Source organism: Haemaphysalis longicornis, unplaced genomic scaffold (assembly GCF_048455015.1).
Source record: "Haemaphysalis longicornis isolate Haplotype H1 unplaced genomic scaffold, Haemaphysalis longicornis Haplotype H1 scaffold_2, whole genome shotgun sequence".
In the NCBI taxonomy this organism is placed as follows: Eukaryota; Metazoa; Arthropoda; class Arachnida; order Ixodida; family Ixodidae; genus Haemaphysalis; species Haemaphysalis longicornis.
Genome location: NW_027526295.1, coordinates 27,048,370 through 27,120,458, shown reverse-complemented (window position 1 = coordinate 27,120,458; position 72,089 = coordinate 27,048,370). Strand labels below are relative to the sequence as shown.

At 46.6% G+C, this 72,089-nt stretch overlaps 1 protein-coding gene across 1 annotated transcript; it reads right to left on the bottom strand.

Moving 5' to 3' along the window:
- Positions 1–18,819: 18,819 nt before the first annotated feature.
- LOC144167881 (endothelin-converting enzyme 1-like) lies at positions 18,820–36,252 on the bottom strand. Its single transcript, XM_077697025.1, has 4 exons — positions 35,427–36,252; positions 25,632–26,084; positions 24,644–24,838; positions 18,820–19,095 (listed from the first exon to the last, which is right to left on the bottom strand). Exons 1-4 carry the CDS (start codon positions 35,697–35,699, stop codon positions 18,820–18,822), a joined length of 1,197 nt encoding a protein of 398 aa, XP_077553151.1. The 5' UTR covers positions 35,700–36,252.
- Positions 36,253–72,089: the final 35,837 nt, after the last annotated feature.

Genomic DNA, 72,089 nt, shown 5'->3' with positions numbered 1-72,089 from the left:
GAAGTCTTCAATTGTGGGCTGGACTGACACACAAAATTCGCGCCAGGGCTGTCAAGCTGGCGGGGCAACTTTATGATCGCGGCGTCAACCCACCACAGTGGTTCGAACATTTGCCCAGTATGAATGTAGCTATTTCTGGCATCGTTGGTTTGGCCCATAATGCTTGCTTTACTGATGTTTAAGTACAACACCTGTGTCGACTGGCAAGCTTATATTTCCTCAACAGCTTCTCTAGCTCGCCCAGACTTTCTCGATACACAACTCTGAGCTGACGTGCGAGCATGTCTGTACGTCGTGTGGTTCCTTGTTAATGAACCAGACCATGCAACTGAACGGTGCGAATGCAGATTTGATGCTTTCAGTGCATTTCACTACTTCCTTCGATCAACAAGAGAGAAACTGTCAGTAATGCTCGGAGAAAGACTGGGCGAGTCAGGAATGCTGCTTAGACATTTCCTAGTACCATATAAATAGTGTACTTAATCTTCCTCAGAGCCAAAACATCATTTTAGGTTGTGGTGAAACAGACCATTCTTTCTTTTTGAAGCACTCCTTTGTTTATGTATTGAAAACCAATTTGCCCAGAGGCACACTTCATAAGTTATTTGTGTATATGGCTAATTTTTTACATTTTAACATTTATATGTTCTCGTTGTGTAGTATGATACTAATCTTGAGCATATCATTTTCGAAACAGAGGTGGTTTTCTTTAGGTGGCAGTTCCTTTTCTCTACAAAAAAAAAATAGCGCTTACTGTAAAAAGGGTTCAAACAATAAAAAAGGAAATCTGTTTTAAATAAGGACGAGAAACGTTCACGTCAATTTATATGGCTGAGAAAAAGATTATGGCGGTCACTAGACGTGCTGTGGTTCCCGTAGGGCTAACAAGTGATTTGCAAAAAACTGGACAACACTTCCCATGGTGTGGTCACATGCGGTTCTGCACAGATGGCATCTGGCCCCATTTTGTCCGACTGGCAATGAAAACTGCCTGCTTCAAAATAACAAAGACATTTTTTGGCCACATTTATATTCAGGCAGAAAGTTGTGCAGCCATTGCACATAATATTGCCTGGTATGAAAAATGTGCTCAATAAGTTTCGCAGGAAAGCTGGTTTCGAGACTTGAATCGTGCCATAGGACGAAACAAAATTAACTAATAATTATAGTTAAAAACAACACAACAGAAGTCCTGAGTTTTGCCATGGATATTTTTGTGCTCTTTCTGTATCACGTTTACAACCAGCATTGCCGTGCTGTTAATTACATTGTACCTTTGGTCTCATAGGTCACCCAGAAAGGACAACACCAACTGAAGCCGAGGAAGTAGTGTAAAAAAAATTCACTTTATATTGTAAAACAATAACAGTATTGATGTATTCTTGAATGCGTAAGAAACAACAGCCTCCCTTGGACCTTTTGGATGCAGACCTATTTTTAATTACCAGCAAACATTCTTTTTATTTTACGGTGAAGGGGTGGGGCTGCTTCCTTTCCTTCAGCTTGTTAAGTTGGCCGTTTTTCATATATGACCAGGTATTTAAGCATTCAGAAGTAGACGCATCATGATCAGGTATAGCTTGAGTCCAACTGATTAGGCGTGTTCTGATTTTTGTCATGCTAAGCGTCACACTCCGAATGCTCCCCATGAGCACAAACGAGTTGCAGTGAATGACTGAAGATAGCACGTAATTTTTTTATCAACATGTAACCGCCTAAGAGTTCACATGGCATAAAATTAGTAGCGGTTGCCCAGCAGTTGGGCAACACGCCACTATTTAAACTAAATGCAGATGCTACTCGACAGTTTTCCTCCAGCTTAGAGACTGCCTTTTCCATGTATTTTCTAGTTCATAAATATACCATACAATGCTTGGATGCAGCAGCTCCCATAAACTACAAAATGACAAGAATAAGATGGGCATTGCTTCCACAGATGATCTTTTTGTATCATTCATGACATGAAATCTCCAACTGAGTCTTTGGATCTTGGTAACAAACTGTTTCAAAGCACAATGCAAACCGTGATGAAGAAACAGCATTACATCAGGTGCATAGCCTCGGACACTGTGCAGCTGAAAAAAATATCTATAAGTCTTCCTGCTTCATTTTCCTGTGTCTACAATACAAAGCGCGTTTATTAACAATAAAAGCAGGGTGGTAGGAGGGTGTAAAACGTTTAATGATCGCATTGCAAAATAATGTGCCTTACAGGAGCCATGAAGAGAAAACACAAGTTTGGTTCATTCAAAAGATTGTCTCGTTAAAATCATACTGACACCACTTTTACCGTAAACTTTGCTCAAATAAGCTACATAATTAGGAAAAAAGGGAATGGCCATGTGACCCACTAGCTCATTTTTCGCAACAGAACCTATGATGTCATACCAGACAGCCCTGCGATTGGCGGAGAGCGGCAAAGGCAAACGCAAATTAGGCAGAGCTTATAAGCTTGCAGAACGAGCTATTTGCGCTTAAATTGAGGGCACATTCTTTTTAAAGCACTAAGAATGGTGGGACAAACAGTGGAGGTTACGAAAGCACACGTAAACATAGAAGTACCGATGCGTACTGCTGTTGCACTATGCTTGGTCTAGCTGCACAGGACTGCGGGGCTTTGGGATTGTTTCAGACGACATTGGCCGATTGAAGCAAGTGATGATGTCTTGCATGACCGTATTTGTCGAGGGAGCACCATGTTTCACGAAACGATTGTCTCCATGAACAAAACAAGCCAGGTACAAATACGTTCACAAACAAACCAAGGGCAGAAAATGGCTTGCCGCGGTGTGGTGGTGTCATCTAGGTTCACTAACGGTAAACAAGGCCCTGTGATGTCATTGCAGACCACGAAAACGCATTTAGTGGGAAAATCAAAATTTTAACTTGCATTAACTAATTTCTCAGTGAATAAAGCACCGTTTGCATGCGGACAAGCGCTGGGGGCCCTATAAACACGAAATCTTTCGAATAACACAAACTTGTGTTTTGTCTTCATGGCTCCTTTAAGCTTTTTTTTTAAATGCTATGGATGAGCTGCTTCACATAAAAGGCGTATTTTACAACATTCTTAGCCTTGCATGGCTTTCTCGCACAGCTTCGACGTCGTGTGAAAAAGCCAACTTGGTCTAGCATCTCAAGGCAAGGTAGGCGCACCTTCTCCCGTTTGCACTCAAGAGTTTGCATGAGCAGGCATTAATTGACTGCTGCATAATCGAGTAAAACTGAAGGCACTTCGCACTATGAGGCACAGGGCAGCGTAGTAGACCTCTCACTCGAGGATCTTCAGCGTAAACCAAGACATCGCGTACAAAAGGTAATTTTTTTGGCTTTGTAAATTCAATGCAGCCTCGGCAGCCAGGAATCGAACCCCAGACATTGTACATCCCTGCAGCCACAGGAGACCATGAGAGATCTGAGCAATCTGGCACCTCAGAAATCTCATGAAGATGAATAAAGCTACCGTGTGATATTATTTAGAGGGTTTACAAAACCCAAGGATAGACAGCATAGGGGCACTAGATACATACTTGCTTACACAAAACTCAAAAGTAAAAAAAAAAATGACGTGGGCACCCAAGACACGGTATATCTACGGTGTTGACCAGCACCATGTATTGTGTCCTGGCCGACCACGTAATTTCTGTGCCTGCCTCCACTGGAATGTGAAAGGCGCCGTAAACAGCCCTGTGGTCAGCCATAACCCATTACACATCCAAGACTACAGTGCAAACTTTGTCGTGACGGAAACCACGTACGATGCCGTTTGCACGAAGGTCACGCCAGCCTGCCTCATAGATTACGCGATATCGATAGTGCATATAACAATTTCTGGTGGGACTTCACTAGGTGGTACATATAGCATCGTCCATACATTTTCAACAGTAAAAAAATAAAGGTAGTAAATAAGCAGTGCATAAGCTATCCCTACCTCTTCATTGTTTCACTACTTACTGAAAAACTTCTGCTTGAAAATGTCAGGCTGGAATGGATATGTAGACCAGGGTGGTATTGACATTGGCCTAAATAACTGAGTTTGATTTCCAGTACACACGCTGCTGTCTTCATGGCTATCAACTACCGTGTTACTGTAAACCCTCACTTGAAATGTACGCAGAGTGAGAACGCAATGGTGGATCTAAAGTATACCATCAATTACAAGCCAGGCAAGTGCGGGAACCCGTTAGGTTGTGACAAGTGGCCTGCGAACATTAGTTCCCACTGGAATGGCAGGATGAGTGCTGCAGGCAGGCTAGGGGCACCGCGACTGCAGTCAAGAGATGCTGCAAGAGAAAGAAATGGAACATGAGGAATGAAACACCCTTCAGGCAGCAGTAAATAAACAGTCTAGGATGAGTAAAAAAAGGTCAAACGACAGAGAAGACCACACAAGCAGTGCTCTTGCCCGCCCTGCGTTATCCGGGTCGTTCCCGCTGAATTCCATTGGTTATTGAACGCCGACTGGCCTCACTATTAAAGATGAAAACACATAACGAAGTCAGCATCCCTTGGCAAGCACTCCTGGCAAGCAAAAGTGCTGGATGCAGTAACGAGTGCAACAGGCTAAAGCAGTGTGTTACAACGCCCTCACGAACCACACGCACACACGAAAACCTTCCCAACAGCGTCCTGTCACGCTCCTAACTTCACCAATAGATCGTACTGCAAGTTCATTTTCGTTACAACACGGTTAGCACAAGGCACGTTGTCTAGAAAAAGCCTCGAGGCTAACAAGTGATTTTAATGACGCCACATTAAAGAAGAGACAAAGAAACGCCATGGGCGAGACGGGTTTGCATGCGAGCGAGTTTCTGCGGCGTGCAACAAACCGTCAACAGCTCGCGATCGCCGACAGAGGCGAACAGAGCAGCATAAACAGTGACAATGACGCAAGACAGTGAGAACGCGCCGTTAAGAATTTCGTAAACGTCGCTAATATAACTGCAGCGAGCTGAAAGCAATTGAGCTTTTCAGTAGGTGATATGCGAACTGATTGCAAACCCGCCAAAAAGGAGCGCTCACCTGAGTCGGCCGATGGTGGACAGTTGAACGCCCACGGCTGATTGCACAGCCGTAGAGCCAGAAGACGCTGGAGCTGTTGAACGACGATTGACAGGGCGACAACCATTCACACTTGCGTTGACAGCAAAAGTCCAACGCGGCTACTTGAGTGCTTGAGTCTCTACGGCGCGAACGCCGTGTAGGCAGCACTCGGAAAAACGTAAACATACCGCGCGGGAGCGCTGGGAACAAACGTGACGTCACATCCGCCTAGCGCTCATCCTCACCCGCCGAAACGGTCGGTTAATTCCTCCCCTGAAGGGCAGGTCGTAATAAAGGCTGCGTCTGCTGCAACCCGGGGCTTCCGAGCCGATTCCCCCCGAACTGGCTGCTGCGCCCCACGGAAGTGACGTACGTCAACAAAAAAATTTCGTAACTGCATTTAATTGCAATTACTTCAATAGTGTTGCATATATTTTCGGCAGTGACACACTAATATTACAGTATCAAGATTTATTTTTTGCCTGAGTTTATTGTCTTTTAATATGACATCACCTAGTCACCGTGACGTCATAGACATGCTTTGTAGATGTTTGCATTATATTTTTCTCTGCGAAACTCGAGTTTGTTATTTGACACTCGCGTAGAAGTTGTGTAAACAAAGCACTTTTTATAGATTTACCACGGGTTTTACGAATGACCTACGGACGGGCGGCATGGAGAAGAGGCCGAATTCCATCGAAGAGCGAATTTTGGCCCCGTACTGGCCTACGTACGGGTAGAGTTCACTCTAGTACGGGCTTGTCTGTTCCGTGGTACGTCTGTTCCGAGTTTGTTCTGTTGGCCTGTTTCAAATATTCCAGCTTCGCGCGGTGCCGAGGCAAGCAAGAATGTACGAGCGTCGGCGTTGTGCGGAGTCGCTCACGAGTGGTGCGGTGCTGCGCTGTGTTTTCGTTTCATATGAGGTGTTCAGCTCCAAGCCTGTGTCACCGCGCTTGTATCTTCTGCAGTAATTCACAGTCCGATGACTATTCGTGGCAGCAACGCGAAGTGCTGGTCAGCGCTTGCGCAGAGCGCAATGTTGTCATATCAAATACGTACGTATCAGAACCAAATGTTGCCCCAAAATGTGCAGTGAAGTACGAAGCACCGTGTTGCCTTCAAAACGTGACCGATGTGTGTGGTGCGTCATAGTTTTCCAGAGGTTTGTTTGTGTGAAGCTGCTGGCGCCGCAGTCATCGATGCTATCATCACAGTCATTGTTATACACGGTGTTGTGTCGGTATCACAACGCGAGGCAAATACTTTGATACTGCTCCGTACTCGACTTGCAAGTGTCCAGATTCGTGTCGCTGCAGGAGTGTATACGTGAATAATCTAGAGCCCCATCAGCTAGCAATGGTGCGTCGCAGTGACAGCGAGTTTTCGTTCGTTCGCTTCAACTTGCCGTGATCCCTGTCGTTACAAGCGTGGCCAAAAAATGCGCCGGATATCTGTCGTGGGTTACTGTGGCATTTTCCGTGTGTGTTGTGTTCGTGTGCTCCAAAATTTACGATGTCGCCAAACGTACGTGATCGTGCCCATTTATGACAGGCTAGGTGATGCGTCAGTGGCTTCAGCAATAACAGATGCTACGTGCTGTGTTGAACTGTTATATCTACATTCTAAGCATACCATCTAGGTGACCCTGCGTAGTTGTTGTTTCTATTTGCTCTAACCTCAGTTGCCTTGTTCATCTTTTTTGCAGGGTATTTTTATTTACGTGTGCACGCAGCATATTAGCACTAAATCAAGCTTACACACTTACCTGTACATGCCATAACCCTCTTTGTAATCACGTGTGCATGTGCTACTGTTACCCTGCAGTATTTCGTCAGCTACTGTGCATGCTAGCAAAGACTGTTTGCATGTCGTTCTAAACCATTGCTAATAGCCTGAATTTCCTTTAGTATTACTAGCATACCTTTTTCTTTCTCACCTGCTGGCTTCGTGTTGCTTTTAAAAGGAATGAATGATTTAACGCTTATGTCGGACAAACTTGTAAAAAACAATACACGGGATATACCTGCTAAATTTCTCAATGGCACAAAGCACGTACACTGATCGCACAGGCTAAAAGTATGTCTGACGTGCTCCACACTCTTCGTCTGCCCCTCAACGCAGTCATGCTTGATTTTTACCCAACCGGCAAAACCACTTCTGCTCACTGACGAGCCAGGGTCACTGTCACGCCCACTTCACAACATATAGTGAAAGCAGTCTGTTCTGATTTTTACCCAACAAACCAAACCACTTCCACTCACTGACTAGCCATGTAGAGTCACTGTTAATAATTAATCGTTACTAATAATTAAAAAAATCCAGTTGTAACTGTAGCGATGGTGAAGGCGGTAGTGAAAGTCCGGGGTGGGCGACTTTGACGGCGCTTGTGGGTTTCAGTGCATTTGGACTAAGAACGGCTCTCACGGGGTGGAAGCCCTAACATCCTTCTGCTCGCAAATCCATAAAATATTTCTCTGTCTCGTTGTTTAATGCAATGCAAAGTTGAGGCCATTGAAAAGCACCATCAGAGAAACATGAGAAAGCGTTGCTTTTGCCTCCGTGGAATGAACCAAGGTGGACCCGCTAGGTATATCTGCATCTAAGCATACATTGGGTGCTACTCCGCAGCCGACTGGTACCCGTTGGCAAACCTGCTTCCCACACAACAACACAAACACATGCCTGTTGCATGCGGCCTGTGCGCATTTTGTTTGTCTGCGTGGAATGGAATGGCTGTGCCAGCAGGAAATAATTCATGAAGCACTGCAGGGCAGTGCAACAGTCGCCAGAAAAAGTTTCCATCGGCAGACTCGCATACTCGAATGGCAACTGGCAGGCTCCATGGTTCAACACAGTGGTAATTCCAGTGTGCCACCAATGCAACAAGTCTCTCCATAGTATCAGGAGATTCGAATATAGGTTAACAAGGGCGGTATGACAACTGTCGCCGTGCTGAAAAATGCCACAACAGGGCTGTATTGTGCACAGATTTTTGTTGCCACTCCCATCCCACCTAGTTGTGCCAGCTTCCAAGTTTACCCCGTATCATTTCAAATTAACTGACGTTTGCTGGTGTTTCATTGATAGATGCAAGCACCAGTAAAGTGTGTCTGTCATCTTTAGCACTAAAATCATGTTCTCAAGGGGAAACCGAGTTTAACGAGGTTGCGGACATGAAAGCTGGCAGTGCTCATGGGGGTCGTAGCAGAAAAGTTGCAGCATGGCGTCGTGCTGTTTTTGCTATGTTGATGTTATAAAGCGCATGGTATTTATATGGGTCGTACGTTTCAAACAAGGCACTAGCTGGAAGTCGTTGCTGTCCCTTCCCTTTGTTACACTTTGTAGTCGTGCTCTTTGTTTGAAAAAAATTATTAGAAACTAGCTAGTGTAATTACAATTATAGAACTAATTTTCTGTGAAGGAAATGCTGCCTTGTGCCGGCTAAAAGATATACACTGTTTTGGCTACACACATCATAAGACAAGATAGCAATGCAATACTCTACAGAGCCCGTGCACAAGCTGCTGCCTTGCATTGGTCTGACCCACAGAATTGACAGGAACAGCTCCCCAGGACTGATTCCGAGCAAAGGTTCTGGCTCGCTCATGCCCCTCAACTTCACAGAAGTCAATGAAACCTTGTTACACAGGCTGCGGCTTAAAGTAGCATTGACCTGAAAGTATCTGCACATAATCGGACGCGAGGACAGCCCAGACTGCCTTCTGTGTAAGGCTGTACAGGGACAATTGATCATTTGCATAGTTTTTGACCAAGGTATACTAGTGGGTGAAAAGACCTTGAAGCAGCCTTACTACGCTTGAATGCTTACCCTCTGTCTGAACGAAAGATTTTTGGCACGTGGGCTGACACGAAGAAGAAGATCGAGCTGTCAAATCGCTGCTTGTCCTGTCAGGACTCTTGGGTCTATGTGGTGAAATTTCACAAACTGGGGAACTTTTTTTTTATGGTCGGTAAATAAGTTATGCGAATTATGCAGTGATTAGTCTGTTTCTGCGCCCCATACATGCTTTAAGTGTACAAAGTTCATTGGTTGATTTCATTGTCATTTCTCATACCCTCAGTATTTAGTACCTTCCTTGCTCCAGTGGCATTTAAGTAGCAGGCCCAAGTTCAGTTTCTCAGGCTGGCCTCTTCTCCTTTCAAAAATCTTTTACTATCTCTACCTCTCTCTTGCCAGCATGCCAGGTGCTTGTAACGGTTTACTAGGATTCGCAACGGTCACCATACGATAAAAATTTCTTATGACTACTTTCATTGCTGAAGTTCACTGCACTCAGTGTACTAGGGTGTTTGGCACACAATAGTAATTATGACTGCAGACAGCCTACAGTTCTTAAAGCCCACATCGAAAGCCTGCCACGGACTCGTTCTTGCCTTCACTTCGATAAGGCTGTCACAAATGGGTTGATCAGCCGAACATGCTGGAAGGGATGTTTTTCTACACTCTGAATTAATGTTTGATCATTGTGCATACATTAAATACATTAAAGCATTTTTGCTGGTTCTTCCTTTTTATCTCGAGACCCAGTGCAACCAATGGGCTGGTAAAAGCTGTGGCTTGTCATATGTGTTTCCAGTTCATAATGGTGCATTCTGCTTGTTGCCAAAGCCAACCGCAGAAAAGTTCTTCAGCCATAATGCAGTGCTGGCGATGGTCTTTTGTGGGCTATAAAAGCAAAATGTACTGGTTGTTGGTCAAATAAAGTGAGCCAATTTTGAATGTTTCTTCCCAATGCCGGATGTGTTTTCTTGGAGGTTGTGTGTTTGCTTAGTCCTTTTGGGAACAGTTGAGCATGTATGGCTCATGTGTTGGCCCTGAGACTAATCAGCATTTGAAGGTTCATGGGGCAGGTACAACTTGTACGGCTGGTGAGCGAAGGGATATAACTATTACATTTCTGATTTTCTTGCAACATGTCACTAGCATACAACAATTAGGATTTATAATTTAGCTGCAGTTCTTTTTTACGACAGTACTGCTATTGTGCCCATTATAAAATTAATAGTAATTACGACCAGCCGCCATACGTTGCTGGCCGTAATGTGTGCGGCGTCATCAGAAAACATCATGTCGTGGCTAAGGCGTTGCGCTGCTGAGCACGAGGTCGCGGGTTCGATTCCCGGCCGCGGCGGCCGCTTTTCTGATGGAGGCGAAAAGCAAAAACGCCCGTGTGTACGAGATTTCGGCGCACTTTAAAGATCCCCAGGTGGTCAAAATTAATCCGGAGCCCTCCACTACGGCGCGCCTCATCGCCTGCGTTGCGTCGGCGCGTTAAAGCCTACAATCAATCAATCAAGAAAACATCATTTTATAGTTACTCCCGCCGTTTACCCCGCACGTGTGCACGCGTTTTGCGATGAGCGTGCGGCATCAACCTGGCTTGCCCGTGGTGCTCGGAAAGATACCAGGAAAACAGTCACGTACGTCTGCGCCACAAGGATGAGCTCAAGACACCTCGCAGACGCCCAGCTCGCGAAGCCGGTTCTACCGCGTGCCGACGCATTTCACTTTAGGAGGAATGGGAAAGCCTGCGGACAAAGCAATCCGGGTCAGCCAGTCATGCATGCGGAAGATGGATATGACGATAATTTTAGGGACCTTATATGACGATGACTACTACTGCCACAGTGAGAAGCGACGACGGAACACGTAAATAAACAAATTTCGCAATACGTGGTGGTGTGTCATTCAGTGCTTCAGGAGGATCTAAACAGAAATCCTCCAGCTCGCCTTGCGTCACTTGGTGCAAGTTTCGCCAGTTTTAAAGACGAAGGTGTAACATCAAACGCGAAAACTGACCGTACATATACGTGGCCTCGGCGGGACCACCGCTGTATGGACTGGTGTACTTGAACTCATTTCGCCAGAGCAGCAGCCAAATCCTCTCACTACGGCGCTAAACCGGCACCTTGGCAGAATGGAACCTTGCTGCCACGTGCTGCCAGCTGCAGGTGCACGTGGCAGTACGTATACGCGTAAACGGATGCGCACACACAGCTCTGACTGCTGGGGAACTTCAGCGTGATGAGCATCCAGTCTGCTTGTCAGAAAACGAAGGCCTGTATGCTTCTTTCTTTTTGGACAACAAACGTCACATGGTTGGCCGGTTCTTCATCACTTGCAGTGGTAGGCTGTTGGACAGCTGCTGCTATGACCAGAAGCAACATGCGCACTACTTACAAGGCGTTTGTGCAACAACGCTTTTATCAATTTGGTGTTGACAGGAGCTGTGGGCACAGTTTATGTGGGAGACTATATTGGCGCTACATTTGCTGCCCTTACCAGCGTGTGGTACAGCGCTGTGCTCTCGCTGTTTATTAGTTACCAGCACAATTTTTACAACGGTGTGTGATTCAGTGTGAAGTTGGTGAAATGAAGTACAGTGTATCTCCTGGATTGGTCGGTGCTTCCTGCTTCGGCGTGATTCTTTCCAGGCCATCACTAACAAGGGTGGCAAAGTTGGGCTTGTTCCAGAAGCCAAATTTTTTGACACTTTAATTGTGATAGTACTTGTAGCACTGCAGTGTACCTTGTAACTTTGGAAGCTCGGAAAAGTTGGTACAACATGACCAAATATACAGAGTTGTAGGCACGACGAAAAGAGGCATATTAACACGCGTTTACTCCAAACATCTTTTTGTCACATCTAATATAATTCAGGCCTCTTTTGTCCCAGCTGTGCTGATTTCACTCCCCAAAATAAGGCACCTGCTGGTCTTTTTATGCACAGAAAGTATGGTGAGGTTTCAAAACATTTCAGGCTGCTGCGCCAAAACTATACGGACAAAAACGCTGGTGTTCAGCGGCGCGTACTACAGTGCACCAGAGTGGAAGATCAAGTGCACTGGGCACCAGTAATCTAGACCCAAGAGAACTCTTGTCAAATGAGGACCTTCAAAGGTATTCCTTCGGCCTATTCTTCTCCCCACAAAAGCCACATATTCTATGATCTAAATGGGAGCGCAAGCAGCCTTCATGCAACACTATTTAGACCTTTGCCGGCAGAGTCTTCAGCCAGTGCCCACGTTTGAGGACACATTCTTCCCTATTGAGCCACAGCAGATCAAACCTGATGGCGTGATGGGGTGCGCACACACCTTCCAAAATAAAAAGAAAGAAAGAAGTGCGGTTACAAAAGCCGGCGAATTTAAACCTGCAACACAATCCTCTGAATCGTCCACTCGGAGTGGTTTTGCCTTGCCCGCAGGTGCGCCGTAGATAATACAACACGTACCGAACGACAGCCGATGTACCAAGGAGGAGAGTTATCAGCCTGCGCTTACGGCTCGTACAAAAAGCGCGTGCTTTTCATCGTAAACAATGAAAAGCACAGCCGACCTAAACATGAGTGCCGGCACGGCCGCTTTGCACGGCCGGCATGGTACTTCGTACTAGTTTCGGCAATCAACAACGACGACCAAATCCAAGAAATAATAACAAAAAACAGGTGACGTCACTTCCGTGGGGCGCTCCAGCCAGCCCCGATCGGGCGATGCTGGAGCACCCCGGGGGAAAGGATCCCCGGGGTGCAGCAGCCTTTGCCCGTAATAAATCCTCCCTGTTCTGTGTCGTAATCGTAGAGCGAGTGGCAAAGAACGAAAACAAGCGAACAAGTGAAAAATTATTAAGATCTTGCACTTTAAACACAGTTTTTCTCGTAAATAATTGGTTTTGTTATTACGGCTTGCAGAAACTGAGCCCGAGGGTACGACCGTTCGCGTTTCAAAGGCCTTTGAGTCTCTCAAAGGTCAGTTTTCGTGCTCCTTTGACTCAAATGGCATTTGAACGAAAGGCCTTTGAAAAACGTCGTGTAGCAGCTCAAAGGTGTCATTTGAGTCAAAGGACATTCGACTCAAAGGCCTTCGAAACGCTCGTGTAGCACGGGTATTACATACCATTCCGAATGTACTCTCACATTTTTTGTGTCTTAGTTTAAGCAGACGTTTCCTTTTTTTGTTTCTTCTGTTTTCACTGTTCTTTGCACATCACCCTTTGCAAGATTCAAACATTTGTATTCCCACCCCTCATGTATTGTCCCTTCCAAGGACCCTTGAGGAAAATAAAATAAATAAATAAATGTATGAGACCCAGTGGTTGCTCCCGTTTTATAATTGCACCTTGGGCTGTTCCCGGCGGAGTGTAGCTTCGCTATTAGCAGTGGGGTCGGAGCACGGACAGATTAGCCAGCTGTAAACATTGGCGCATGTGCAGTAGGTTACCAGAAACGAAAATAGCGCGCTAAATGTTTCAGAGATTTTGCATATTGAGTGTACCTACAGGTAGCCCGGTAGTGTGTGTACGGACGCATCCACTCAATAACCCTTTTGCATTCCCCTTTTCATTCACCTCCATCTAAATAGCTAAACCTGGATACAACGAAGTTGACCAAAAATCGCAATATTTCGTTACATGCAGGTTTTCGTTGCATACAGGTGTCGAGTTATGGCTCGCGGCAATGATGCAGAAACGAAGCCAAAATGCCAGACATCAGTGATGGTGAACTCACCCTTAAAGGATTCATTTCACCGTGAAAACCTGCATGATTTGCGTCTGCTGCTTTACCCCGAATGTGGGAAAGAGAGGTAGATAGAAATTGTGGGGAAGAGATATCGCTCAGCCCGAGAGCAACACGAGAAACGATGCTTAAACGTATTGGTTGAAAATTTCGTCGTTCCAGCAGACACTGATGTACTGGAGGTAAAACGACAACGGGTTGAAACCTGCAATGGAACACCACTTTTATTTTGTAATGCAACGATACGTACCTTAAAAAGATCATCGGGGCATTCAAGTCTGCTTACGTACGTTGGAGATGAAAGCCTGGCGATCCCTGCTAATAACTTCTTAGCTGCAACGTGAAATTTGCATCGCTTTCTTCGCTTTCGTTCGTTTGTCTTTTGCAACGAATTACTTCAACCGCTCCTTTCCCGCTGCACAGTACATGCGTCTCTTCCTTCGCTTTCGTTCCTTCGTCTTACGACCCGAAATACGTCAGCAACACAGGCTGGCACACGCCACAGCTTCTCTTGAATCAGGGTTTTGCGTGGCTGGTGTGCAGCTGTGCTACTCACGTGGCACACATTATTCCGCAACTTCTCACGTATTAAATTGGTAGTTTTGTGAATTTTATGAAGCGAGGACATTCCGCCTCTTTCACAATTCCTGGTCAATCCCTGAAGTCTGTATGGGCTACAATGAAAGGAAGAATGGCGACGACAGAAACTTTCAGTCTAGGATGAATAATTGAAAGATAGTACATCTGGCAGAGCAGTGGGCGTCTGCTGTGGTGACCCGAGTTTGGATATCCCACATGTTTTTATTGATTTACTCGTTACTGCGTCGTCCACTTTCTTGACCGGACAGAAAACAGCTGCACCGGCGCTTATCACAGAACGGGGCGCTTAAAGTTTGGGTCTTAATAATTGAAACCGACGGTATCGTACAGTGGCGTCGCTAGGGAGTGGGGGGGGGGGGGGGGGGGGCGGGGGGGCCCTGGGCCTTGGGTACCAGCCTCCTCGGTAAGGGGGGGGGGTGCCACTCGTGCCTCTCCAGTGTCTCTAGTGGACGTGGAAAACTGGAAGACGACTGCCACTAAACTGCCGCTGCATATTCAAACTCTCCTCCATTTTCAGTATAACGGGGGAAATCAAGCAGAATTACGGCATTCAAAAAGGCGTGGGGGATTATCTGATAATGTGCGCGGCGTGAAGAGTTACCGCGATGCCACCGGAGGGTGTGGGGAGCAAGCTTGTTCCTTCTGGGGGGCAGTAAAGATGCGTGTCCCCGGCGACGCTTTGCTACGCCGAAATCTCGACTCACTGTCTTTTAGCTTTCGGCCTTCATCTGAAAAGCAGCCACCCCAGCTGGGCTTTCATTGTCACAAGAATTCACTTGAATCCCAGAGCTTCACGGTAACGCAGTGCGTCTGATGCTGGGCGTGTCTGCATTCCATTGCGCATGAAGGCACAACGAAGGTGAGTCTCCTCTCGAATCTAAGAAAGGGAGACGCACACGTTTCTAATAATTTCTGGGTTGCTGTCCTCTGCCCTCCGTGAGACCTGACAAAGATGTATACGGGAAACTTGTGGACTGTAGCGTCGGTGCTATACCTGGACGCGGAGACACCCCTCTCCCCATTCTCTCAGGAAAGCGTTCTCGAGGAGAGAGAGGGATCGAGAGTAAACCCTATTTCGACCTACGGTTGAGGGGAAGTGGAAAATTTCGTTTCTCAATTGCAATGGACCTTTTTCCAGTATCGGTCCTTTTAGCAGCCGCCACGGTGAACCTAAACTGGCAGTGAGGCACGCCCCAAGAAATATTTGCCTTTCGGGGAACCCGTGCACAAAATATCCTGGTAAGAATCCTCGATACGCGAAACTGCATGCAGGCATGAGAAAATCGCATGAAGGAACGGACTTTCACTTCCAGCTCGACTTCCAGCCTCGCGCATTGAGCGTCGTCTGCTATTTGTAAATACTGAGTATGGGCGTAAATCACGCACATGGCATGCCTCGAAAAAGTCACCTCCACGCTTAAGATTTACCGACCTGAAAAAAGCCCTCGTGGTTATGAACGCTTTGCAAGCCGCACCACAGAAAAAAGACAGAAAGTCATGAACAACAACGCTGCGCTGACCGCCACCGGTATTCCACTGACGAGCGGTTCGCCACGGGTGGCGCTGTTCGCTGAAGCGACGGTGGTGCCATAGAACGGCCGCCCGGTCCCTATAGGGACCGGGCAGCTGGACGGGTGGCGCCACCAGTCGGCGCTCCCCTCGTCAGTGGAATGAGCCGGTGCATTGGACTACACAGCCTCCCGTTGTTTTTGTCGTGTTTGCTTCGGTGCTTTGTATGTTTTGGTGGCGTTGTGAGCAGACATGTGAGATGAAACGAAGTCTAGACAGATGTGTTGGGTTCTTAGATGCAGTAATGACTACGTAAACTTGTCGGACGCGTCTAAAGTTGGGTATCGGCTGCAATAGCATGAGCGCTTTTTGCAGCGATCTGCGCTTGGCTCCACCCGTTCTGAGTACGAATAAAATTACTATTATTAGTATTTTCTTCTTCTTAAATGCACTCACGGCTACGCAAACTTATTAGATGCTTGTAAGGTTGGGGAAGGGCTACATTGACACGAGTGCTTTTTGCAGCGCTGCGCCTGGCTCCGCGCGATCTGAGTAGGAATAAAACTATTAGCAATATTATAATCATTTTCTACCACTTTAAATTATCTTCACTGGTTTCAATGACTACGGTTTCCACGCCAGCCTTAGCACTGGGATACCTCGATACGTGTGCTTTTAAGAGCAAGGAAATCGCTTACGAGATGGATTACCGTGTTGCCGTAGAAATGTTGCGGTAGTTTACTTTACACTTTCTGTAACCGTGAGCTTTCTACCTTCGGTTTTGGTGAGCGACACTGTGACAGCATGGGAGCCTGAAAGCCGAAGTGGAAATCCCACGTTTGTGGTGGTCATTTTATCAAGAGTCAAAGTTATTCATCAACTCAACAACCCAAGCTACAAACCATCCCTCCTCGTTTCCCGTTTTACCACCTGCGTAGAATAAAGGCTGGCACCGATAGTTAAAAAATGTGGCAGTGTTAACGTCAGCCGGTGTTTTTTAATGCTTAAATATTCTTTACAGAGTACCTAAAAAATCGTGTAATGCCTGGTGAAGACACCAAATATGCGCGATTAGTTGCCTCAAATATGGGTGCATGAGCCCGAGTCCTCCACCACAGACACATTTCCGACACGCTTGAAAAAGTTTAGATTTGGAGAGAGGGCATGGAAGTTCAAAATTAAACAGCAAAATTATCTAGCCCTCAGTCTAAAGATTATGATGGTTGAACACAAAGCTTTCTTCGTGCGAAATCGAATGGGAAATGGCCAAAGTCAAAGACGCTGCGATCAAAAGACCAAACTGCGTGCTGGTCGAATTCAACGCTCAACTAGTCAAACTTTAAATCCAGAAGGCAACCAAGGAAACGCATACGATAGAGCTTCGCGATAAACTATCATCGTCGTTAGACGGAGGTGTGCATGATTTTTCAAGCGTAGGTGGCAGCTTGTAAACCGACCGCAGCATTCAGTTGTGAAGCTGAGTACAGGTTTCGGGCACCCTCCTGTCTTGCGTACGTCCTTCAGCCACGCAGGAATCGGTTTTTGAAAAACCATTTACCAACTATCCAGCAACCATTGCAATTCCGGTAAAGCAATTCTTCTCCACGACAAGCACATTCTACTATCATGCGGTTTTATTCTATCAACAATTCCCGATGACTGTAGTAAGAGCAGTTCTGTGAAATTAAACACGTTTTAGCCGTAGCTAATGAAGATACGGAAGCGTCGTCCGTCACAATTTCTGTTTTGAGGTAAATCTCCGAAGACACCCTCCAACTGTTTTTCGCTTGTGCACGACGTCGGCGCCGTTCCGTCATCAACTTTTAAAGTCCAGCGCCGCAGCATTCCTAGATCGGTCGCACACACCGGCTTTGTGGAAGCATTTAGCGGCAATGTACTCCTCGATTCGCGAAACTGCATGCAGGCATGAAAAAATTGCATGAAGCAACGAACTTTCACTTCCAGCTTGACTTCCAGCTTGGCGCATTGAGCGTCGTCTGCTATTTGTAAATACTGAGTGTGGGCGTAAATAACACACATGTCATGCCTCGTAAACATCACATCCACACTCAAGATTTACCGATCTGAAAAATGCACGTGGGGTTACGTTCGCTTTGCAAGCCGCACCGCAGAAAAACGACAGAAAGCCATGCACAACTACGCTGCGCTGACCGCCACCGGCATTCCACTGACGAGCGGTTCGCCACGGGCGGCGCTGTTCGCTGAAACGACGGTGGTGCCATACAACGGCCGCCTGTTTCCTATAGAATTTGCTACATGGCGGGGTGCATCGCCTGACTTAAGGTAAACCTTGCACGGAACGGCCACGCTTCGTCGCCTCCGCTCCCTCGGTGTCTCTGTAACATACATACAGGTCGTGGCTTGTTAGAATGCAGTTTGAGCAAGTATACCGAAGAATAAACGTAATATTACTATAAATGTTGGTCGAGATCCTCTTTCGCGATCGTATTATCCAATTTTCGGCAAAAATGTGATCGTAATAAACGCACGAAAATGCATTATTTCTAAGGGACGATGGCCGGGAACAAAAAGAAAAACGTATTAGGCTGAAAAACGTAATATGCCGAATTGTATAAACCAGATTCCACAGTACTAGGACCTGTAATCGTGTGACACAACACAGATGGACAGGTTTCTGAAGTAGTAATGTGTGAATGATTAGGCAAGAGTAAATTATGCTCGGATTTTATGTTGGTGGTTATTTGTACTGGCAGGAAACATCGGCATTGCTGTGTTTACCTAAAATTTGGCAAGCACATAGCGGCACGAAGGATCACCTTTCATTAAAGATGTTTCTCTATTCACGGAAGAAGCCGTCAAATTCGGAAGGAAAATTAAATGGACCACCGGAAGCGCTCACTTGGCTTAACACTTCGGCAAGGCACCAGTTGAATCGAGGTGTGACAAGCCGTAGCAGGGTGCAATACACGAAGAAACACGAAGGGAGATATGCGAATGCGGTGGCAATATTTATTGCACTCATTTACAAATACATATTTCTTCCAGGACTCGTTCACTAATGACCGAAATGGCACATAACACACACGAATCGCCGTGCATCGATAAAAGAATGCGCAGAACCGGCTGCTCCTGTAAGCGTGTGTGGACTCTAATCATCGAGTGAGGCTCCGAAGAAGAGGCACTTGTTGCTGGGGTTCAGAACGGCTTGACGCGAGCAGTTGAATGCGTGGGCGAAGGGCGAAAAGTTGCGCACGGCCTTGTTGCAACCTCCGGCGTAGATCTCATCGTGGGCGGAGTGGGCGCACATGGCGCTGCAGGCGGAGATGAAGAAGAGCTGCGCCTCCGTCCACCGGTTCGACAGCTGCTTGTCCCGGGGACCCCGCGAAGCCAGCCACGCCGAGTGCGCCACCTCCATTGCAGGGACCTGCACACGGGCCCGAGGAGGACGGCACGTTGAAGATGCGGGTCTTACGGAAGCAGGAGTCTGAAATAAATAGCAGTGATGAAGGTTTCAAGCACCGCTGCTGATGCGCGACTCGAGGTTTCCTGTCGCCACACCGTGGTTCGAGGGAATAACTTACTACTCAGGTCCGCTTAATTTCGATCTTCTTGACACGCCGCTACAGAGCCTGTTGGTCGGCACAACCTTCAAACGGCGGAGACTACGCGTTGGGGTGGCCCTTACGCCATCCGTGACTGCCTCCGGGCCATCGCAATACCGCGGCCCATACGGATCCACCTGCCCATTCTGCGCCCAATCGGGACGTGAATGTGCAGCACCTGCTCTCGCCAGCCCGGTATTGCATCAAGTTTTCCTGCGGCACCTTCGTACAACCGGTGTCCACCCTGGCCGCCCTCGTGACCTGCAACGCTGGGTGCATGGACCGTGTCCCCGACGACTCCTGAACTTTATACATGAAACTAACTTGTTGGTGTTTCTGTAAATGCATACATCTATTATGCCGCCGGGCCAACTTTCGAATTAAAAAAAAAAAAAACGGCGGAGGTGAAATACCGCGGTAGTCGGGCTCGGGAAAAAGAAAGTGATCGTGTCTAAGGATTGATTTCGTACCCTCTGCGTCGGAACCGTCGCGTTTAAGGTATAGCAGTACGAGTAAACGTTTTCACCATTTTCCGCGAGAAGCACAAGACGTGTTACGGACGTAGTTAGGGATGCGGAACTGCAAATTGTATATAACCGGAGGTGAGCACGTAGGCCTGCTTGAAACAGCTTGCTCACGATGACTGAACATCAGATGGCAGTAGCCTAAAGACACTCTTTAACCCAAACTCCTTGGGGGCGAGTAGTAGCAGCCGCAGAGTAGCCAGGTAGACGAGTCAGTGAAAGTGCATCTCCCAAAACGAAGCAGCGCCGAAAGAGATGAAACAGCCGCATAGGCAGAAAGGATGAGCGCTGGGCAAACGTGAGAGCATGGGACGGGCCTGCCTTTGCGCGTGTGTCGCCTGCTTTAGTGGTGCGTTTTCTTCCAAGACACAAAACGTAGTGCCTACAAGTTCGGGAGATTGTTTTTTGCAGAATGATGAAGTGCCTGCGATACTCTAACACTTTTCTTTGGTATATATAATATACTTGTTTGGATACCCATCTTTTAGCCTTGTTGTCTTTATATTTTGCTTTTGTTCACAGTCATTTTCATTATGGTATTGTTTCATGGGGCAACACTTACTCCTCTCACGTTTCATCTGTTCAACATATACAAAACCAGTGTATTCGCATTATATCATTCAGTCCATGTCGTTCCTCCGCCTCACAACTTCTACATCAGAATAATATACTATCAATTAATGGGCTGTTTCAATATAGCTTAGGTATTCTTTTTTACAAATTATTGCACTGTAACCTCTCTTATGATCTCTTTGATGTAAGTGTTTTACGCAGTAAAAGCGTACCCAGGTTTTAAAGTAATAACAATTTGTTACTACCACCTGTTCATACTAATTACGGTAAGAAAACTACTTGTTTTTCAGCTGTGAAATTTTGGAATAATTTGCCTACTGCTGTCAAATCATCCCCATCACTTGGTTGCTTTAAAAAAAACCTTAGAGGATTGCTTTTGCTGTAATTAGGATCTTGTTCTCTGTTTTATTCTTACGTTATACCAAAGGTTCTCATGTGCCTTTGCTTCCTTTGTGTGATTTACGAACTGATTTTTTTACTTTTTATATAAGATACGTACAATTATAGCTACCTTTCGAATGTATGTACATAAAATGCTAATTTCTTGTGTGTTTTTGTGTTTTATACTGCACATTGATTGTTGGGCTCTTTCGCCCATTTGCTGCTTCTACACAATTCGTGTGATGTATTTGTAATCGAGGGTACCCTTTCAGTCAGTTGACTCTGGGACCCTCGTCTGCATACTAATATGTTTGTAATCCTTTTTTGTAATAAACTTTCTCTTTCAAAAAAAGCATCCTTATTTGGATACGTTGGATACGGGAACTTTTTCGCTCTACGGGTCATGAAGTAATGGTAATTATACCAGGCACCACAGCGCTACTTGCCTTGTAAGTCTTGGTACGTTCGGCTGTGAAAGATCTGAGAAACGAATGGACGTCTAGAGCAAAATATACCTTTTGGTGTTGCTCAAACGCATCAAAAAAGAGCAGAAATTATTCATGTGGGAACCCGGCGCGGAATAATTTAAAACTGTGCTAAGCCCTGTAGTTTTTGTTTTCCCGTAGAAACACACTTTCAAAAAATATTGGTATGTTTGATCGCCAGAAGCTACTCACGACTATGCTCTTAGGCACACCTTGTGTGGAAGTATGGCAAAACATATGAACTACCTGGAGATCATTAACGCGAGTCGAAATCTCGAATCATGGGAGTTCCTGCTTTTCGTCAACATCAGAAAAACAGCAGCTGGGTGCGATGATCGCACCCGCATCGTTGTGGCCAGGAGCCAGTGGCTCAGACACCGAGCAGGTTTTGATGGTCACACTTGTCATATATTTACACTTTGCAGCTGTACAGAAAATTATGAAATGCCACAAATATGCACAAATCGTGTATTGGCCATCGCCGTTTAGCAATGCAGCCACATTGCTGCCCGATTACCCTTACGCAGTCGCAGCGTGGGAAGGGCCAACTCGATATTTCATATCGCGTGAAGGCGCTGCCGAGTGCGGAATTTTGTTTCCACAGTCTTGCATTCTTAATTGATTGTAAGGTTTAATGCGCCCCCGCAAAGCAGGCGAGGAGACGCGCCGTAGTGGCTCCCGATTAATTTTGACCACCTGGAGATTTACTGCCCGTCCGAGAATGTAGATGTTAAAGACACCTTGCAAACGGTAAGACACCGTTGGGCAATTCAAATGGTGCAGTAATAAGACCACTGATCCTGGCTGCAGCTAGAAGCTTTATTTTTAATGTTCTTCTTTAGCTATTTTTTATATTATTATTGTGCATACACCGTACAACAAGGCTGCTGCGCCGTATCGTGGGTGATTCCCAAGCTAAGTAATAGGCTCCAAGCAGACACTGCAGGTGTAGTTATGCTGTGACAGTAACTTGTGGTGTGTGCAAGTTTTATGCTGTGAACCGTGGAAACAGTTACTCTAATTCTCCTCTAGTGTCGATGGTATTCCGAATTTTAGCATGACCAGCGAACACGAGGAATATGGTTGATTGATTGTATGGTTTAACGAGCCGATGCAATGCAGGCGATGAGGCGCTCCGTGGTGGAGGGCTCCGGATTTACTCTGACCACCTGAAGATCTTTAACGAGCGCCTAAATCTTGACCACACAGGCGTTTTCGCCTTTCGCCACCATCAGAAAAGCGGCTGCCGCGGACAAAAATCGAACCCGCGTCCTTGTGCTCAGCAGCACAACGCCTTAGCCACTGAGCCAGCGCGGCGGGTGTCTCGAATTCTGCTCGCGCTACCAGCAGAGCATACCATCGCAACATTGGTGCTCATACCTCTACTCATGTGACTACGCAGGCAGTGTTTTTAGTGTTGGCTTATCTGAAGGGAAAACTGCGTCAGAAGTTACGAAATTGATGGTGCGAAAGAGAAAAGCGCCGGATGGCGTTGACCGCGCGTTACTAATCTAATACTAATCTAATACTAATCTAATACTAATACTAAGGGTCGAACCCTTTCGCCGTGTGCCTGTAACCGTTATTTCTTAGGTTAGGTTGGGTATAACTTTATTGATGCCTGCAAAATGACGGCTTCTGCGCGCCGCGACGTGGGCCTGGCGTCGACGTTTGCACCAATGTTCACGAATCATCCTTATATGCAACAAAGGAGCAACGCTTTACACTAGCCCAATCGTGGCCACCAACCACACAGCAACAACAGTAAAGCCACGTTCAGACCTCAAGGTCCAGCAGTGGAATCGCCATAGCTTTATAACAAGAGGGCGGTGTTACAACAGCAAGTGCAGCCGTGGGCAACAAGAAAGCGGACGTAATTATGTTTCAAGAAACGGTCACGAAGACCCCGTCCGTTCACGAGTAAAAAGCACCCATTAGTCTCGCACAGGGACGGGGTGTGTGCACCTCCGTCTGCAAATGACTCACCTTCGTGGAACATAAAATCAAGCAAGGAAGAATCAAGACCCAGTACACCTTGACTGAAATTACCCCGTGAGCTCGAGCAACGCAAGTGCAGCCTATTCCTGCTCAACATCTAGAGTAACCCCAGGCGCCCACTACGGAAGTTTGTTCGCTGTACTCCGGGACACGATATACTGCAACAGACATTACTTTCGTCAAGAACGATCCCCAGGGAAAGATCACGTAGAAGAAAAGGGGACTCGACCTGGTCAAGGACCACTACATGGTGGAAATAACGATACCCGGCCAGCTCAAGGGTGATACCACGCAACACAAGTGGATGGACTAGGACAGTTTTGGCCAGAACCAGCCCAAGAAACATCCCGCTATTTAAGACAGGCGAGTGGACCACGAAGCTCCGCGAAGCTGTGCAATCGTCAACCAAGACGCTAAAAACGGACGAGGAGGTCGCCGCCATGATCCACTATTTCTTTTTTCGGTTCAGTTCTGGTTCGGGCTGAGCGGGTTGAAAAATAGCGGTTCGGGCTCGGGTTCGTTTGCGGCAAAAATACTGGTTCGGTTCCGGTTTTGGTTCGGTTCAGTTCTGTTGTGAGGCCCTGATATATACACGTATTGTTGCTGTGTTGTTTCGGAATCACTTTCAAGTATAGTTGCACCTTTCCACGGAAAGCTTTTTCGAAAGTGTTAAGCTGCTTTCGAATAAGCCCCCCTCCGGTGGCAGAGTTTTGAATGCGCTGCTAGAGCTTCGTCCAAGTCGGCGCTTACCCCTGATATCCATCCATTTGCAGCAGGGCAGTGGGCAAAGCGCAATTATGCTCAAGTGCAGCGATACCTGCAGTCAGTGAGATACAGTGGCCAGCGGCGATTAGCCCGTTGTCTTTGGGATCCGCGCAGACGAAGTCAAAGAAAAGCCGGACGGCTACGCTTATTTGAGCGTCTTAATCCGATTGGAGGCACCGGTCTAACTTCGGAGCTTGGTTTTGCACTTAACCTTGATGGGGAAAACATGGTATCCACGAAAAGTGAATTCGAGATTTGTTCAGCTTCACGAAGAAGCTGCGTCAAAGTTTTGTAGTTGTAGGCCATTTCGTCACACTACGCCAAAAAGGAACTATACGACACTTTGTAGGTCCAGCACAGGAATACCCTTCGTTGATCTCTCTCTGCCATTTGGGGTCATTCGACAATTGAACAGGAATCGTCCGTCACGTAACAAAAAGGACAACAGCCCCACTATTTACGTGTCAACAGGGGGATCATATGCAGCGATCCTTCCTTTGAGCGATGCTTGTTAAACCTGGTTCCGGTTTTCGGCTTGGTTCAGTCCGGGTAGTACAGGCTAATTCTACTGTCAGTATCTTCCCGGAATGCATAACATCTGTTTTACAGTGTCCGTGCTAACCTTCTTGATAATGTGGACGTACTTCTGGAAAAACGTCGTCGGGAAACGGCTGTCCGCACTTCACCTTCTCCTCGTAAATCTTCTGTGTCTCGGCCGAGAGCCACGAGCCCACGTTGATTCCGGAGGCGTTGACCCTGATTCCCGTCCTGTCGATCACTTTCACCAGCTCCTTCGCGAACAGGTAGCCCAGGCCACCAAAGAACATTGCCTTGGTGCCCTGCGAAATGCAACGAGGACACCCCGGTAAGAGAGGAGTTCAGAGCTGAAGGTTCCCGGTCTGGTCCAGTCCTACATGAATGCCCTTGAAAAATGAAAACGCCACAGTTTATGAGACAAACAACTTGTAACACAAGTTGCGGTTTTCTCCTTTGCTAGAACAACCCTGCAGCCTTTTCTACTTTAGAGATGCCGTGAACATCATGCTTAAATTTCAGAGATTCAAACTTTCAATGAACGATGATAAATTGGATGCTTCTGCTTTGTCGCGTACTCAAAAATTTCGCGGGTTGACGATATCAGGTATTTCGAGGCCAAACTTGCAGCCAGACTTTATGTCCCTGATCGTGTTCAAAACCAGCTTTTATGACAACCGTTCTCACTTGGGTGTGGACAGCTATTTGGCGAGACGATATGATCGCATTTGAAAAAGGCAAAGCCGTAAAAACTCAAGGGAATGTCTGGCATCTTTAGTGTACATCAAAACGAAGGCCTCTCTACCGAAGAGGAGATGTCAAGGGTGGCCGAACTCAATGTACGCATTATGATCAACCAAAACAAAAAAACCATTTAGTTAATAGTTTTATGTTGCATAGTAGCTATGGGGACAGAACGAATTCCTGAGCTTACGTTAGTGTGCTGTGCAGACCCGATTTTTCTGGTATAAATTCGCGGAGGCTAGGGAACCAAATAGTATATTCACTACGTTGAACAGTGTTTCAGGCTGCTCCTGTGACCACAAGGCGTTACTATCATTCACTCCACCGAAGCATACTCCAGAGTAGTATGCGCACCTTGCTACGGAAGAGTGGCTTGTGCAGCGCTCCCATGGAGACAAAAAGGCTGTTGAGCCCGTGCTCGTAGTGCAGGTAGGGCGGCGAGTAGCTGCTGGGCATCCGGAACAGTTTGTCGCCCGTCTTGGTTCCCACCAGGTGCTGTGCAGCGCGGCGCGTCTCCACCCATAAATGCGCGAACGAGGCAGCCGTATCCGGGAACGAGCCATATGCCCGTGACAGACCTTGCGACGTGAGCAGATCCGCCGCTGGCCACAGCACAGTTTCAAGACTCTCGAACTTCACTCTAGCAATCTCCCGGCTCACTGAATCTATCCACGGCGTTTTCGACACCAAGTCGGCAGCCGCATGCACCAGGCCGTGAAGTCTGTTCTCGATCGCGTCCCGCTCGGTGACTGGGAAGCGAGACACGGCGAGCATGGCGCTGACGAGGACCTGGTAGCTGGCCTCCACCTGCCCGGAAAGAGGCAAGCACTAGATCGCATAATGTAGGTCACTGCACAACCCTTGAGTGTGGGGAACTTTGAGCATAGATCTAAAAATCGGGCCACAGGCTTTCGTAGTTCACCCTCATCACGTTATAATTCCAGCAAAACCGTTATATATCCATCTTCTAATGAAAGCCCGTGGCTCAATTTTCACATCCATGTTTAATACGAGAGTCTTAACCATAGGTTTTCTCTCTTATTTACTTCGACAGACACAAAAATAATCCCTACAAATATTTGTACAATTCGCACGAATTGAACACAGAAACGGGATAACTTAGGGCGCTGGTAAATGTGGCGGATCGTCTTTTGAAAAAAAAAGCGCTCAAGAACTATGTACAGTTGCGGCAAATATCCCTCAAGAGATTTGTACAGGGAGTTGGCCATGAGAAAGCAGTTAGATTATTTCGGAGAGTCATTAAAAACCTCCCTGCTTTAACACAAGGCCATGCTCATGTTTGTGGTCGACCAGAAGTTACTAAAGGCTCCGCGCAGAATCCCTGCCTGCTTGTTTATTCGCTTTCTTGCTTGCTCAGTCAAATAATTGACTTGCGCACATAGGGCCATGACGGGAAGCGCAAAAGAAGGACTGGGTAGAAAGGCAGGGTGCTACTCTTCCTTGTCGAAGCAAGCACTTAGAAGCGAAGTGATTAGATTGATGAAGGGAGAGGAAGACAGGACAGTAAAGGCAGTGGCTTAATGAAGAACGACGCACCGTCTTTCACGCCACTATGTGACAGGCCTTCCGGATCAGACATGACGTTCCGCACATAGAAAGCCTGGTTGATGTTATTTTGTGTTGTTGCTGGGGTGATTCTTTGGTGTTATGACGCTGGTGGCAGTCATAGAGAGTTCTAGCATGGCGGCTACCTGGACACGACTACGCATGCGCGCGAGGTCGCGGTGAGGAGGACCACACCTCAGCGGAAGGAATGTGCAGGTACGGCTCGGCTGAGACCTGAACGAATGCGCACATGCCCAGTCGGGTCTTGGTACCAGCCGCCGCTAGCGTAGCGTGCGCTATAGGTGCACTAAAGCTCTATAATAGTAGGTTCTTTCAGAACCAGCTCTTTACCGCCTGTTCGTACGGTTGAACTGAACCGACTGAACGATTGGCACATGGGAGGATGAAAGATAGATAGATAGATAGATAGTTTATTGCTGCGAATGCGAATGCATAACGCAGAGGGGGAAGAATGGAGGTGACAGTAAAGATGATGATGATGGTTGGATGTTTATGGCGCAAGGCCAACTGGGGCAAAGAGCGCCAAAACAATAGTCATATATGAGGGGTGAAACATTAAACAATATGCTTGAACAGTTGTAGTGAGACTGGCACAAGTGTGTGATATTCAAGTACAAACTTAAGGCTTGCCCTGGTGCAGTACTTTAGGATTATAAATTGCAGCTTGCTTGGTGACACAGTTATAATTTAGGTTCTAAGATTTAGTTCAGATGAGCGTAAATAAGGTGCATTAAACTGCAGCTGTGTACCGTTAAGTTGATTGAATATGAATTGACTCAAATTTTTTTCCCTCCATTTGACAAAATTTAACGCTCCCATGGAGAGCTAGAGATAGGTGTTTTGCTTTAATGAGCAGAGTTTTAGTGGTTCCACTGTGGTAAACAGGAAAGTTGACCGTAGAAAACACTGCATATTCGCACTTTATGTGAACTGGGATTGTCTTTCAGCTATTTTTTATTAATATCGGGGTATTCCTGAGTAAGTTTGAAGTTGCAAGTTCATTGCTGTTGTGCTCTCATCCAGTGTTTTATTCAAACACTCAGTTTAAGTGCTAGCACTTGTGTTTCAGGGCCCAGTGCACAAGAGGTGCGCCTGCCTGCACCTACAGCAGCCGACGCTGGTCCCAGTCTTGCCAGTCCACAAGAGGTGCAGAGCACTCCGGCACCTGCTGCACCCACAGCCGTCCACAATGCCCTGGCCAGAAGCGGTGCTGCCCCAGCAGTGCCCGTGGACGAGCCACGGGCTACAGGTAAATTTCGGCTAGTGGAGCGTGCCTACACCCTAACCTTCTGAAAATTTTAATAAGCATTCTCACGACCAAGCTATTTTTCAGTGGAACCTCAGGTGACTGGGCATGCCCCTATCAGTGACATCGAAGGTGGTAGGGTAAGCTTGCAATAGTTTCATATTGATTTTGGAATCACAATTAATCCATTCATTAATCATGTTTTGCTTTCATACTGTTTCTCCAACAGTACCATGTGAAGGCGGGCCTTATTATAGGCCTTTGGCTGGCGGAAAAGGTTCTCGCCAAGAAGAAGCCAGCCCTGGTGGCCAAAGACATGGCCCAGGCGATTTGCAGTAGGGAGGGCCTCGCAGAATGCACGTATGGTGGCAAGTTGGCCCCGAAAGACCTGAAGAAAGACCGGGCTGCGGCTCGCAAGCAGCTGAGCCCGAAAAGGTGGCTGTGATCATTGGTAAGCAGGACTTTTTTTGTGTGATGTTGATGGTTTGATTTTATTGGCGCAAGGCCGACACGGGCAAAGAGCACCAAACAGAAAGTTATTTGATGAGGAGACAACATGAAATAAAATCAGTTAAAAACTATGAGTACGGCTGGTGTAAAAGGCCAGGGTGAAGAACAAGAGTGGTTAAAAAATAAATAAGGTGGCTGGTGTATAGGACCAGGGGTAAAGCTATGGGTGGTATGAGATGAGTTGTAAAAAGTGAACTTCTGATAGGAACTTAAAGGTGCGCTGAACAGAAAACATGGCATCATCTCCTAAGAAGTATGATGGGTGTGGTGGAATATGTCGTGTGTGTAGTTGAGGGAAGTGTTTGCGTCGTGTAGTGTCGAGTGCCTTACATTCTATGAGGATGTGGATCACGGATAGGGCCTCCCGCACCTGCTGCACAGAGGTCTTGGAGATCCAGTGAGCAGGTGCGAGTGCGTTGCGTGAGTGTGCCCTATCCGTAATCTAGCCAAGGCGACTTCAGTGTATCTATTGCGTGTGTCGGTGGTGTATGGTCCCAAGTGTGGTTGTATTACGTGTAACTTGTTGTCGGTTTGTTCGCTCCAGTGTGTTTGCCATGTTTTGCGAAGTTGTTGTCTGATGTGTGGTTTCACGTCGGTGTAGGGTAATGTGGTTATGTCTACTGTATTCGAGAGTGTAGCAGCAGCGGCCATTCGATCCGCTGCTTCGTTCCCGGCTATACCACAGTGGCCAGGGACCCAGCAAAGGACTAGTTCAAATTTGTGGACATACACAGACATAACCTTGACTATTAGATTTACAACGTGATTTTTTGAAGACTTTGTTGACGACAACGCCCGCACGACACTGAGGGAGTCTATATATATAATGGATTGTGGGATGTGACTTTGAAGGATATGATTAACAACAAGAAGTACACCATAAGCCTCTGCCGTAAAGATACTGGTATTACTGTTAAGAGTTCTAGTGACATTAAGGCCGGGCCCATGCGCCGCGCAGGACACCGAGGTGGCAGTTTTAGAGGCGTCCGTATAAAATTCAGAAAATTGATACTTCTGCTGCAAATACAAGAAGTGCTGCAGAATTGTACTTGTGGGAGCTCGCTTTTTATCTGCATGTGTGAAGGATGTGTCGCATGATACAGGGCGGAGATGCCATGGTGCTATAAAATCTGTTTGAGAACTTTGTATGGTGTCTAAAAAGGAGACAGAAAGCTCTGACGCTTCCTCTCTAACTCTGTAAGAGAAGGGCGCAGAGAACGATGGTCGGTTTAGGAGTAGTGCAGTCATAGACGTATCATAAAAAGCCGATTTAAAAGGATGGTGTGGCATAGATGAAATTTTAAAAGCAAAAAGGAGATCTGTGTATGCTCGCTGACGTTGTAGGTTCCACTTATTACACTCCACATAGAGGCTTTCGACCGGGCTAGTCCGGAAGGCGCCACATGCCAACCGCAGCCCCTGATGAAGCACTGGGTCCAGCCTTTTGAGGGATGTCTTACTTGCTGACCCATAAACAACGCTTCCATAGTCTAATCGTGAACCTATCAGGCTGGTAAAAACACGTAAAAGAAGTTGTTTGTCAGCCCCATATGAAGAGTGGGAGAGAACCTTGAGTATATTTATGGCCTTTAAGCATTTATGTGTAAGTTGTTTTATGTGTGGAATGAACGAGAGCTTTTCGTCAAGGACTACACCTAAAAACTTGTGTTCATTTCTGACTGGAATTGAGACACCATTGAGTTTGATGTCTGGATCCGGCCGAATGCCGCGCCTTTTCGAAAACAAAACACAAGTACTTCACTGGATTAAATTTAAAACCGTTGCTATCTGCCCAGCCAGCTAGCTTGTTAACACCAAGCTGGACTTGGCGCTCGCAGATAGACAGGTTACAAGACTTAAAGGATAATTGCACGTCGTCTACATAGATTGAGCAGGAAATGGTTGGTGGCAGAGCCTTCCGAAGAAAGTTCATTTTTACAATAAACAACGTGCAACTCGAAACTCCACCTTGCGGAACACCGTTTTCCTGCACATGAACTCTAGAGAGTGCAGTTCCAACTCGCACGCGAAACGTTCTTTCAGAGAGGTAACTGGCAAGCGTGTTCCACATGTTACCCGACATACCAAATGACTTCAAATCGCTGAGGATGCCGTACCGCCAAGCAGTGTCGTACGCCTTTTGAAGATCAAAGAATACTGTCATACAGTACTGCTTATGGAGGTAAGCATCTTTAATATATGACTCTAACGCAACGAGTTGACCGTTCGTAGATCGCCCCGCCCTAAAGCCTGCCTGGCAGCTCTCGAGAAGACCATTGTACTCTAAGAAGTACACGAGTCTCCTGTTTATCATCTTCTCGAAGAGCTTACACAGGCAGCTTGTCAGGGCAATGGGGCGATAACTGGCGGGAGAGGAATGGTCCTTCCCTTCCTTTAGGAAAGCCACTACTATGGCCTCCCTCCAAGAGCGTGGGAAGTGCCCCGAAAGAAATATTTTATTGTAGAGGTGAAGAAGTGTTTCAAGTGTGTCTGCATGTAAGTGTTGTATCATTGTGTATGAAATCCTGTCTGCACCTGGAGCGGAAGGTTTACAAGTACCGAGTGCGACCTCCAGCTCATGAAGTGAAAAGGGGGTGTTATAGGATGAGTTCAACTTATTAGTGTCTCGCAAGGACTTCTTCTCACATGATGCTTTGTGTTTAATGAAAGTGTTGGTGTAGTGTGCTGAACTGGACACGTGTTCGAAGTGTTGTGCAAGTGTGTTAGCCTGGTCTTCCAGTGTGTCCCCTGTTGTACTAACCAGGGGCAGGCTGTGTGTCTGTTGTCCTTTTAGTTTTCGTATTCGTGTCCAGACTTTGTGTGTGTCAGTGTATGAGTTGATAGAAGTGAGGAAGGTGCGCCAACTCTCCCTTTTCGCCTCACGACGCACTCGCTTGCCAAAAGCCTTTGCCCGTTTAAAAGAAATGAGGTTATGTGACGTGGGGTACCGGCGAAGGACACCCCACGCCTTGTTCTGGGCCTTTCGCGCCCGCCTGCAGTCTTCGTTCCACCAGGGTCTCCTTGGGGTGCGGTACCCACTGGAGGCCTGGGGAATGGACTTTTCGGCAGCGTCGAGGATGTGCGCCTTGACGAGTTGGGCGGCTTCCTCAACGTGTAGGTGTTTTATGGATGTGTGGTGTAGTTGAGATGTTTGTGTGAATGTGCTCCAGTTTGCTTTTGATTCATTAAACCTTTTATGGGAAGATGGACTGCTTGGGCCTGTACCTATATACGTTAATGAAGTGTGGAAATGGTCACTACCATATGGGTCCGTGCCCACACCCCACTCAAGACATGGAAAGGGAACTGCGGAACCAATAGCCTTGTCAAGATGCGAGTATGTATTGTGTCCTAAGGTATGGTATGTAGGCTGTTTTTTGTTGAAAAGGCATGCTCCGGAGGATGTAAGAAACTTCTCTATCAGGCGACCTCGGGCATCCGTTCTGGAGGAGCCCCAAAGAGAGTTGTGCGCATTAAGGTCGCCTGTTAGTATGTATGGTTCGGGAAGCTGGTCGACCAGCGCCTCGAAATCAGAGCTCGAAAATGCATGATCAGAAGGAATGTAGATGGAGCATACCGTTATCAACCTGTTAAATATTATCGTACGGATCGCTACAGCCTCGAGGACAGTGTTTAAAGAGAGAGGGTGGCATGCTAATGATTTCAAGGCGATAATGGCCACACCTCCTGAAGAGTGGGTGCAGCCTACCCTGTCCTTTCTGAATACCATGTACCTATTTAAGAAATTCGTTTGTTTAGAATTGAGGTGGTTTCCTGGAGACACATGATACTTGGCTGACTGGAATGCAGAATCTCATACACATCGTCAAGATTTTTAAGGAGGCCTCTGCAGTTTCATTGGATGATGTTTTCTGTTCCCATTATTTAAATTTAAGAATTACTGGAGTGTGTGTGTGTTTGTTCATGTGTCGTCTTTCGGGGCTGTTATTCTAGGATTTTTAGGCTTTTCTGTCGGCTTGGAAATTGGAGGCCGCTCCTTGCGCTGCGTAGCAGGCAGGAACGGCGTGACATCCATCTCCTCGTCGGATGCCAGAAGGGTGCCCGGCGGACCAGGCCTCCCGGACTTGGTCCCCTTTCGGGAGCCCTTCGTTTGAGCCGCCACCGCCGAGGGCGTCCGGGGCACCAGAGGTGGCACGGGAGGGGCGGTGGCGGTGGGAGCCGATGCGGAGCCCCCGGTGTCCATCCGGTCGGCACCCTCCAACGCACTGGAGGACGGGGAGGCAGGGGCGGGAGCGGCACCGGTCCCTACAGAAGAGGTTGTCACCAAAACCGCTGCTGCCTCAGCAAGCGGCGTGACAACGGATTGGGCTGCCTGAGGCACCCCAGGGGGGGGGGGGCGAGAGAGCGACCAGGTCAGACTAGCTGAACTGGGTCCCTGTGGACACCAGACGCCGCTTCGCCCCCCGGCGAGCTGCGTCGGCGTACCTCCCCAGAGGAAAAGAGGCGAACCTCTTTCTCGCCTCTGGAAAGGTGATGTTCTCAGTGACCTTTACATTGATGATTTGTTTTTCTTGCTTAAATTTCTCACAAGTGCGGGACCACGCTGCGTGGGGCCCCTGGCAGTTGGCACAGGTGAAACTCAAGGTGTTGCAGTTTTCGGACGGGTGGTCATGTTGGCCGCATTTTGCACAGGTAAGGCGGCCCTGGCAGGAGTCGGTGCCATGCCCAAACCGTTGGCACTTAAAACAGCGCCGCGGGTTAGGGATGTAAGGACGGACCAGACATCGAACAAAACCTGCATTGATGTATTCTGGAAGGCTCGACCTGTCAAAAGTTAAGATAAGATGCTTTGTAGGTATTTGTTTGTCCTCTCTACGTATGTTTATGCGCCTGACCCCTGTTACGCCCTGACCTCGAAGGCCATCCAGCAGGTCGGCTTCAGTTTCGTTCATTAGATCGGAATCGGAGATCACGCCCTGGGAGCTGTTTAAGCTGCGGTGGGGCGTGACCCTGATTTCAAGATCACCGATTCGGGTCTGGCTCAAGAGTTTTTCTGCCTGCTGCTGCTTGGTGACTTCGACCAGCAATTGCCCAGTTCTTTGTTTCTTGGATTTGTACGCCTCACCAATTATACAAGTCAGGAACTTCGATACCAAGAAGACAGACAATGAAGCGACAGATCTTTCTGTGTCAGTTGATTCAACTACAAGAAAACGGGAATAGTTGTTTACAGTTGTTGGAAAGACAGTTGTTGCAAGAGGTGGAAATAAAACTTCGGTGCGGCCCCTTTTCGGGGGCCGATCACGTTTGGGGGGGGGGGGGTTGAAAATGCCACATAGCATAGTATAAAAGCAGGGAGACGGGGGTACTTTCTTCTTTGACCTTACCCTGGTAGTCAAAGAGGTCCCGGAGCTCCCTGCCTGGTAGACAGGCAGAGAGCCCATCGGCCGGAGCTTGACCAAGGCTCCGACGGCCACCGTTTACGGCTTCTACCCTTCACCTTTAAACACCTCGCCACGGTTGGACACGGCTTATGTTGGGAGCTCGGGGTCCGCGGTGTCGCTGCTCACCATCCCCATGATTACTCAAGGTGCCCCGTGCGGGGGTGACAGTAAAGAGAGTCCGATGAGACAATCAGAGCAGACAAAGCGGAAGCGTCATGGGAAAAGTGGAGGAGGAGAAAAAGGAAAAAATAACGTGGAGGTGATCTTTTCTTCTCAGGGGAACCGAACACGGGTGTTGAAAATAAACTGATTTGAAAGGAGAAGCCTCTAGGCTTTGGTACCATCCTTTGTGCCTATTTTACCTCGGAGTCGAGCTGGTATATTGTGTTTTAGGCTATTCATTTCTAGATGGTTCCACGAGAAGTTGTGTTTCTTGCATGTTTTTTCGATAGTGCTGATGTACGCTATATAGGTCTATGTTAAAACTGTATAGGTGAAAATATTACACCTTGCCACCACTGACCAGATCAACTTGCGATGCCGAGACGAATCCGTAAGTTGCGGTCGGTAAAACACAACAAAAAAACAAAAGAACAACGCGTGAGCTTGACCCGGTGTCGGGGTAGACCATGGAGGGCCTGATTAACGCTCACCGCTTGAGATCGCGCGCGTCGTACGCCGAGAGGAAGGTAATGAAAGAGAAACGCTTCAGGCTTGACCCTGCTGTTGGTGTCGAGGAACTGTCAATAATAAAATTCTGTTGGACAGCTTACATTAAACCGGTGCAATTGACGAAAACAGTGGCACCAACATAGGATCTGCTGCGATTTCTCAATCTGGAGATGAGGGATGATGTTATGCCTGGACAATTGGCCGCCTATCTGCTCGCCTCGGTGCAAATGTCGTCGAAAGACAATGGTCTCTGGCAGCCTCCGCCACGTCACACCAACTCCACTGTTCCACAACGCCCCTCACTTTCTTCCTCTCCCACCTCCCTTCTTCAATTATGAAGGCTATAAAAGTTTTGTAAATTAAATTTTCCAACCTACACGCTGCTCGAGCGCCATCTGGCGCAGCTTTTCATTTGCTGTCATAAAAGTATGTTGAACATCCATTCCTAATTAAAATAACGCGGCTGCACTCTGTCATCTACTCCCATTTTGCGACAAGTATACCTGAGGTTTCCTTTGCGCAGAATAATTTCGACCCGTATGAGCCATGCTGGCAGATGTGGTAGTTGTAACGGTCCTGCCTACATATACCCCTTGATTAAGGATTATTTCGCAATTTGGCCGCGCGGGTGAATCGAGTGGCAGACAGTATTACGAAAGCTTTTGGGCTTACTTAGCCAAACAAATACTATAGCCTCCAGAACAGCCAGTGAAAGGTTTAATCCCCTACCTCCGCAGCGCAGAAGCGGCGCCGCTCCGTAGTTGGGTCCCAGGACGTAGCATACACGGCGCTGCCGTAGGTGGTTGCTAGGATCAGCCTCGGGTCGGCGATGGCAGCGTACGACTGCACGAATAGCCAGGCCAGGTGACCCAGGACCTTGTCGCGGTCGAACGCCTCCGACACCCTCTCGATGGCGGCAAAGACAGCGGCGTCCGTCAACACGACCACGTCATCGCCTGAGAAGCTCGACTTCCTGTTGAAGTGCTTGTTTAATACCTCCATCAGCCTGTCCAGTTCGATGGAGGGAGCGATTTGCTTCAACTGCACAGGAAACGAAGACGCCCATCGGGTCTAGCGTGAGTGCCTTCTTATATCATGAAGAGGGATTTGTAGAATGAAAACAAAACGGTCACTGGTTATTGTTCGTGCACGCTTATAACGTCAGTTGGCGCTCTTGTATTGCTTTAAGGAGAAATATTTGAAAAAAGTGTCACCAGGACTTTCTCAGAGGAATGCGAGACATCCCAGCAAAAAACGTTAAAAATTCTTTGAGACTTTAGCCTCTGTGAAACCTCAATTCGTTAGGGCCTGAGCAGAAATGAATTTACGAACTTTTGTATTCGGCATAACTTAGTCTCCGAAACTTCCCCCCAGTGACGCTAGGCAAAAGATTGTAAGTGTAAATTCATCGCTCCCGCTGAACAACTGCGAGTCATGCCGAGCAGGTTCAAAGATATGGGCAACAATTTTCCCGAATGCACTCGATACTACTTTGTGAACTTGAGTTTGGCATTAGAAAACGATAACAAAAATGATGAATAGAGATCACGAGCGCTGACAAAATGACTATTGATGAACTAATCTGTCTTTTAATTGAATTGCCTGTTATGTCTTTCGCAAATGGATCAGAATATAGTTAACAGTGCTACTAAATAGCTCTATGGGTTTGAAATTCATAAATCATACTTTAGACTCCGGGCATTTTTTTTTTTGGGAGAGGGGGGCATGAAATGCGCAGACATAGGCAGCAAATTATGCTGCCTATGTCTGTGCGAAACGTCGCTCTGGGCATGTCTGAGTTTCTGGTTGTTACGAAACATAGTCTGATAATCTGGACAGCCATATTCGGGTGGGCAGTTGTCCGCTAGGCCAGATGGGTATTGGCTCTATCTTTTAAGCAATATTTATGTGGACAAGTCACGGTAGGTGAAGTCAACTGAAACGTTATACGTGATGAAGCATAAAATAAGAGGCACCATTATTTGAGGCACTAATACTGTCACCCGATTTAGGCAAAACAGGTTTCCGATAACGGAAGATCTCGGAAAATAGGAGATTGCCCTTCAAGGCGCTAGGAAAGTTAAACGTTGAGGCATAATGCAATAATTTTGGCAGCAGCGGCCGAAATCGACGCCCGTCTTCACGCATGTCATTCTAAACCCAGGTCCCTCCCCGTTGCTGCCTGGTGTGTTTCGGCTGCTTTCATCCGCTGTCACTTCACCGCTGCATCGCGCACGTGCATCGCCCGAGCCGTGACGTCTCCTACGTGGTGGTGACGTCGGCATTTCGTGGACTGCTCTCGCAACCCGCGAGGGGGCAGCCTGTCTGGGCCTGCACTGAAACGTCAATCGCCACGGAACCTCCGATTGGTGGAATGACCAGCGCGCCGGCTTGAAAAGTTCAGCTGGAACCTGCCTGAGGCTCATTTGGCAGCAGCGGCCGAAATCGACGCCCGTCTTCACGCATGTCATTCTAAACCCAGGTTGGTTCACACGCTCTTCATTAGTGTACTGCCCATTTGATGCTTTGCCGCTGCTGCCAAAAGCGCCAAAAGTGAATGTGAAAGTGTAACAATACATGTCTTTACGTGATTTTCCGGTTGAAATGGAAAAATTCTTGAAAGATTTTAGGCAGGAGATGCGCGAAATGCGGAATGCACTCGAGAAGGAACTGCGTAAGGAATACAAAGAACTGAAGTCGTCAATCACCTTCTTTAGCCAACAGTTTGATGCAATGGCGAAGCGTCATACCAAACTAGAGAAGGAAAATGCTGCGCTGAAAAAGGAAAACGCTTCCCTTTTGACTGAATGTCAATCACTGAAAGAACTAGCAACCAGCTCTGAGCAACGCATAACTGATCTTGAACAATACTCCCGAAATAAGAACATAGAAATAAAAGGTATACCCTTCTCCGAAAATGAAAGCCTCCCACAGCTCCTCAAGCAGCTAGGTGATGTCATCACAGAGGAAATAACCGAACAGGACATCGATGCCTGTCACCGCGTGCCTAGGAGGGATGAGGGCTGCCCTAACGTTGTGGTGCAGTTTCGTTCCCGGGCGAAACGCGACCTGGTCATCGAAAAATCACGGAAAAAGCGTCTTAGCACCTCTGACTTTGGGCACGTTAATCATTCCCCGGTGTTCGTGAATGACCATCTGTGCCCGACACTCAAAATTTTGCTTGGCCAGGTTGTTGCACGGAAAAATGAAAAAGGGTGGAAGTACGCATGGACGCGGGATGGCAAAATCTTTGCCCGCAAAAGTGACTCGTCGCGTGTGCTGCGCGTGACCCGCTCACAAGACCTAGAAAAGATTCAATAAGTGCCCTCATACCCACTCAGCGTTGCCCTTATTGCACACGACAAACATGGCGAATGCTGTGTATTCCACTTCTGATGTATCTCGTCTGTATCAGACTAAGAAACGCCCTGTATCCTTCTTTCATCTAAATGCGCAGTCTGCCAGGAATAAGAATGACGACCTCAATGCACTGTTCTCGTGTTTTAATTTTTTTTGACGTGATCATGTTGACGGAAACATGGTACTAAGACCAGAGTGAAGTACCTAGGATGACTGGCTATAACAAGCATTGCTTGAACCGTATGAACAAAAGGGGAGGAGGCATATTGCTGCTAACGAAAGATACACTGCACTGCGACGTCATTGAGGAGTTCTGTCAAACCACACGTGATTATGAAATTTTAACACTTTCTTGCAATCGCTATGTTTATTCTGTGGTGTATCGGCCTCCAAGCGGGAATGTATCTGTATTTCTAGCCTTTCTAGATAGGTTTTTGGGCTGGGTTAACGATAACGATTTGAACGTGGTCTTGGGCGGTGATATAAATATAAACATGTTACATCCGTCATCAGAAAACTGTAGTCTTATGACGCTTCTGGATTCAAATGCCTGCACCAACGCCATTAATACGCCCACTCGCGTTCAGAAAGAGTCCTCAACGCTAATTGATGTCTTCATCACAAATATTAACCCTGAAAAAACAGTGTCGGGCGTTATTGGCGTCAACATCAGCGATCACCTTCCAATATTCCTAATAGAAGAAAGCAATGCATCGACCAAGCCTTTAAAGTGCACCCCCCAAAGGACTTTTCAAAGCGTAAACCAACTCCTGCTGGAGCAGTTTCGACAGGACCTATCGGAAGTAAACTGGGATGATGTGCATCAGCAAACAAACCCTGACACTGCGTACGATACTTTTCTGTCCCTATTCACAGCTAGTTACAAAAAGTTTTTCGTTCATACGCCCTTAACAAATAAAAAAGCGCGGAAACCATGGATTTCAAAACATTCACTTGAATTAATTAAACAAAAGGATGCCCTTTATCGGCACTTTTTACGGACAAGAGACCCTACCGCCCTGCGCACGTTTAAAACGTTTCGTAATAAAGTCACAAGTTACTTGAGGCAAGCCAAACAAAATTACCTACACAATCTATTTAGCCCTGAAATAGTAAGACGTAGCGATTTACTGTGGAAGAATCTAAACACTTTACTTGGTCGTGAGAAAGATAACACAGTGGGCACCGAAGTGATGCAAAATGGGATACGCATGTCCGGTCAGCAGCTGGCCAACGCTTTTAATAACTTTTTTGTATCTGTTGGTGAGAGCTATTACGACCCACGTTGTTTAGAGTATATGGCGCCCAGGAACTGCAAAAGTGCGTTTTTAGCACCTACAAGCGAGCACGACATCATTTCCACGTTTAGTTCATTCCGAAATAGCAAAGCACTTGATATAGATGACCTACAGATTGGGCCTGTCAAATACGCAATCGATATAATCTGCCCTGCCCTTGCACACATTTACAACCTTGTCTTTCAGCATGGAACCTTTCCAGCCCGCATGCAGCATGCAAAAGTCTGTCTTGTATTTAAAGCGGGTGACAAGAATGACTTCTCCAATTACCGCCCTATATCTGTGCTGCCGGTTTTTTCCAAAGGATTAGAAAAACTAATAAATGAGCATATGACTTCTTGTTGTGACAAACATTTTATAATAACAAACTCCCAATTCGGTTTCCGCAAAAACCTATCGACCGAGTATGCTCTTCTAACGCAAAAAGAATTTATTTTAAACGCCTTCGAAGCTAAATTATTAACACTGGGTGTATTTGTTGACTTTTCAAAGGCATTCGATAGGATAAATCACGCTACGCTGCTAAGAAAACTTGACCATTATGGCTTCAGGGGAGTTTTCTACAATTTGATTCAATCGTATCTTCAGTTCCGCTGCCAAACCGTTGCAATAAACACTCATTTGTCCGAAATTAAACCTATAACAGCCGGAGTTCCTCAAGGTAGCATCCTTGGGCCATTACTTTTCATTCTATACGTAAACGATTTAGTGAACATTGCCCCATCAATCAAATTCGTCATCTATGCCGATGACACTACATTACTTCTAACCTGTAAGGATGGTACAAGGCTATTGGTTGAAGCAAATCGTGCATTAAGTACACTGCATAGTTGGAGCGTATGCAACTCGTTAAACATAAATACCACTAAAACGAAGGCTGTCCTTTTCAGAGCAAAAAACCGAAAAGGAAACGTTGATGGGGATCTTATGCTTGGTACGTCTAAAATAGAAATAGTAGATCACGCGAAAAGCCTGGGAGTGATATTCGAAGAACACATGGTGTGGAATAGGCATATCGCAGCGATTTCAACAAACTTGGCGCGTATTACAGGTGTTCTTGCAAGGCTGCGTTTCTATCTCCCAACAAGTGTTAAGCTAATAATTTATAATTCCCTTTTTGTATCCAAACTAAATTACTGCCAGTTGGTCTGGGGAAACACAACAATGTCAAACATAACAAAACTTCATATCTTACAAAAGAAAGCTGTGGAGCTATTTCGAACTTGCCGCATGATGCTCACACTGCACCCATTTTTAAAGAACTTTGTATCCGCGCTGTTCCACAATGCTCCTCAAGCGTTACTACGCAGGAATGAAGCGAAACAACATTATCATCGATCAATTATCAACTATGAAACGAAACTGTCCTGTTCGTCATACTCGCCATGCTGACACATGGGTGATTCCCCTTACACGCACAAATTATGGTCGCCAGTTGCTCTCCTTTACATTGCCGTCATTACTTTACTCGCCGGGTACGTAGATATTCCTTTGTGTGAAACTGTTATTATAGAGTATTTCTCATTTTTGTGTCTGAAATGTGTCTTCGCGCATGTGCTGATCAAAAATGTTTGCTGTATAAAATTTCAACTGTGTGTATTAGTTTGTTACCGTTTCACACGCACGATTAGTTTTTTTGTACATTACTACGAAAGGGGCACAGACCCCGTCAAGCCTTCTTTCTCTGGCTTTTTGTCTGTGCCCCTGGTATCTGTGTTGTTGTTGTTGTTGATACCAAATAAAGGTGACTTGACTTGAATTGACTTGAAATTACCAATTTTGTTGAGCAAGTCATTTGTTCTAGAGGCAATTTTAATTTTCCACCCCTTTTCCACATTTGTTTGATGTTCAACTGTTGCCTCTCGCGACGGAAAATGTTCGCCTTTATGTTACTGCAGCAGCTCCAGTTGACAGCTCCACGGTATAAAAATACCATAACTTTCGGCCCATTTCTGAATACTTCGTGATGCAATGAAAACTGTAGGTTATTCGTGGCAGCTGTATTCGGAGCGTACTTGTCGAGGTGCAGAAGGTTGACGCTTTAACGAGGAAATCCTTGATATTAAATAAAATATTTTCGAGGGGAATGTACTTCACTTTTGCATTAATAACATTGTTTGTCGAATCAATAGCGAGTTTGAACTCCTAATTTGATTGATTGTAGAGTTTAACGCGCCAACGCAACGCAGACGATTAGGAGCGCTGTAGTGGAGGGCTCCGGATTAATTTCAACCGCCTGGGGATCTTTAAAGTGCGCTGAGATCTCGCACACACGGGCGTTTTTGGTTTTCGCCTCCACCAGAAAAGCAGCTGCCACGGCAGAAGACCAAACCCACGCCCTCGTGCTCTGCAGGGCAATGCCTTAGCCACTGAGCCACTGCGGCGGGTATCTCCTAAGTTAAAGCCAAGCCCACTATCAAGTGCCCTTCAATTGCGTTATGACAACATTTGATGAAATGCACAACACCATGAGAACGACAGCATTATCGCATATTCCTGCTTGGATGAGCTGTTGGTGCGCCTGCAAAGGGTTGTTCAGAAGCATTGTGCGGCCTTATGCTGCAGTAATTACACATCATATGATTTTTGGATTAGGTGCACCTTAACAGGGATGAAGTCAGCACAATATTGTGCACGAAGCATAACGACCCACGTGTCATTACAAGCTCCCGTGCAGTGGTGTTGGAAGTCACCGCTCATCTGCCGATGGGAGGTTCCATGGCATTCATTGTTCCTCTTCAGGTGACGAGTCACACACCGGCTCACGGGGGTTGTCGAGCTTGCCTTGAATCGGCTGAAGGTTAAAGATTGAGCTTTTCTGGCAGGACTCAGCATCAGTCTCCTCTCCCATGACGAACACTTTTAAACCAAATTAGTTTGCAATTGTGCCCAAATGCAGTCTAATGACAGGGCCACGTGTAGTTCTAAGCCGAGGCTTTTGCAAGCCGGCATGACAGGAGTTTGAAATCTTAGCGGCCTTTACCAAGTGATGGCTCTGCACCAACTATATCAGGCCTATGTATCTTGTGGAGGCTCTCTAGATGTCGTTTTGCACTAAGGGAGGTGCATACTGTGCATAGGCGCTTAGGCCTGCTCGAATCCAGACTTTGGAGCACCTACTCTGCTCCTGCCCGCTCCACGGTGCAGCGAGAACAGAGCTCCACCGAGCACTCCAGCGTTAAGACCTCCCCTGCGGCGGCGTGGAGCTCCTTAGAAGAGGCCTCCGGCAACCCATCCGGAAGTCTTCGCCTATCAGATCCATTACCAGGAGACGACGCGGCTCCCAGAGCCACTGTAGCACCGACTGCCGTGTTAATGATTGATGTTCCCGGACTGACTCGGCCTTATCTCTTATTGGGTCTTCTCGCTTTCCCTAATTAACACTCTGATATATCCTTTTGCTCCTCTCTACTTCTCCTCCCCCAGACTGGGTTTTACGCAGGTGAGCTTCCTTTCAAGCTCAAAAATATCCCCAGTGCACTTACTTTCTTTTTCGCTGAAACCACAAACAAGCAACTTGGAAAACTGAATCACACCTGCAACACCTAGTTGCTAAATTCAGCGTCAGGCCTACCTACCCCGCTTGAAAGTAGGGCGGTTGCGAACTGAAGGCCTACGAATGGTCAGTCGCTGAGAAATTTCGTGTGGTGAAACCGGGAACCACGAAGACAAACGAAGACAAATCAAGAATCGCGCAACTACACGACGGTATGTGAGCGTCAGTCGGTCAGTATTGTGACCCAAGCCAGTTTTTACATATTCGAGCGCAGTAAAATACTTTGCGGTGTTTAGGAGAGAAACTACAAATGACCACTTAACCTAAAGACGATAGCAGGCATTCAAAAGTCACGCGAAGCTATAGTTTCTAGTCGCGCCTTCCACGTGAAACGTGCATCGTGGTACACAGGATAGGTACATCTGTTACTTTTTTCCAAGCACCATGCGTTGTAAATTGCCTGCGACCCCTGTAAGGCAAGACACAGCGACGTACTTGGCCGATTGTAATGGTCGTGGGATTCTTGTCCGTGGCTGTAGCTGCCTGGCCGATGGCGTTCAGGACAAATTTTTGAAGTTCGTAGCTCTCCTCGATGAGCGATTGATTGGGTGAGAGCGGTGATTTCGGTGCCAACAGTGCGTAGAACTGGTTCCAGTATTCCCGGTACTTCTCGAATGACAGCCTCTCGCCGGCCTGCGTCACATCCAGAACCACTGCCATTCATTTAGACTAGCGTGAAGACCGATAAACGGCCAAGGCAAACGTATTGGGGCTCAATATTGCACTGATGAGAGTTGCTGCAGTCCGTTCTTATTTAATGTATCTTATGCTCGCCTCACAAATTGACAAATGCTGCGACAGGAGACGAAAGGAGAGTGTTTAGCAGCGGGTGTAGGTAGTTAGGGGGAGGGCTCTTCAACTGAAACAATTGTGAAGTGCCTTTAAGTCCGTGTAAACAGTTGCATAGTACTCCGGGCAGTCACCGCTCACGATGGCGGTAGTCTATATGGTTTGTGTACCCAAAATCTGTACAGAGGGGTCATGAACTGAACAAATGAAGTACGAGCAAACAATCGAAGTTGATTATAAAATGCTCTGCATTGATGAGTACGTACCGCTTCATAGAAAGCACTGTAATCAGTTTCTAAATCGCCTAGGCTGTTCCTGTTTACCCTGCAATGATTCTGATCCGATTGGTTGTTTTTGGATAGAAGTGCGCTGTAAAATAAACGCACGTAGAATAAACACCGCGACATTTGATTGGCCAATTCAAGACTATGTGCGTCGCTTGTTTTGGTCCTTTGACGTTTTTGTATTTCTTAAAGTCGATTGCTTAGCATAAGTTGGGTACCAGTACTACTAGGATTTTCCGTACTTGTTCACGACATTTAACGGATTGGTATTATGAAGGCCGTGTTGTTCTGAACTGTCGTTTTTGTGTGAAATATATATTCTCTGCTCAGAGGTTCCCGGCAGTATTGCACCTTGTGCGCCTTCCAATAAAACACAACTCATCTTTAATACTATTTGAAACAGCTTAAATCATCTCGATACAGCTACTTCTGCGTGAATTGTTGTAAATATGTGCTAAGATGAGTGTTAAGGAGATTAATTGTAAACGTTTTTACGTCTCAGTGAGACCAACATACTTCGTACTCTACATTAAAACGTATTCATAACGTCCTTAAACGTGTTTTTTGGGTTTTATTTTTGTTCTACAGAAGAAGTTGAGTGTACCTGTTTTGGAAGCACTTTACTAGAATTTTCTTTTAAAAATGCATTTCTTGGGCACGTGCATCGTGCTGCAAGAGCCCCACCCACTTGATATGCGCCTAAGAATGGGTAGACAAATAAATTGGGGGACCGTCATACCATAATATATACCTTACGAAGCAAGACAGCCGGGCGCGAATCGCACATTTGTTTATGTCATGTATCAAGCAACAACTTCTGGGGCTCGAAAAATGAACATCTAAGTCACTTATGCGCGAATAAATGTAAGAACGAAATTTATTTCCTCCAAGAAAGGCTCGCAGCGTTGACTGAGGCAGACAAACGGGTTCCAGCGCTCTAAAAAATAACTGGTTGCTGCACGGAGTGCCAAACATACGCACTTGGATTTCATAGAGTGCCTGAGAACGCATGAGCAAAGTGCAGAAAACTGACGGGGCAGTTAGAATTTTCCGAAGACCCATGATTTTACTTTGTCATGAAAGTGGAAAAATAATGATGTTCCCCAGTGTTTTGTTTGTAAATCTGTACACGATAAATCAAAGCAACAGTTTTCAGTCATTTGTGCGCCTTTCGATGTAATGAGACTGCCCAATGCCGGAAGCATAAAACCGGGAATCTGCAGGGAATCTTGTCATTGGGTTTAAGGCACAATAACGTGTTATACAACTTCTCTCAACTAATGTTACCAGGGAGCTCATAATATTGTATTACTGTGTTAACGATGAAGCTCATGATACTGCCTTGCTGTGTTAACGGAGTTGAGCAAGTAAAATGCGATAAGTGATGGATTTATTGTGGTGGGCTTATAAGAAAAGAATATGCTTTGACATTGCTACTGCTTCAACCAGTGATGTACGTTTAATTCCCAGCCTTACTATATGAAGGACGGCGATGGAGTTTGATCATTATGCAATGTCCACGCAGGAAAATGATGCTTCCTTAAGTGCTTTATTTCAGTAATGTTCTAATAAATTATATTGTATGTGATTTCAATGTATAACAGAGGGAAAATAACAATAAATTGCTCTTCACCCTTGATGGATGGGGTTGCCTTTGGAGAGCATTTTACATATGCCCAAAAGAAGTAGCATTGATGTGCCCTTGTCAGAAATGGCAGCACTAATGACATTATGTTTTCAGGTGAATTCTACCGTAAGCACATTTTAAGTGTTCACTGTGCAGTGATCGGTTATGCTGGGGGCACCAGATTTTAGTATCACGTGGTAAGCGATTTCTCTTAACTACAATAAAGAGAAGCTATGCACTTTTCACTTGCTGCCCCTGGTGTTACCACTTTGCATATGTTCCATTGTGTCTGCTTTTTATCGTTAGGTTGCAGCTTGGGATACTTTCGGCTACGTTCATTAGTTTGTCCTCAGTTGTGATATTTAATCGGAACTCTGTTCCGGAGCGCAGTCAAAATGGTGTTCAAGCAGAAGAAGGCGAACGCTTTTAATTTCTACTTCGTATGTCGGAGATCAAGTGTTTGAGGATAGTGTGCTGGATGCTGCTTAGCCAGCTACGGGCAACGTAAGAGGCTTGAAAAGCTGACACCTTTGCTACTAGTAGATTAGCGATGTGTACCACCCATTTAAGGCAAATCGCATTAAGAAACTGCGTGTTTCCTTGTATTTGGTGCTACTGGTGCCCATTTCTATAGTAAATGGTCGACTACATGGCCCGTTCTAGATAGTGAATATTTATGCGCAGTGACATTCGTGTTGGTTTAAACGAAACCAGCGCCCGAGTACCTTAGTAGGACTTCTTTTGCGACACCGATATTTTATTTGAGCGTGCCTCCAGCACCAGACCTACATGGCAGCCGTGAAGGTCGCAGGTAGCTACAGATACAGCTTGTTACCGCTAACCAGAAGGAAACACCTGTCGAAAACAAGTTAGAAATCCAGGAAAGGTGAAAATGTGGCTGAAAGCTCTTAATGAAAATGTTCGGACGAAATCTTCAATTAAGCTTTTGTGAATGATAGTTTACGTACCCCTCAAGACTTCATTTTTGATGGATAGCAAATTTTTTGCAGTGGCTGAAAGCTACACCATAAATTCTAATCCGCACCTCTAGCAAAAGCAGGCATCGAATCTCCGCTGTTATGGCAAACCTAAACATGGCTGGTCTGAAAACTTTAGAATCAGCAGAACAGGCACGCCACAATATGTTGGCGCAAGCAGCCAGGCCTTATTCATAAAGCAAACCCTGACTAGCGGGGTGCTCATAAAGTGCTATGCACATGCCCTGGTTTCAAACAGTTTGGCTGTCATTCCTGTCACAGGCATGACAGCAAAACTGTTGCAAAAACTGTTATATAAAAGTGTTAAAACAAATTTGCATAAAACTGTACATAAAATTTATAAAAATTAAAAAAAGATGTGTTACACAATACGGTCACTGTTCCTAATTCGCGAAAGATGTCTCCATGCACTCAGTAAATATACATGGTTATCTCAGCTTGCAAAGTTTGTGTCAGGAGTCATAGTCTTACTATAGTCAAGAACTATGAAGGTTTCTTATGATAAGAAAGGTTTATTGCAGCGAACTTGCGCTGTCCTACAAAAAAGAAGTAAACACAAGCAGGAAAGTAAGGGCCAACAAAGCGAAACGCACAGTAGAGCATCGACGTTATAATGTGCGATTCCCATATGCTTTACAACTATCATTTCAACGTTCATTTGTGCCTATCTCTTAATGGTAGGCTAGTTGGTGACTAGGTATAATTGTGCACGGTGCACATATAAACCTACGAAGGGTTTACACATTATTGTTGGCAGGCAGCGCTTGTATTGATTGCATTTCTCCATCCAGCTTTGTGTCAATGTGCGCTGCTCACCCTTCAGTATGTTGTAATCGTGAGCTCAAAAATAGTGCACGAAACGAGCAACACTGCATGCTATGCAGACAAAAGGAAATAATCTGCTAGTTCTTTGGGAAAGCCAACTTTCTGATTCTTGTCTCTGTTTCGCAGAAAAGAAGCTGGTTTTTGTGGAAAGCTCTTTCAGTTGGTCATGGGATTGAAATTATGAAAGTCTACGCCTGCTGCAACGTGGGGGCTCATTAAAACAAGATTCCTTATAATTTTAGAAATACGGTCTGCAAAACAACGAACAATATGTTTTTGTGTATACGAATTGGTATATCCTGGCCCCACAACTGATTAAACATTATTTACGTCAACGTATTACGGGTTCCAATGTCTAAAAATAAGTCAACCATTCTTTTAATAGGTAACCTCGAAAGAGCTGGAACATACTTGGGCCATCGCTACTCTTTCTGAGGCTAATTCTACAAGCCTTGCTGTTGCGATAATATGCATTGTTTTCTCTCAGGTGGGACCAATTAAAATGCGTGCATGCGTGCTTCTACCTCGTTTTTGGTTTATGAGTACAGGACCAGCTATTGGAATTTCCTGCTGAGAATTGGTAAAGATTAAAGATTACTGGAGTCTTAATTCTTATGCTTGCTTAATGGCGTGTATATCTCGGGATATACAAACATGTTATCTAGCTGTGTACTTATTTATTTATTTACATACTCTCAGGGCCATTCAGTCGTTACAGAGGGGACAGGGTACAAAGTACAAAAATAATAATAATCAAGTAACAAGCAAGAAATGGATGAAAATGGCAAACAATCTCAAGTTATACAGCCAAGAAGGGAGTTTTTGAAAGTGGAATGATCTGTGATTGATACAACAGAGGCCGGAAGGTGGTTCCAGTCCCTGCTGGTTCTGGGTACAAAAGAATCATAAATAAGGTTAGTCCTGCATAGGGGTATGCCAACTTTCAAATCGTGGTCTATGCGAGATGATAGGTAGCTGGGACGAGTGAAAAACTTACTTTTAGGATTGCATTGGTATAAAAAATTTTATGAAAGAGTGATAGACGAGATATTTGTCGGCGGGACAAAAGATCTGGAAGATGTAATGAAGATTTCATTTGCGTGACACTAGCTAAACGGAATAATTTAAAAGTATAAGTCATGCTGCGCGATTCTGGAGTGATTCGAGTGTGGAAATGAGCGTGTTAGTTGGTGTATCCCAAACTGATGATGCGTATTGTACTTTTCACCACACTAGCGTTTTATAAAGCGACAATTTTAGTTTGGTAGGGGCGAGAGAAAAGTTTCGACGAATAAAACCAAGTATCCGGTTGGCATTGTTGGTTATGTGCTGAATGTGAGTGTGCCAGGTGAGGTCATTAGTAATGTAGACACCAAGGTATTTGTAACTCTTGACGGGGGATGAAGGCAAGTCATTCAGAAAATAAGCGGGGTGATGATTCTCATTGATTTCCACTTGGAAGTATTAAGTTTCATCATCCAGCAGTCACACCATGCAGATATGTTGTTAAGGTCAGATTGAAGGCAAGAGACATCGGATTGGTTAGTAATTTGTCGATATATTACGCAATCATCAGCGAACAGCCGTATAGAAGAGGAAACAGATTTAGGAAGATCATTAATATATATTAAGTATATTAATATATATTAGGTATATATATTAATATATATTAATTAAGTAGCTGCCTGTTTTCCGAAAGAAAACTTTTAAATCACTCGTTATACACTTTGTAATCAACAAGGTACATTGTTCTCACCAGGCATGCTGGCATGGGTAAACACGCCTGGAGGCAGGAAATAAGCACGCTGGGATTCATGGGAACAAGCAATACTTCGAATGCCTGTCACGTGAGGTTTCCATCACTGCTTACAAATCAATGGCTTGTTAAAAGTTATGTTATTTTGTAAGAGCCTCCTCCTGTACTTCTTACTGCTTTGACCGCATAGCTAATTTTGTACTAGAAATAAAGCTTGGTTTTTAAAATATGACCGGTTGCTTTTACCTGGTGAAATCGCAATAACTTTGCTCTACACCGAACACAAAACAGGTAAATATTGAGGTGAATTCAAAGACAACAACAAACATCCCAATTTTTGGGAGTTTAGGCCAACAGTTTCTATATGAATTGTGCTAGCATCATCTTTGGTTGCGCTGCGTGCTTGATGCTTTCTCTGTTGACACTGGTCGGCCTTGTATATTGCTACTGGCTGTCCCCGATTGACATGCCCAGCGGTTGCTTCAAGAACACGCACCAACGACCAGCCACTCTTCTCTATAAACCATCTTTTAAGCTGTGTGCCTGTTGAAGGAAAGACAGATATTTATTCTGCGAACACTGGACAGTCGAAGTGTGGGTTCTAAAAGCAGCTGCTTGGTTTGTCAAACATGATGACAGCTTGTAGAAATATCAGAGCAATCACGCGTTCCTGTGTGAACGGCGCAAGCATGTGGAAGGTGCCACTGAGGAAGTCTTGAGTAAATGTAAATAAGAGTGTTCAGCAAAAAGTTCTTGAGACTTATTGAAACGTTTTTGAGACATTACTTCAACAAGAAGTTGTTGAGACGTTCTGCAAAGAGTTGTGTAGCTGTCTTGAAATCACCTATTTAACATGCTAGAAGCGTAGCGTTAGCAACGCTACCCGACTGCTTCAGGGCGGCTTGCATGCATAACTCCTGGGCTAAGACGTCCGTAAGCTTGAATTGTCTTGGGTACACGAATTTTACATTTTCAGTAGACTTTTTGCGTTTTATGGGTTGAAAAAAGTTCCGCTCTGAAAAATGCAATCTCAGGTAGGGTTGCTAGGGTTTTTAGAGTCAACATATTCCGGTTTGTATAGGAGTGGTACAGGTGAGTGCTGCCCAAAGCACGTTTCTATGAGTTTTTTTCCTCTACATTAGTAAGAAATCTGGATTTGCAAGCACTGTTTGTGCAATGGAAGTCATGAATAAATGAAAAGTTCCCATCGGCCTTAGGAAACGGTCTTCCAGTCTTTGTACTGAAAATATCATCGGTGGTAGCTATGTACAAACAGTACCTGTTTTAAAATGTCGGCCCAGAGAACTAGGCGTGGGTTCAAACCAAGCAAAAGGGTGCGGTGCCTGCGATTGGACGTGCTGGGCAGGAGGCGCGCAGTCAGCCAAAGCGGCGCCTGCCAGTTGAATGCCAAGTCAAAGATCAAGCCGGTGGGGCTGGCCTCCACTGGTTCACCTGGCCAGCGAAGGCTCTGGTTCCGCATGAACACCTGCAGCGTCTGCAGTGGATACTTATGGTGAGAGCAAAGTGGTGACTTACAGAAAGAAGCGAACAGAACAGACAGAAGGTGTCACAAAAGACAATGAATTACTGTTGTCGATTCTGCCTAAGCGGGAATGATCGGGGCAAACAAAACAGCATGGCTTATTTTTTGTTTCCCATTGTCTGCTTTTGTAGAATATTACAATCAGTGTGCGCTCGACCGCGCACGCAGACACACCCACCCACCCACGGACACATACCCGCACACACACACTCACACAGACAAGCAGGCACCCGTACACAGACGCACATGCACACGAATACACGCACACACATGCAGGCACACGTACAGGCACATGCACGCACGCACACGCGCGCACGTTTGGACACAATTACCATTGCCCATCAGAAGAGAATCTGGCCAAGCTGGTGTAAGATTTGGCCCCCTCCTCCTTGCAAACAGACAACTAAACTTATGGCCCCTTCTCCAGAAAGCGTTGAGCGGCTGTCTAAGGCGGAGGTAAGATCAACGTTACAGCGGGGGTGCTCCAAATCTGCGGACTTCAACAGGCCTTCACTGCATTATCTGGGAACTCCAAATATTAGAACTCTGTCGCAAGAGCGTTCTTTTGTGCCACTAGGAGGGCTTGAAGGCGTCAAATGGGGTATTACATATAGTACCAAGGGAGATGACACAGAGAGGTGAAGGACTAAAGTTGTTGAAAGCGGCCATATCCACTGCTCTCGGGAAAATGAAGAATGAGAAGAGCTTAGGGTAGGTTTCCAGGGCCACGAACAGATGATGATGATAAATTCTTTTATTAGGAAGGGGAGGACCGAAGGTCGCTGGAGGGGGAAGAGGGGGAATAGGGAGGGAGGTAGACACCCACTAAATCACGCTCGCCAGGCCACTGGCAACGCCAAACTCGGCTAAGGTCACCAGGTGTTGAGGATGTTCGAGAATGTCCCTATGTAATGCTTCCATATTTGAATTTTGAAAAACACTATGGTTTAGTCTATGAAGATCAAAAGCGGAGCAGTGCAGAATAAGATGGTCCATGTTTGCTTCACACACAGTGTGGCAGAAGGTACATGTGCAGGGGGCAGCGGTGCCAATGCCCTTCTTCCGGTCAGCAAGTGTCTGCCATTTATGGATCATATGAGGTGTAGTGGCCGTGTTGGCAAGTACTTTGTTAATAAATATTTCTTGCGATCGGCTGAGGGGTAAATTCTTAAAGATTTGTGGAGGGGTAATGTTTTTTAATCTCTCGCGGTGAAGAAACCGGAGGTAGCGTCGTACTCGCGCCATTTCGAAGTGGCCGCCTGGCAGCGAGTCCGCGTAGGGGTGATCGCGGAGGTCGGGAGATCCGAGCAGGAGAGGCTGGAGATGTACAGGTATAACTCCAGATTGTGAGGTGGCAAGACCATGTGCCACCTCGTTACCACCCCCGTGATCCCCGACGTGTCCCGGCGTCCAGCTGACCCTGGCGTCAATGTCGTTCCTCTGCTTGTGCTGGAGTATCTGGCGGATGCGTTGAGCAGTGGCGTCGTCTGTTTTTGGGTCCTCAATTCTACGTAGTGCCTCAAATGAGTCTGTATATATGACGGAAGGCCCGGTGTTGTCCCTCAGAGCTGTCCAGATAGCCAAAAGTTCTGCTTGTGCAGGTGTTGCGTGGTCCAGTGTGCAGACGTAACGTCTGGCTTCTCTTGTCGAGGGTTTGTACCAGGCCAAGGCCAAGCGAAATTCATTAAGAGCGGCGTCAGTAAATACGGCATTGGCGCTGTGCTGATTGTGCCTATGGGAGAGGTTCTCTCTGGCTGAAGTGGCGTCATTTGCGGGGGGCGTGCAAGTCTTGGAGGGGTGCAGGGTAGGGAAACTCAAGGTGGTTGTTTCGCCTGGAGTAACCCGGGCTTCTGTACAGACTCGTCGGGTGTCCCAAAGCAAGGTGTCTTGGCCCTGTATTGTGAGGTGCAGCCGGTTGTCCAATGACGACTGAGCGCTTCTGAGGATGTCCTCGATTGGCGGTAGGGGTGCAAGGTCCCGAAGCTTTCGTAGATCGGTGAACTTGGGAAGCCCCGTGATAGTCCGAAGGATGTGTCGGTGGAGTACTTGCAATGTCTTTTGAGCTGTTTTCGACAGGGTTACGACTGTACCCCCGTAGGTGATCTTACCAATTGCAATAGATCTCAAAAGGATAGTGCAGGCTGTCTGTCGTGTTCCGCCGAACTTGTTGGAAACGCGTTTGATTGCGTGTAGGACCGCAGACCATTGCCTTTTGAGTTCAATGATCCAATGGTGGCCCGTGTTGCAGCTGTGTATAGGAATGCCGAGAATTCTGACATGTCCATGCTTAGTCTTGATTTCATGTTGCCCAAGTGTTAACGTGATTGCCTCCCCTGCCAGGAGGGCACTCCGCCTTCCATTGACACAGAGGAGTTCCGTTTTCTCCGGCGCTAATGTAAGTCCTAGTTTTGGAAGTGTTTCCTCAAGTGCAATTAGCGCAGCTTGGAGCTCGGTGGCCATATCTTCAATATTCCCACTGTAGTCCCGTCCCTCTGTCCAAATGGTGATGTCGTCCGCATAAATGCTGTAGCGGGCACCAGTATTGGTTTCAAGCTCTTGGGCCACAGTAAGCATGGCTACATTGAAGAGCAGGGGACCCAAAATCGAGCCCTGAGGGACACCACGATCGAGATAATATGTCACAGGCTGGACACTGCTGGTGCTCCGAAGTCGAATTGGTCGGGCCTCCAGGAATCTGGCAATCCAATCGAGAGCACGCTGACTGGGGTAAATCCCGGCCAGATTAGACAGAATGTGTTCCTGCTTGACATTGTCGAACGCTTTCTTTATGTCGACTGCCAGGATGTAGTCTGGTGGTCCCTTTCTTGCGTTTCGGTTCAGGACCCTCCGAAGCAGCCAGAGGTTATTATGCGTTCCCATGTTGGGTCTGAACCCGGCCTGAGACGGGTGTAAGCCTGGCTTGCAATATTCGATGTAGTGGGTTATCCTGGTGTGTATCATTCTTTCCACGAGTTTGCATAAGGTTGGTGTCAGCGATATGGGGCGGAGATTGGTGACTTTTGTCGGGTCCTTTCCCGGTTTAGGTATCGGATTAATAATTGAAAGGCGCATGTGTTCCGGGACTGTTCCCATGGTCCACTGCTCATTTATGATTTTCAACAGAGCTGTCTCAGTGTCTTCGGTTAAGTTCCGCAACATCTTCCAAGTGATACCGTCATGTCCCGGTGCTGAGTCACTTCTGCCATGCTTAAGGGCGGCATGAAGTTCTCCCAGCGTAAAGGGGGCGTCTAATTCTGCGTTTGTGGACTCGAGCTTGGGTGTTTCGATGGGAGCAGGTGGCGTGAGGCTGGCGTGAGGGAAAAAAGATTTAATGATTTCCTCTTCGAGCGTGTCGCTGTCTTGGCGGAGAGTAAGAGTTTCTAGCGGAGAAGGACCTTTGCCTTTGTTGAGCATTTTGCGGACGATTGCCCACAGCTGCTTCATTCCTTTAGCTTTGCCGAGCCGCTCACAGGTAGAGACCCATTGGGCTCTACTGAGTTCTTCCCCGTGTTGCTTGATGAGCTTGTAGGTGTCTCTGATCTGACGGAGGGTTTGATATCTTTTACCGTTGGTCTTGTACTGATGTGTGAGCTTATTAGCTTTCTTCCACAGTGCTACCATCCGAGAATCGGCGAGTCCCGTGTCTTCTTCGCCAACTGTTTCTTCGGTTGCAGAGCTCAGATTGCTTCGCATAAGCTGAGCGAGCTCTTCAATGGTGTCGAATTGAGCTCCTATGCCATCTCGGAAGTGAGACCAGTTTACGGCTCGGATGGTTGTACGCTGTTTTCGAATTTTTTTATTGACGGTAACAATAATGGGATAGTGATCACTGCCCCATGTTGAAGAATGCGTCTCCCAATGCTTGACTGCTTTCAGGGAGGAAATGGTCAAGTCAGGCGTAGTGTCGGCTTGTTTCGCATGGAGCCCTGCTCGGGTGTGTACTCCACTTGTGTTGCAGATATGAAGCGGTAATAGCTCCAGTTGATCAGCCAGGAAGCGTCCTCTCGAATCAGTGGTGGCATATCCCCAGATTCGATGCTTGGCGTTGAAGTCTCCGCCTATGATGATCTGGGTGCCACTGGCTTCGTGCACTAATTTTGGTATCCAGCTGTACTCGCCCGGCAATGTGGTGCCGCGATTCGGTCGGTAGTATACAGAGGCAACCACCAGCGAGTGCTGTCTGCTTTTGCCGGGGAGCCCAAGCTTGACTGCCACAATCTCTCTGTATTGATTGCTTTCCTGTGAAGTCTGCATGAGAATTGCAGTGCATGACTTGTGGACTAATACTGCTGCCTGGCCTCTCTGTGAGGGAACAGGGTCTATGCGCCTTCTGGAGCCGTGGGTGATAGTTGGGTGCATGAATGTGTGATAATTTTGCAACGAAACTTTGCCTCTAGTTTCCTGTAGAAGAATAATGAGGGGTTTGTATTGGTCTACATGATATCTTAATGCCTGGAAATTTTGAGAGATGCTCCTACAGTTCCATTGTATGCATATATTTGTCGGAGTTTTCATGATTAGTCTCTGCTGCGATGACGGGCGCGGCGGTAGTTTCTCTTGCATTCGTCTAGGTTAGCTTTCAATTGGGCTAGCTCCCGCTCGTTGGTTTCTTTGTGCTCCTTAAGTAATTCGTCCTGTTTTTCTAAGGCCCGTTCTATTGCCTCCATACGGGAGTTCATTTTCTCCAGCAACTTCGTGATTGCTTCCAGTGGCAAGTCCGTTGAAACAGGGTTCCGTTGTTCAAGAGGGAGAGGTGAGTTTTGTGGCTCTTTTTGCAACTTGGGTAACTGCGTCTTGGGAGCCTGGGTTTTGGGTTCCTGCGCTACCTGCGACAGCACACTTGGTTGCGACGGAGCGTTAGATTTCGAGGGGCGTTCTAGGGAGGTTAAAAGAGGTTTCTTGGGGGGAGGTAATCCAGCTGAAGTTGCAGCCTTTGCGATTGGCACTGGGTTGATTGCTGGCTGATCGCGGTGCCCTTGAGAGTCCTGCATCCAAGACATGATCTGTTTTTGCATTGCTTCAAATTTTTGCTGAATGAAGCTTTCCATTTGTTGTTGGAGCTTGCTAAGGGCACCTGCCGGGACAACCTGGGCGTGCTCGACACACGTGGACCTAGCCTCAGTCTTGCTGTTGTTTACAGCCGTGCTCAAGGCCGTTACCTGGGAATATGACTTGAAGGGGGTTCCTGCATTCATTGCTAACGCTGACGCAAGCTCTCTGGATTCAGCTTTAGCGGGAAGGGTTTTTTTGGGTGCTGAGGAAATTTCGGTTTTCCACGCTCTGGTTGGGCAGGTGGGATCCAGCGAAATGTGACCGGCCGCTTGGCAGGCTACGCAGAATGGGGTCTCTTCACATTGCTTATCTTCCTCATGCATGCGACCGCAGTGACCGCAAACAGCCCTTGAAGGGCAGAATTTGGCCATGTGACCGAGTGCGTGACAACGTAAGCATGCCAGGGCCCTAGGCCGATGCTCATACACAGGGACAATTTCATAGTCCAACGAAAGTCTCTTGGGGGGACGTGGCGTATCAAAGGTGATTAGAAGCATCCGTGACTTTCCCATGATACGAAAACCCAGGATGTTAGCTGACTCACACCGAATGTGATTAGCAATGTAGGCCTCGGTGTGTTCTGGCCTAATCTTCACGACTCCTTTGCTAGTGACCTCAGTAGGCTGGGTTGCGTCCACAATCTCAACAGGAATCTTGCGCGCCTCACCTGCCGATGCCGGGGGCAGAGTGAGTTCTCGCTGGGCTAATAAATTTCCCAAGTGTTGTTGATCCCTAATGGAAAGCCGAACTGCATTGGCTTTAGCGATGTACCTAAATGCTGAGTGTTCAGCTGCAACACTGCTGGGAGCAGTGTGTTCGATAAGGCGAGTGATAACTACCTTGGGGATTGCTTGTACAGACATTTGGTTGAGTGGCCTGACGAGCGCGAGAAAGTGAGGCCTACTCACCCGTTCCGCTCGCAGTTCGCCCTGAAGTCGTTTCGTAGTGTATCTTCGGTACGTGACGGTGTTCCACTCTGATGGGTCCTCGTCTTCGTCTTCCATGCTGTCTTCTGTGCTCGTCATCGTGAATGCCGCCGTCGGGGGCGCCGAGCCGGCCGCCCCCACATGTGTGTTGACAGCTGTGTTGATATCCCGATGGTCCATGGTGGTTTCACTCGGTTGAGAAGCCGTACCTGCTGCTGTGGAGAGCTCGAAAGGCTGATTTAGGGCCGCGGAGGGTGAAGGGGTGCTTATCGCGTCCATAGTTGCACTGCGCCTAGGCCTACCACCGGCCGGCGCGGCCGAACACCAGCTAAGCCTAGGCGTGGCTCGAATTCGCCCGCCGACGTGAAGCAAACGTTCTTCCAAAAAATGCGGCGAATTGTCCAGAACGCACACTGTCCACTCACTTCGGGTGTGTTCACGGTCCTTTGCACCAAAAATCGCGGACACACTGTAACAAGTAATGTGCAAGAATTCTTCTGCATTAGCCAGCTGGTATCGCTTTTCGTGTTCAAATTAAATTAGAACTAGAAGCAAAAGGAAGTGCAGGCCTAGGTACCAAGATGTCGCCACAGAGATGAGGTTGTTTGCCCGTTCCCCGAGAAAGAAAGAAAAAGGAGAAGACTTGTTGCGCTGTTGTGATGGGAGATTCGGCACAGCTTTCTGCAATTGCCTATTAAATGCACTGGTTGAATGTTCTGACAGAAATAAACTCAAGATCATACGGATATTTTTAACGGACACGCTAAAAGGAAAAGCTCATTGAAAAGCCCAACCAGTGAGACAATAATAATAACAATTTATTTATTGATCAATAGTTATAATATAGTTATTGTCGGGTCAGCCCAAGCCAGAAAGGCTTGTCGGGCTGTACCCGGAAGTCAGAGGCAGAAGCAGAAGGCATTTACATAAGTGCACGGCAATCCCTGCCGTTATAAAAAACCGCCCTAAGACTTAAGACCGGAAGCATTTCACATTTCAACACAGGTTTCCAGGGATAAATTATTTTGAAAAAAAAAACGAAGTTTACTTGAAGTGGTGATTTGAGTATTGTGCAGGGTGTTGCGCTGCCGGGAAAATTCAAAAGCAGTGCTTACAGGCTGGTGAAATACAGAATTAGCCAGATCTTGAAGACAATATCCTAGAGAAGTGAACAGTTGGAAATCAAAGGTGGAATCACGTAGAAAGTTTGTTCAGGTGTTTCAGATAACGCTTCAGAATGAATTCGTAGTCTGAAATGAAAGGAACGAAACAGCACTCGTACCGGATGAAAACTTGAGATAGTCAGAGATTCCATAAAAGCTATTCGAAGGCGATAACGTTGGGAAACAAACTAACAACAATGTCAGAAAACTACGAAGCTGGCCTGAAACTGATGGAAAACGAAAAGACCAGATAAACAATGGTGAATAGGACTGACGGAGTTGTGAAAACTGATTAATCGAAACAAGAAGCGTTATATGAGTTCCTGCAACGCGCAAATGAAGGAAGAGAGGAATAAGAGTAAAAGAATGGCAAAAACGTCAAGCAGGCTGTGGGCTAGTATGCTATCCTACACGTGGGAAAGGGTAACAGTGGGGAAAAATTCAAAACAGTAAAAGAAGGGAAGGTAAGGACAGGGCATAAAGACCTGTGCCCAGCGTTACGACAACATATACGATAGAGTTCAGTGATTTAAGAAAGTGTAGTCTGTTGTGTTAGTCTTCTGTACAAATTGGTTGTTTTTAGGAAACACAGGAGCGCTTTTGTCGCCTTGTGCGCAGAGGACGGAGAAGGCCAGTGGCCCAAGATTTTCTGCGGAGAGAACGGCCACCGAGAATCCAACTTCCGTAAAGTTTAGGAGAGTTGCCTTCTCGCCGATGAAAAACGTGGACAATCGAATTGAACATGGCGTATGGTCTTCGGTGTGTCACAGACTTCACACGCCTAACTGTCTGCAATCCCGATCAAACGGGAGAAACACCAAAGGCGGGAGGTAAAAAAATAAAGAAGTAACTGGCTATATATACAAACACAAACTGTGCTTTGAAAGAAAACTGATGTCGGGAGGAGGGATGAGTTGTACAAAAATTTAGCGGGAAGCAACAATTCATTGTGGTAAAGTTTTAAATCGGATTAGCGCTAACCTAAATAACCACAAGCAGGCAGTTAAGATTCATAGTTATTTGCCACTGCACTGGATGTGTTTTCTGGCGTACCTCATGGCTCTGTACATGACCCGCTGTTGTTTGTAATGTATATATAAAATATAAGTATCATTGTAAAGCCTCCTGTTGAGATAAAATTTTATGATGATGTTTGCTTCATTTACGTGCCTGTAAGCTGTACTGATCTTCAACTCGAGTCGAAAAAGTGTCTTCAAGATTTGGAATTGGACGTTGCGAATGGGTTATGCAAATTAACTTCAAAAAACACAATATATACGCATCGCTAAAAAAAAAAAGGTAAATTTTCAGTACAACATCGTAAGCAGATTAAAATTTCGCGTTTTAAGTACTTAGGAATGTCAATAACGGAAAAGTAATCTTGCCATCGCCATATTTTTAATTAGTTCAATTTTCATTGTCGATAGAGCAGGAAAGGAAAAAGTTGTGCGAACAGCTTGAAAAGTTCCCTCCTTTCTTCTGGCTGCTGCAATTGGCATAACACTCACAATAGAAAATGTAAGGCAACTTTGAATTTGAAATATACAAAGATAAATAATAAGGAACAGTAGCACAACATACATATACAAACAAAAAACAGGGGCTTATGGAGCCGTGATAAGCGGAAGGCGCACTCAAAGTATACAATGATATATAACTGAATCTTTTTGTTCAGAGTCACTTAAACTGTTTTCGACGAGCAAACTTGCATAAAACAGCAAAAGAACTGCTGTCACACAAAATATATATTGAACTTAGACTCCGTGGTTTATCGATATGGCGGCATTCCGTGTGCTAACATTTGAAGCAGAAGCATGAAGTGCTGCCCCTGGCTCCGACATCGCTGGGGTTCGTTGCTCTCGTTAGGGGTTCAGCCCATCCAGACAACGTGATCGGCTCATCAGGTGCGCTGCTATAAACGTCCTCACTAGACATATGAGTGGTTTAAGTATATCTGGATGGGGCGCATACATCGTAGCTCAGCTCAGTGGGCCTCATGCAGCTCTTGAACATTTCCACGGCCTTCCGACCCACGGGGAGGTGCAGCGTGCCTCGACTCAGCAACTGGCTCATATCCGTGAGCCAGCCGAGCAGCATGTCATCCAGCGTTGAGCGGGATGCATTGACGAACTCGGGCCGCGGCCGCCATTTCTTGCACACGTACGCCGAAAAGTCTTCGCATGGGTCAACGGATCTGCGCAGGGTGGGGAAAAAACATTTGCTGTCATAAATACTTCATTTTTTATTAAATAACATGATATATACATTCCGTTTTCTTATTTTAGCCAGAATTGTTTTGCGCGACTCCTTAAGGTTGTCTGATATCGGAGTCATTTACTAGTGGCACGACGAATGAGATGAACCGTAAAGAGGAAAGAGGGTGAAGCAATGTATTTTAAAGATGCCTGGTGTAGAACAGCCTATATACGCAGTATGCGCTGTGCACATAGATTTCTCTTCATACGGCACCAAACTATGCTTCACTGCGGTGCTCTTAGACTTCTGGTGATTTCTTCATACGAGATAGTGCATGGTATTAGCACTTGGCGACTTGGTGATATAAGATGGTGCACATTTCTGAAGTTTGGCGAAATGTCGTTTATTTTTACGCAGAATCGATGCGCTGAAAGGAGGCTATTGTTATATAGCCGAACCGGGCTTCATCGCCTCCGTCTTGTGAGATAGCGTGGTCGTGGAGTGACCAGCAATTGTTGTTGCCTCGGAGACGACGACAAGCAGCCGAAGGCAAACTGAACTGCCTTACTGCATAGCGAGAGATGAGCCGAAGCAAAACAGGAACAGTATTCTTCTGAGCAAGGTTACAGTTCAGGACTTCAGCAAAGCGACAGTATTGATTCGTTGCTCCGAAACGAATGGACTATCTACAGAGAGGACGGGTGCGGGTTTTATACAATCGGCGTAACGCCTCCGCGGCTTTTCCCAAAGCTTTCGTGCACATGGCATGAACATATTACAGACACACACAACACTCTTTCCAGAGTTCGTGAAGGGTCGATAGTAGAGGCGCACGCTGAGTCTGAGGCATGGGGAGGAGATCCCGGCTGCGGCGTCCGCTTCTCCAGGTAAGGTGCCAACATGCAGTGCTGGCGGCCGCACAAGTTTGAATCACGCCGGAAGCGATGCGCCCGCGATCCGGCCCTTCCCAGGCACTTTGCGGCTTGTCCTAGGCAGCTTAAATTTCTTACACACCTGGGGACTCCGCAAAACTTGCAGCACGCGCGAATAAGGTAGCGGCGCGCAGAACCGTAGCAGCTTCTCCGCAGGTGGTACGAGATCCCGAAGATTAATGGTCTTGACCGTTTTCCGGAGGGATGCTCTCGAAGAGAATTGCTACGCAGATGCTCGACTCTATGCCTGCGCTGTACGACACCTTACTGGAAAAATAGTGGCTCCCAAGGAACGTCTCTGGCTTGATCAGGCAAGCAACAGAACAAGACAAAAAGACAACCGCATCGCCGGCTAGCGCGAAGACAAATCCACTCTGACGCTCTTCCAGGCTTTTATTTGCGACAAAACTACGCGAATAAATAAGTGCAGTAGTATTTTTGCCCCGCGTACTTTAGCCAGGTGCACGAACCTAAAAGAGGACATTTCGCATGATTGGAATGTCTTACACAAAAAGAAATGTAATCCTAAAGGGCGAAACATGGTTCATAAAAAGCATAGCGATCGAGAAAGTCAGGCGTTTACAGGCCACTTTTCGCGCCCCGAGCTGCGACTCGAGCTCTTGGCATTGCCTTGAGCGTTCCCCTTTTTGAATCGCACCTTCGGTGCGCCAGTTCTGCGAAGGCTGCTGCGACCGCGTGAGTAGACACCGGCCATTCTTTTCGACAGAGATTGAGCTTGTGGAGGAGCGAAGAAGATTTTGCAGCGTTCAAACGAGAGGCGCGTACTTCGTGTTGGAGGCGGTGTTCGCTTGGGGCGATGCGAGCTTCCTGCTTTGCCCCTTGGCGTGCCCGTCCTGAAACACGCGCCCCATGTACGCGTAGAAGGTTTTCCTTCTTCGTTCCTCGTCTTTTTACGAACGCCTTCGGCAAACGAACACCGGAATGCGTTTTTGTACTCTCTTCTAGGGTTCCGCTGGCCTGTTCCCGACTTCGGCTCAGCCACAGGCGACACCGGAATCTTAACTAGCTCAGCCGACATTGGCCTGTCATCGGGAGCATCAGCTGGGAGTGACAAGGGCACGGCGTGCTCTTAAGACACCTCGTAGGTGCCAACAGACCATATCTCGTCGTCCTTCGCCTTTTCAGCAGCACCCTCAATATGCAAACACCGAAGGGTGTTATCTTGCTGCTTTCCGGCTGTCAGGACTACACTGTATCCAAGGTGCATGATCTTTGAAAGACAGCTTATCCGCCAGCGTACAGAGAATCTGAACGAGCTCCACTGACCGTTGGAGGAGGTCGGGTACTTGAGCTGCGGGCAGGAAGTAATCGGCTTGCTCATTGGCGAAATCGTCATTACTCACAACTGCGGAGAAAAGCCGGCGGACAAAACCACCTGGGCCCGCCAGTCTGGCATGAGGAAGATGGTGATATAAATATATGTGACGATGACTACTACTACAGGAGAGAAAAGCAATGACAGAGCATGTAAATAAACAATTTAAAACCTAATTCAATGCATGCTGGTGTGTCCTTCTTACACAGAAAGAAATGCTCCAGCTTCGCCATGATTCAAGCATTGCGTGACGTAGTACAAGATTCGCCATTTTTTTGTTCTTATTGCACTTGTGTAATTAAGCTGCGCTCGTCCTTAAGTTATTTAATTTGAGCAATTTCTGTTTGGTTAACAAAAATTGTTTAGCTAGTTGGTTCATTGTTCCACTGGAAAGAAGAAAAGGGCACTAAACGGACGCAGTATAAGGAGACCAGAAAGACATATACAAGCGTGAAATAAATAAATAAATATATATATATATATATATATATATATATATACATATCAAGGTTGCAGTCGTCATTGCCAGTGCTATTCGGCTTTTTTTCGAAATATATAATAGGGCCGAATGACGTGTGCTTGTCACGTTTCTTTTGATTCATTGATAAATAGGCGAAAATATAAGTCGAGAAAAAATCCGCCGTTTTTCCGGGAGCGGGACTCGAACCCACATCTCCGCATAACCGGTGCGGTGCGTTAACCAATTACGCTATCCCCACAGCGGCTTCTCTCTCGACTTTAAAGCGGGTGTTTATATTTACAAGAGCTCTGAGGCCGGTCAACTAGCGCCGCCCCTCGACTGCCGCGGGAGACGTAGAACGTCTTCTTTCCCAGCGGCCGCCACGTAGAACGTGGTCGGAGGTCGGGGTTAGCAATTGGCATATCCGAACTGCTGGAGCCAGTGCCTCGTAATGCATGTAGCAGAACAGAGAGATACGGGACGAGGGACTCGGTAAAGATACATATCAAGGTTGCAGTCGTCATTGCCAGTGCTATTCGGCTTTTTTTCGAAATATATAATAGGGCCGAATGACGTGTGCTTGTCACGTTTCTTTTGATTCATTGATAAATAAGCGAAAATATAAGTCGAGAAAAAATCCGCCGTTTTTCCGGGAGCGGGACTCGAACCCACATCTCCGCATAACCGGTGCGGTGCGTTAACCAATTACGCTATCCCCACAGCGGCTTCTCTCTCGACTTTAAAGCGGGTGTTTATATTTACAAGAGCTCTGAGGCCGGTCAACTAGCGCCGCCCCTCGACTGCCGCGGGAGACGTAGAACGTCTTCTTTCCCAGCGGCCGCCACGTAGAACGTGGTCGGAGGTCGGGGTTAGCAATTGGCATATCCGAACTGCTGGAGCCAGTGCCTCGTAATGCATGTAGCAGAACAGAGAGATACGGGACGAGGGACTCGGTAAAGATACATATCAAGGTTGCAGTCGTCATTGCCAGTGCTATTCGGCTTTTTTTCGAAATATATAATAGGGCCGAATGACGTGTGCTTGTCACGTTTCTTTTGATTCATTGATAAATAAGCGAAAATATAAGTCGAGAAAAAATCCGCCGTTTTTCCGGGAGCGGGACTCGAACCCACATCTCCGCATAACCGGTGCGGTGCGTTAACCAATTACGCTATCCCCACAGCGGCTTCTCTCTCGACTTTAAAGCGGGTGTTTATATTTACAAGAGCTCTGAGGCCGGTCAACTAGCGCCGCCCCTCGACTGCCGCGGGAGACGTAGAACGTCTTCTTTCCCAGCGGCCGCCACGTAGAACGTGGTCGGAGGTCGGGGTTAGCAATTGGCATATCCGAACTGCTGGAGCCAGTGCCTCGTAATGCATGTAGCAGAACAGAGAGATACGGGACGAGGGACTCGGTAAAGATACATATCAAGGTTGCAGTCGTCATTGCCAGTGCTATTCGGCTTTTTTTCGAAATATATAATAGGGCCGAATGACGTGTGCTTGTCACGTTTCTTTTGATTCATTGATAAATAAGCGAAAATATAAGTCGAGAAAAAATCCGCCGTTTTTCCGGGAGCGGGACTCGAACCCACATCTCCGCATAACCGGTGCGGTGCGTTGCACTGTATTGTGAATGGTGCGGATATATATAAATATATATATATATATATATATATATATATATATATATATATATATATATATATATATATATATATATATATATATATATATATATATATATATATTTATATATATATATATGCTGTCCCAAATATGTGTCTTTCCAAATATATTTTGGCTCATGTATATGTTTTTCGTGTCTTCTCCGTGTGCGCCCGTTTAACGCCCTTTTCTTCTTTCCCGTCTAGTTTGGTTATCGCCGCGTTTGCTCCATTTTTGTATTTTGCAATAATTATTGAAGGGTCCCGTTGCCGGATAATGACCTTAAGAACCGTGTCTCTATCTTAGCACCGCTGAAAGCCTTAAAATGAACTGAGACTGAACTGAAAAGTGGAAATATGTCGTGTTTGTCCTCCTCTGTGTTTCGCCGCACCATACACACAGCAACACGCGCCCTATCTACACTAACCAGCGACGACATACGTCAGTGGATACTTTTGCTCAGGCGTCCTATTAAGTTTTGTTGCGCTGTAGGCTTTTTTAGTGCGGTGCGTTTCGAATTTCACCCCGACTCTTTGACGGTGCCTAACGTTTGCAAAATTTCTGCCGCTCGTTTGCAGCGTGCACGTACTCGTCCAGCTGTTGTCGGAGCATCTTCCGGTGCTGCACGCAGTCGGGACTCTTGCAGTACCGCTCCTCGAGCTCGTCGGTGGCCGGTGAGCGCTGAAGGTACAGCATGAAGGCCACCACTGCGACTGCCACGAGCAGCGTGTAGAGCACACAGGCGGGACGGGCGATGGGCACCGTTGCGCTGCTCGTCTGGTCCCTCAGCGGTTGGGCATACGCTGCCTCCGTACCGCCCTTGGAGGGAACCTGGCAAGTAGACACCATGTTCTTCAACTTGATGTCTTCTTCCGGAAAGAGTGTTGTCCTACAGTGTAGAGCACACAATGAATTTTTCGCCAGAAATACGTGACAATTAACGTGGGTTTCCCACACCTGACTGCTTGGGAGAATTCAGTGAGGCAGCGTTCTGGCGTAAGTTTGGGAAAGTTTAACTTCGCGTCAAGTATATACTAATAGTTGTCGAGGAAAATTGGGAAAACATTGCTCAATTCCAAAATCCCATACAGCAGCAAGACAGTGGGCTAACGTCCTAAATATAGAAGAGGAGAGAAATAAATGATAAACACAGCGTTGGAAAATCGAAAGGAATACAGGCAGAGGTCGGTATCAAGCACAGGGTAAAAAAGAAATGAACTATAACACATTCAAAGTGCACGTATTCCAAAAATACTAAAAAGACGACAGACACATAACGCGATACAGTCACCGACATCGCTGTAATGGATGCTAGAGCAAGTAAAAATGATCAAAACGACGTACTCGCCATAATAATTTGCAGTGAATGTGCTACAAGGCAGGGGTACATAAAGGTGCGAAAAGGAGACAAGTAAATAACTGTACAGCGCAAGGTTTAAAGTGTTGAGACCATGCTAGGAACTAAAGCATTCATTTAAGCTAGATAAAGAAGTGATTGCGACATCGCCTCTTTATATGTACCATTTAAAAAAGACAGCTCTGCATGGGTGGTGGACGTGTCAGTTTTGGTTGTGTGATCACTGCAGTCCACATTGACGATATTAGGAATATTTAGCGTGCGTGTATATGGTGTCCGGGTGGAACCGCATGTTCAGCTTGTGAGAAGTACATAGACCTCCCGAAAGCAATGTCTCTGGAAGCAGTGTATTATCGCATGTCCCAAAATAGGAACGTCAAAATTCTGTTTGCAGGGAATTTATATCTACGGCAGTAAAGTGGGAAGGCTTTATAGCAGGATTTCCGTACGAAGGAATGAATAATTTTTTTTATGTAGGAGAGGTAAAAAAGAAATGTTCGCAGTTGGCATGGGTCCGTTTCACGCATCCGCCCCGTACCCGGACCACTTAGTCAAGTTCATTTGGGGGAACGTAACTTTCCAAGAGGATCGACTGGTGGCTTGCTGGTATCTTTATATCCGCCCCGCACACAGATCATCTCAACACCACTGGAGAGGAATGGCATATTTCGCGAAATACCAGAGAGACATGTACGTTTCCGTTTGCTTTTGCTGGGTTTTTGTTGCGAACGTAGTGTGGTTTGTGTCTCCACCCTTTTTTGTCCAGCTTGCCGCATTCCCATATAAGGTGGTTGACGCTGGGTCTGCTGTTGTGACCTAGGGTGCATTGACAGAAAGGTAGCGGTGCGGGTATGGTGCCGTCCGGTCTGTTTTTGCCAAAACGTCGCATCCATTCCCACCTCTCTCCTATGTTTAGAATGATGGCGTAGCCAGTTTACGCTTCGTAGAGTAGGGTTTAATTTTTGCAGGCCCTGCTGATTAATCAAGAAAATGGCTTCTCGGGTCGTTGCGTGCTTTCCTTCAGTGTTCGTTGCCTAATTTTGTGGCGAATTCTCCTCGCAATGACATCTTTGTTGACATCCAGAGGCAACGGGTCACTCGAGGGACATGTGCTCTGGAGGGAGGGACTAGCTTCAGGTGCAGTGTAATGAGCGGCCTCATAGCCTCGGTTTCTCTGGTGTCCAGGGGTACATTCCATATGTACCCTGCCCTGAAGATCGGTCAGCCGCTGCACTGTATTGTGAATGGTGCGGATCAGGCAGGTTTCTGGGTTGGTGTTTTGTAGGTCTTGTATTGGGGACGCGTTGTGCGTATTGATTCATTTCGGCTTATTTCGGTTTGTGTTTACCTTCAATTTTACAATGACTCTCCAGAGTAAATGGAGGGCTAGGAGGATAGGCTGCCGGTCTGTGGTCGTGGATTCCAGTTAAGCTGCAGTGGAGATAGTGACTAGTTCTGAGAATGATGGGTCGGAATCTTGGTAGACGCTTCTACTCTGCCCGGTTCTATTATAAACGCGCCGGTGTGAACGGCATACCTTCCTGGCTCTGTGCAGTGATGTAGACTGAAGAGCTTGGCTCTTTGATGTCTGTTTCGATGTGGTTTCTCGTGGGACCGAGGTTTATGCGTGATTGGTTCGGTGCTAAGCCAAGGTGGAGGTGGTGGTGTGGCCGAGTCGGTACGGATCGGTTCTGTGTTGATGCTGCGGGTCTCATCGTAATGGGTTAGATGTCTACCCCGGATTTTTAGTGTCCTGTGGTCTTCACGAATACCGTTAGTGTATTATATTAGAAATTTGATTGCTGTAGCTCAGCGTAGGTATAGAGGTGATCAGTCGGGGTACGTCTTGGAAGGCTGGTAATGCATCTGAGTACCTTGTGGTGATAGATTGTGAGTTGGTTCATCTGAGTACGAGTCGACTTAAAACAATAATGATGATGATGGTTAGTGTTTAATGGCGCAAGGCCAACGAGGGCAAAGAGCGCTAAAGAAGTGGTTATCTAGTAAAGAGAAGTGATTACAACACAAGGGTAGGTATAACAACGTGTAAGCCGAACATAGTAAAATCAATTAAAGATAATGGTGATGGCTGGTGTATAGGACCAGATTTGATGATGCGTGATAGGAAATGAGGTTTAAAAACTTGACGTCTGACAAATACTCAAACACACGTTTCACGGAAAACATTTCATCGTCACCTAGAAACATTGATGGATGTAGGGGAATATGTTGTCTGTAGAGTTCTCTGAAGTGTTTGTGTCGTGTTGTGTGAAGTGCCTTGCATGTGATTAGTATGTGCACTACGGATAGGGCCTCTCCGCACCTGCTGCACTGGGGTCTAAAAGATCCCGTCAGCAGATACGAGTGCGTTGTATGGGTGTGCCCTATCCGCAGCCTACCCAAGGCGACTTCCATGTGTCTGTTATGTGAGTCAGATGTGTACCGTCCCAAGTGTGGCTTTATTACATGTAGTTTGTTGTCTGTATGTTCATTCTAGTGTGTTTGCCATGTTCTGCGCAAGTGTTGTCTAATGTGTGGCTTGAGGTCTCTGTAAGGTACTGTTTTACGTCTACTGTGTTTCGGAGTGCATCATTGGCGGCCATTTCATCCGCCAGTTCATTTCCGCCGATGCCAGAGTGGCCTGGCACCCAACACACAGTCACCTCAAGGTTTGAAGAATATGCCAGCACAATTGATTTCAAGACAAGGTTAACTAGATGGTTTTTCGAGGACTCTCCGGATAACAATGTACGGACGACACTCAGCGAATCTGTATAGATGATGGAGTTAGGAGTATGATGTTCAATTATGTGACTTGATGATGATCGTTGGAGTTTTTTGGCGCAAGGCCACCTAGGGCAAAGAGCGCCAAACAAAAGTATTTAGAAGAAAATAGTGGCTACTAGAGCCAGAATAACACTAAAATCAATTAACGACAATGGTGATGGCTGGTGTATACGGCCAGTTTTGATTACGCATGATAGGAAATGAGGTTTAAAAAGTTTACATCAGACAAATATTTAAAAACACGTTGCACAGAGACCATGGCATTATCCCCCAAAAACAACGAAAGGTGTAGCGGAATGTGTTGTCTGTATAGTTCCTTGAAGTGTCTGTGTCTTGTTGTGTCGAGTGCCTTGCATGTGATTAGGATGTGGACTACGGATAGGCCCTCCCCACACCTGCTACACCCAGGTCTTGGAGAGCTAGTGAGCAGGTGTGAGTGTGTTACGTGAGTGTGGCCTATCCGCAACCTAGCTAAGGTAACTTCAATGTGTCTGTTATGTGAGTCAGTAGCGTATGGTCCCAAGTGAGGTTTTATTACATGTAACTTGTTATCTGTCTGTTCACTCCAGTGTGTTTGCCACGTGTTGTGAAGTTGGTGTCTGATGTGTGGCTTCATATCTGTGTACGGAAGTGTTGCTATGCCCACTGAATTCAAGAGTGTAGCAGCAGTGGCCATTTCATCTGCAGTTTCATTCCCGGCTATTCCGCAATGGCCAGGAACCCAACATATTGTTATTTCAAGACTTGATGCGTATGCCACCATAAGGCCCTTAAAAACAAGATTGATTACATAATTTTTTGAGCGTTTTCTAGACAAAAGTGCACGTACAACACTAAGAGAATCTGTAAAAACTATGGACTTTGGAATTTGATGCTGGACAATGTGGTCTAAAATAAGTAAAACGCCGTGTGCTTCAGCTGTAAAAATGCTGTTGTGGGAGTTCATTCTTTTTGCCATGTTAAAGTTCGGTCCATGCGCAGCACAAGACACAGCATCAGCTGTCTTTGATGCGTCGGAGTAAAACTCTGCACACTGGTACTTATCCTGTAGGAAGAGGAAATGCTGCATAATAACTGCCCTTGGTGCCCTGTTTTTGTCGAACTGCACAAAGGACAGGTAACAAGAAACATCCCTGGCTTGCCATGGTGGAGTAAAATCAATGATCGCTGTCTTGTGGATATATGAAAATGACACTGCTAGATCAGAAGCTTCTGCTCTCACTCTGAGAGGGAACGGCATGGGAATAGATGGGCGGTTTAAAAAGAGCTGCTGTGAGGATGCATCATGAATGGTCGAGTTAAGAGGATGATTTGTGAGAGACATGATTTTAGAGGCATACAACAGGTCAGTGTATATCCTCTGGTGATACAGGGACCATTTGTGGCACTCTGCATACAGGCTTTCCACAGGGCTGGTGCGAAAGTCGCCACAAGCAAGGCGAAGCCCCAAATGCAGAACTGGGTCAAGCATTTTAAGTGCCGTTTTCGTTGCAGACCCATATACGACGCTGCCGTAGTCCAAGCGAGATCCAACCAGTGCAGTATACAGACGCAGGAGTAGCTGCTTGTCTGCACCGTACGATTGGTGAGAGACAACTTTAAGGATATTCATAGTTTTTAGGCATTTTTGCTTAAGCATTTTCAGATGAGGAAGAAATGTTAGTTTGTTGTCGAATATTAGGCCTAAAAACGTGTGCTCCTTTTTTACAGGAATCGACACGCCGTTTAGAATAATGTCAGGGTCCACATGGATCCCGCGAACACGGGTGAACACAACGCAAGTACTTTTTACGGGGTTCAGCTTAAAGCCGTTTGTGTCCGCCCAGCCAGCAAGTTTGTTCACGCCGAGCTGGACTTGCCGTTCACAGATTGACGTATTACATGATTTAAAAGATATTTGCACATCATCTACATAAACTGAGCAAGAAATGGTTGGTGGCAATGCCTTACGGAGTGAGTTCATCTTCACTATGAAGAGTGTGCAGCTCAAAACACCTCCTTGAGGCACGCCATTTTCCTGAACATGTACATTAGAAAGTGCACTACCAATTCTTACACGGAAAGTTCGTTCAGACATGTAGCTAGAAAGAGTGCTAAGCATGTTGCCCGAAACACCGAATGACTTCAAGTCACTCAAGGTACCGTATCGCCATGCCGTGTCGTAGGCCTTTTCCATATCAAAGAAGACTGTAATGCAGAACTGTTTGTGAATGAGGGCATCTTTTATGTAAGATTCCAAGGCAACAAGCTGATCATTGGTGGAGCGCCCCGCCCTGAAGCCTGCCTGGCAGCTCTCGAGAAGACCGTTGTACTCGAGGAAGTACACGAGCCTGCGATTGATCATCTTCTCGAAGAGCTTGCACAGGCAGCTCGTCAGGGCTATTGGGCGGTAACTTGAGGGGGACGACGGGTCCTTTCCCTCCTTCAAGAAAGCCACTACAACGGCCTCCCTCCAAGAGTGTGGAACGTGCCCCGAAAGCCATATTTTATTATATAGATGTAGAAGTGATTCAAGTGTGTCTGCATGTAGGTGTTGTATCATTGTGTATGTAATGTTGTCTGGGCCTGGAGCTGAGGGTTTACACGTGCTTAGAGCAGCCCTCAGCTCATGTAGTGAAAACAGGGAGTTGTAAGAAGTCTGTGATTTGTTGTTGTCGCGTAGGGACTTCTTTTCACAACAGGCATATGTTTCAGGAAAGTGTTCGTGTAGTGTGCTGAACTGGACACGTGTTGAAAGTGTTGTGCGAGTGTGTCAGCCTGGTCTTCGAGTGTGTCCCCTGTAGTGCTGACCAGAGGCAGGCTGTGTGTTTGTTGTCCCTTGAGTTTGCGTATTCGTGTCCATACTTTCCTTGTGTCTGTGTAGGAGTTTATTGATGTTATGAATGTACGCCAACTCTCTCGTTTTGCCTCACGGCGCACACGTTTTCCTAACGCCTTGGCCCGTTTGAACAAGAGGAGGTTTCCCGACGTGGGGTACCGACGAAGGATACCCCACGCCTTGTTCTGGGCCTCTCGCGCCCGCCTACAGTCCTCATTCCACCACGGCCTCCGCTGGTTGCGCGCGGCACCAGAGGCGTGGGGAATGGACTTTTCGGCAGCGTCGACGATGTGCGCCGTGACGAGTTGGGCGGCTTCCTCAACGTGTAGGTGTTTTATGGATGTGTGGTGTAGTTTGGATGTCTCTGTAAATGTATTCCAGTTAGCTCGTGTTTCATTGAACCTATTATGGGAAGATGGACTGCATGGGCCTTTACCTATGTATGTTAGTGAGGTGGGGAAGTGGTCACTGCCATATGGGTCAGTTCCCACACCCCACTCGAGAAGAGGAAAGAGAACTGCGGAGCCAATCGCCAAGTCAAGACATGAGTATGTGTTGTGTCCTATGTTATGATATGTAGGCTGTTTATTGTTGAAAAGGCATGCTCCAGAGGATGTAAGAAACCTCTCTATCAGGCGACCCCGGGCATCCGTACGAGAAGA

Excerpts from the sequence above, each read along its gene's own strand:
- LOC144167881 (XM_077697025.1), bottom strand. The coding sequence starts at position 35,699 with ATGGAGGTATTAAACAAGCACTTCAACAGGAAGTCGAGCTTCTCAGGC. Across the intron at positions 26,085-35,426 it reads GCCGCTTCTGCGCTGCGGAG|GTGGAGGCCAGCTACCAGGT; the intron begins GTAGGGGATTAA and ends CTTTCCGGGCAG. Across the intron at positions 24,839-25,631 it reads AGCCACTCTTCCGTAGCAAG|GGCACCAAGGCAATGTTCTT; the intron begins GTGCGCATACTA and ends TGCATTTCGCAG.